This window comes from Littorina saxatilis, linkage group LG11, assembly GCF_037325665.1.
Source record: "Littorina saxatilis isolate snail1 linkage group LG11, US_GU_Lsax_2.0, whole genome shotgun sequence".
Classification (NCBI taxonomy): Eukaryota; Metazoa; Mollusca; class Gastropoda; order Littorinimorpha; family Littorinidae; genus Littorina; species Littorina saxatilis.
The window spans coordinates 25,719,413-25,791,501 of record NC_090255.1 but is presented as its reverse complement, the minus strand read 5'-3'; the positions used below and the strand labels follow the sequence as shown (position 1 = coordinate 25,791,501).

Here is a 72,089-nt window from a genome sequence, read left to right as displayed (position 1 = left end):
GGGGGGGGGCGGGGGGGGGGGGGGGCTCTCCCGTGACCGGCCACCTGCAATGTACGGACAGATCTGCACTGGCGGCCCACGGGTGTCCGTTCATGAGAGGGACTGCTGTAACGGCAAAACTAGTGTGAAACATAAGTATAGTAATCAATTTATCCACTTGACTATATTCACAACAGGGACCTATCAGTATCACTCTTCTTTGCATGTTTTCAGTATGCCTACGGATTTTCAAATAAAAGGCTCTGCAACACATGTAACCCAAATTCAACATGTGCCCGTACAATACCGCTGCTTTTAAGAAAACATTGCTTCGGCCATGTTGATTTTAATCAACCAATTTTCTTGTACAAACTTGAAACACACCGACAGAGTTTCCGTGCACCGAGTCAATGGTACGGAAAATCAGTCACCGTCCCGTGTCAGTATTCGCCGCGCAGCCGCATTCAGTTTGCCAACTGCCCTGTGACTTCACAGCCCATTTCCAGTTTTGGATACGAGTTTTTGAGAAAAAGGCAATCAATTGTGATTTCTATATAATTATGTGTTTTGAAGATGGTACTCGAGTCGGATTTATGCACTGTACAGTACATGTTGTAGCACGCTGTGTCACTGCCCAACCCGCCCGTTGCAGTGCGGCTTTTATTGTCTGCTGATGATCTTTAGTTTTTTCTGTCAAGGTAGGGAAGGGTCCGACTAGACGATATTTCTGAACACGATCGTCAAAACCGGATGTATAATGGGTTACAAGTAATTGAGCTTGAAGGGTGTGTAAAAGCTGAATCGACAAACTAGCAAAAAAAAAGATGAATGACGTCAATTCTCAAGTCACGTGAGTACACGCGGGATCGAGGCACATGCGTAGTCAGCCGCCATTGTTCTCAAACCCGGAGGAGGAAAAGACCGTGTATTTGACAACGTTTTTTTCTTTTTCACACTTTTTCGACTGTCTGTAACATTGTGACAAACTTTTGATTGATCTTTAGTCATCCAGGATTGTGTAAAGACTGTGATTGGACACTTGAAATCCTTTCAAAGCGTATTTATTGAATTGTGATGTCGGCAAGTTTGGATCAGGTACGCAGCCATGCGCCTTCACTTGGAATGTGGGGACGGATATTTGCACGATAGTTTTTGTGCAAAGAAGATAGAGTGAATGTGCCTCTTCCAGTGGTGTTAAGTTTATGTCGTCATGGGTGTTGGGTTGTGATAGTAACTTGTTTTTACAGGTTCCGATATTATTGCTTACGGTGGCTTATGCCGCTGTCAGTTGGTCAAGATCGAAGTACACGGCATAATGGCGTGCGAATAGCACACGCCTCCCGACCCGTCGGTTACGTGTTGGCCTCTAGTTCAGACTTCCTCACAAGCAAAGTGCCCTGTCTGTTTGTAATTCATGTTCATGTTTTCCCTTCTGTTGCATGTTGATCCGCGCTGAACAGAGGACAAAAGGACAGCCAAATCAAGGTAAGCTTTCAGTTTGTAGGTCAGCATAAGCATTATTCTTCATGATCTGTGTTGATAACGCACACGACGTTCATTTCAGGGAAAACCTAAACCTACGTTATTTACGGGCAACGTCGTTTGCAGACATATTCAGTTTTAGTTATACTCTTTAAAGCAGTGCCATATCACAATCAGATTGAAATTTTACAATGTTTCTATTGCTATTCTTAGCCACCACCTCAATTCTATTGGTGTGTACATGTTTTGCCTTTCTTGACCTAGTTAGAGTAAACTCCATTGTGTTCCAGGAATGAACTTTCTGTTTGTCCCCTAGCGGGCATGTTTTAGTTAAGTAAACACTTTTGTTCCTGGGGCTGGGCTTACAATGTCATTATAAGTTATATCACAAGTTATGAGTTTAAAAGCTGACTTGGTGAAGTTGGTCATAGTTGTCGAAGAAGAAACGTCTGACTTTGAAGGATTTGCTTTGATTTCAGTGTCTGGCGCTCCAGGCAAAGACGGTATGAGTGAGGAGGATAAATACATGGCTCAACCTCACCAGGTAAGGCGCATCAGGAATAAAGTGTTAAGTGCGAACAGCTGTAAGATGATCTTGTCTGTGGGTGAACTTCTCCTGGAGTGCAACCTGTTGTTACCATGTCTTTATTTCTGGTTCAACACCTGCATTTTTTGTTTTAAATAACATTTAATCTTACTTAATAATGATATCGCTGTCAGCTACATGCTTCTCTGTATCTTTGTCTTTCAGATTTTGTGTGTGTGTGTAGTGACTCACTATTTAAAAAAAAGTTTACCTTCTTTTAAAAGACAACAGACGTTCCTGTAATTTAAGGCCCCCCCTTCCCTGAAAAAAGTTATATTTCCGATGACAAGGCCGAATGATTATGCATGCTTGAGAATTCTACTCGGATCCGCGAATTTCAGCGAAGATTTGATTGCTTTCCTGAAGGTTCAAATTGAATCAAATTAATCCGATCATAAAACTAACAAAAAATAAATACAATACATTTTTCTCTGAATCTGACCCATCCATGTCCATTCACTTTATATAGACATTTTACAAGTTCAAAAAGGATAAATTCATGATTCACACACACACACCCTCCCCCCATGCGCCCCCCACCTGGGCCTTTGCGGCCCCTGGACCCTGGCCTACTTAAGGGTTTTTTAAGACAGTAGTTCCACAGTCTGATGCATAGATTGGTTACTTTTTCAGAGTTATTTTATTGTAGTTTGTTTTTTATTTACACCGGTGCTTTTGGCTTTTGATTTGCCCAAACATGCAAGCAAACTGTCCCCTTGATGTTACAGAAGAGTAACTTCCCTTGTAAAATCTGCCAAATAGATTTTGGTCAATTTTAAAATAATTTTTGCAGGGATTAGATTAAGCAACCAAATACATTTTATGATCTTCACCTACCCTAAATTTTGTGATCTTGTCGACGCAAACAAACAATTGAATTTGGCCAAGTTAATGAAAAATCTTGTACACAGTACATTTTTAGGTACACATACAACTTTAGATTTTAAAGCTCTAGCTGAAGGGTTTCATGTTTTTGTTTGTCAGAATCAGCACTAAAACGTAGGTGTTTACCACAAATCAGCTCACTGTTGGTAATTTCGGTTAAAAGGAAGTTTTTGTTATTATAATCCAGCATGTCTCACAGAAGCTCTCACATCAAGTCGTTCCTGTTTTGAGAGAGTTTTTGTTCAAAGCAGAATATAGTTGAGTTTGAAGCAATTCTGCTGGATCGCATATTGTCCAGTATTCTAAATGGTCAGAAGCAGCAGTTTGACATCATAATGTTAGCTGAATGATGAATGTATTCACTCATGCAAGTAATTTCTTGAGGTGTAGGAGGAGAGCAGTGGTCATGCAGGCTTGAATTACAATCTCCATGATGGGCTGTCTTGAATGCAGGGGTTTGGCTTTAAGTATCCAATGATCCATTCTGTTTAGGCCACACACAAAAATATGTTGGTTTAGGGTAACCCGACTCTATTTTTTCCCGCCGACCCTAAAAAAAATTTCATTTCTCAAAAAAGCAAACTTTTGGCACATTTTGCAAACCATACCGAGACTATGGGAAGTAACCTCCTTTAAAATCGACAAAATTATTAAAAAAATTTTTATTTTTTTAAAGCTGACCTATCTTTTTTGGTCTAGTTACCCTAAACCAACATATTTTTTTTGTTGGCCTTAGCATTGTCATTTACACCTTGTACAAGCCGCTGTGAAAGCGCAGTATTTGGCGTCCACACATTTTGGTACAATGTGTGGATGAGATATTCTAACTCTTCCTTTTTATATTTAGTCAAGTAAACCAACATATTTTTTTTGTTGGCCTTAGCATTGTCATTTACACCTTGTACAAGCCGCTGTGAAAGCGCAGTATTTGGCGTCCACACATTTTGGTACAATGTGTGGATGAGATATTCTAACTCTTCCTTTTTATATTTAGTCAAGTTTTGACTAAATATTTTAACATCGAGGGGGAATCGAAACGAGGGTCGTGGTGTATGTGCGTGTGTGTCTGTGTGTGTGTGTGTGTAGAGCGATTCAGACTAAACTACTGGACCGATCTTTATGAAATTTGACATGAGAGTTCCTGGGTATGAAATCCCCGAACGTTTTTTTCATTTTTTGGATAAATGTCTTTGATGACGTCATATCCGGCTTTTCGTGAAAGTTGAGGCGGCACTGTCACGCCCTCATTTTTCAACCAAATTGGTTGAAATTTTGGTCAAGTAATCTTCGACGAAGCCCGGACTTCGGTATTGCATTTCAGCTTGGTGGCTTAAAAATTAATTAATGACTTTGGTCATTAAAAATCGGAAAATTGTAAAAAAAAAAAAAAATTTATAAAACGATCCAAATTTACGTTTATCTTATTCTCCATCATTTGCTGATTCCAAAAACATATAAATATGTTATATTCGGATTAAAAACAAGCTCTGAAAATTAAATATATAAAAATTATTATCAAAATTAAATTGTCCAAATCAATTTAAAAACACTTTCATCTTATTCCTTGTCGGTTCCGGATTCCAAAAACATATAGATATGATATGTTTGAATTAAAAACACGCTCAGAAAGTTAAAACAAAGAGAGGTACAGAAAAGCGTGCTATCCTTCTTAGCGCAACTACTACCCCGCTCTTCTTGTCAATTTCACTGCCTTTGCCATGAGCGGTGGACTGACGATGCTACGAGTATACGGTCTTGCTGAAAAATGGCATTGCGTTCAGTTTCATTCTGTGAGTTCGACAGCTACTTGACTAAATATTGTATTTTCGCCTTACGCGACTTGTTCTTTTTGCCAACGTTTTAAAATTCAGAATCAAAACACAAGAATGGTGTGTTATTGGAATGTTTGATTTATGATAAAACATAACGTTGCATTTACTGCTGTTCGACCCAGCGGTGTTTAGTGGACAGCTGATAGAGAAAATGATACAGATAATAAACTTATCTGAGAAATTGTAGAAAAAACTCACTCAAAAGACTCGAGCTAGGCAATCCCTTTTTTTTTTTACGATAACATACCATGCTTGTTTAAAAAAAAACCTTTTGACTAATGATAAGGCCTGAAAAAAAAAATAGGTGTGGTTACGGTAACCCGACCTACCCTATTTTTAGGGGCCGACCCTATAACTTTTTATTACATTTGTCAACAAAAAAACGAGTGCAGAAAACGCAATGAAAGCGAAAGCGCTCGAGTCGCACACTTATTTCCCTGGGCGGGGATATAGCTCAGTTGGTAGCGCGCTGGATTTGTATTCAGTTGGCCGCTGTCAGCGTGAGTTCGATCCCAGGTTCGGCGGAAATTTATTTCACAGAGTCAACTTTGTGTGCAGACTCTCTTCGGTGTCCGATCCTCCCCCCATGTACACTACATTGGGTGTGCACGTTAAAGATCCCACGATTGACAAAAGGGTCTTTCCTGGCAAAATTGCTTAGGCACAGTTAATAATTGTCTACCTATACCCGTGTGACTTGGAATAATAGGCCGTGAAAGGTAAATATGCGCCGAAATGGCTGCAATCTACTGGCCGTATAAAATTTCATCTCACACGGCATCACTGCAGAGCGCCTAGAACTGTACCCACGGAATATGCGCGATATAAGACTCATTGATTGATTGATTGATTGAAGTAGGTTTAATTTGTACACATTAGAAAAAAAAGATTTTAAAAAAAAGTGATTGCCTACCTTAGTACTCTATTTTTTTGAGTCACTTGAGAAAAAGTGACTCTATGTAATCGGTCAGTGTTAGTCTGTCCGGCCGGCCATCCGGCCGTCCGTCCGTAGACACCACCTTAACGTTGGACTTTTCTCGGAAACTATCAAAGCGATCGGGCTCATATTTTGTTTAGTCGTGACCTCCAATGACCTCTACACTTTAACGATGGTTTCGTTGACCTTTGACCTTTTTCAAGGTCACAGGTCAGCGTCAAAGGAAAAATTAGACATTTTATCTTTCTCGGAAACTATCAAAGCGATCGGGCTCATATTTTGTTTAGTCGTGACCTCCAATGACCTCTACACTTTAACGATGGTTTCGTTGACCTTTGACCTTTTTCAAGGTCACAGGTCAGCGTCAAAGGAAAAATTAGACATTTTATATCTTTGACAAAGTTCATCGGATGTGATTGAAACTTTGTAGGATTATTCTTTACATCAAAGTATTTACATCTGTAGCCTTTTACGAACGTTATCAGAAAAACAAGGGAGATAACTAGCCTTTTCTGTTCGGCAACACACAACTTAACGTTGGGCTTTTCTCGGAAACTATAAAAGTGACCGGGCTCAAATTTTATGTGAACGTGACTCATTGTGTTGTGAATAGCAATTTCTTCCTGTCCATCTGATGCCTCATATAATATTCAGAACTGCGAAAGTGACTCGATCGAGCGTTTGCTCTTCTTGTTTGGCTATGTTACCGTGGCCTAAGCAATATGAGATGAAAATAACTTGTGTCTGTCTTGTTTCAGGGGGGGTATACCAATCCTGGCCAGATGCCGAGCCCGGGTGGTTCCGAGTCGTTCTTCCAGAGCTACTACACTCCCACCCCCAACAACATGTACCCCTTCATGAACCAGGGGCTCAACACGACCGATGGAACATGGTCCAACGGGGGAGACACCCCAATGTTTCCCATGAGCTACGATTACAGCAGCATGTACAGCGGCTTTGGTTTTCCCTTTGGCAGCTGGGAGTATCCTAGTGACTACTGGGGCAACGCTCCCACCCAGTCCACTCGTAAAGACCCCAGGCCCTACCAGGAGACGGACTATTACACGGACCCTTCCATGATGGCACCGGATACGTACAGCATGATGAACGGTGCAGCCCCCGATCGCGGGGACCCCATGGGGGGTGTGGAACAGGGCCTGCGTGGCATGACGCTGCAGGGTGGCATGGATAAGAAGATGGACGGTGGTATGAGCCAGGAGATGATGGGGGTGCCCCCTCAGGAGATGTTGGCGGCACCGCCCCAGTCTGTGTCTCAGTCCATGCACGGTGTGAGCTCTCAGGGGATGGGTGTCAGTGTAGGGGGAAGTGTGGGTATGGGCAACCAGGCGCCGAAGAAGACTTCGTGGGCGGCTATTGCCTCAGCGCCTGCGCGTCCCCAGACGCAGGTGCGCCCCCGCATGATTCCCCGTGCGCCCAACAACCCCAACAAGCCGCATAACATGGACATTGGAACGTGGGAGAGCCGCGGTGGGATGAACGCAGGAGGACCACCGGGAAAACCTGCTCCGGGGCAACGCCAAACCTGGAGCGCCCCCCGTCAACGTCAGGTGGGTGGCGGTGCCACCTCTGGTGGACAATCGAGCGCCAATAGCAACAGCAACAACAGTGGTGGTGGTGGTGGTGGTAGTCACCACCAGAACAGCCATGGGGGCGGCGGCTCCAGTTCGAACGCCTACGGTGGTTCTGCAGGCGGCCCGACTGCCCTGCTGCCTCATCACCCAGTGTTGGACAAGCTAAAGCAGGAGAACACCTACAACCCGAAGGAGTTCAACCTCAACACCAAGGGGGCCCGTTTCTTCATCATCAAGAGCTACGCGGAGGATGACATCCACCGCTCCATCAAGTACAACATCTGGTGCAGCACGGAGCACGGTAACAAGCGGCTGGACGGGGCCTTCCGCGAGCGGGAGGGTAAGGGCCCCATCTACCTCCTCTATTCCGTCAACGGCAGCGGCCACTTCTGCGGGCTGGCCATGATGCTGTCGCCCATCGACTACAACAAGAACGCCTCTGTGTGGGCTCAGGACAAGTGGAAGGGCCAGTTCGAGGTGAAGTGGATTTACGTCAAGGATGTGCCCAACTCCCAGCTGCGGCACATCCGCCTAGAGAACAACGAGAACAAGCCCGTGACAAACTCGCGCGACACCCAGGAGGTGCCACCGGAGAAGGGCAAGCAGGTGATGAAGATCCTGCACAGCTACAAGCACACCACGTCCATCTTCGACGACTTCGTACACTACGAGAAACGCCAGGAGGAAGACGCAGGACCCCCGACTGGTCCACCCTCGCACGGAGGTCACCCCGGCGGACACCCTGGAGGTCACCCTGGCGGTCAGGGGGGACCCGGGGTGGTTGGGGGGCCTGGAGGGGATCGAGGCGACCGGGGCAACCAGCGAGGCAGAGGGGTAATGATGAGATGTTGATTGTTGTGTTGCTGTCATTTCGAAGAGAGCGTTATATTTATGATTAGGTCCCTGATAAGGGATAACAAGTCGCGTAAGGCGAAATTACTACATTTACTCAAGCTGTCGAACACACGGAATAAAACTGAACGCATGGTATTTTTTCACCAAGACAGTACAGCTTCGTCATCCTGCGTGAAGGAAATCGCTCACCTCCCACTGAGCTTGTTTTGAATACAACCTATCATATCTATATGTTTTTGGAATCAATAAATGATAAAGAATAAGATAAAATCATTTTTGGATCGATTTCTTAAATTTTAATCGTAAGACTAATTAATCTATTTTCGTTAATTGTGATCACATTTAAAGAGTAAACATGACATATGTACATATTTTTAGATTCAGAATGTGATGAAGAATACGATGAAATACCCCCCCCCCCCCCCCCCCCCGCGGGTTAGGGGGAAGAATTTACCCGATGCTCCCCAGCATGTCGTAAGAGGCGACTAACGGATTCTGTTTCTCCTTTTACCCTTGTAAAGTGTTTCTTGTATAGAATATAGTCAATTTTTGAAAAGATTTTAGTCAAGCAGTATTTAAGAAATGTTAAGTCCTTTGTACTGGAAACTTGCATTCTCCCAGTAAGGTCATATATTGTACTACGTTGCAAGCCCCTGGAGCAAGTTTTTGATTAGTGCTTTTGTGAACAAGAAACAATTGACAAGTGGCTCTATCCCATCTTTCCCCGTCGCGATATAACCTTCGTGGTTGAAAACGACGTTTAACACCAAATAAATAAAGATACGATGCAATCAATTTTAAATCTGTTTGCGAAAAATCGATTTTAATGACAACTTTAATGAGCAAACTCATTAATTAAATTTTAAGCCTCCAAGCTGAAATGCAATACCAAAGTCTGGGCTTCGTCGAAGATTACTTGACCAAAATTTCAACCAATTTGGTTGAAAAATGAGAGCGTGACAGTGCCGCCTCAACTTGCACGAAAAGCCGGATATGACGTAATCAAAGACATTTATCAAAAAAAAAGAAAAAAACGTCTGCAGATACCATACTCAGGATCTCATGTCAAGTTTCATGAAGATCGGTCCAGTAGTTTTCTCTGAATCGCTCTACACACACACACAGACACACACACATGCACCACGACCCTCGTCTCGATTCCCCCCTCTACGTTAAAACATTTAGTCAAAACTTTTTTTTTATTTTTTTTACAGCATATAAAGTTCAGTTTGCATGCAAGTGCTTAAAATACCAAAAAAAAATTGAGGCATTTTTGTTGGCCTCTTCTCAAACCACCTTCTCCTTCCTCCAGACATGCACAATTACAACATGTAAACTCGCAGTCTCGCAATCTTTTCCACAAACGAGAGATTAAGGAACCTGGCACGACAGTATTAAAATCAGATCTGAGGGTAACATAACTTTTTTCATGCCATCACAATAAGGCCAACAACAAAAATGTTCATCATTTTCACGAGTTTTCATTCACAAACACCTTGGAAATGAATCATGTTCCCCATGCAATAACTCGAGGTGGTGAATGGGTTTGAGCTTTCAGGTGAAACGTGGATTGTCAAAGTAAAAGCCAATCAGGCTGATTGTTTGATGTGTGGAACCATCGCGGCTTTTGATTTGTGTTTCCGAGGACAACGATTGTAAGCATTCACTCTCAAAGACCCAATCAATGTTGATAATTACCGCGGCGACTCATGGTCAATTTGCAACATCTCTGTAATCGCAAAGTCCACAACAAAAAGTCATAAAGACTTAAAAGAAAAGAAATATGCTCAACACTTACTGAACTCACAGGTATGATCGCAGCTCTGTACATTTTCAGACTGGAAGAAGAGCGTCAACAAGCTACGTCAACATACAAGGTTGACGTGTTATCTCGTGCTACTGTGACGATGCTTTGGGGCCCGGAGTTGGATTCTAAAAATTCGTCTCCCTGTGGGTTATTGTGCATTTTGTTGCACAACCAAAATGATGACAAAAACAATGTTTGGTGGCTTGTTGTCAGACCAGCATTTTGTTGTTGGTCCTCGGGGAGCATATCGCCTTTTGTCTCATATTTATCAACCGCTGCCTTCGGCCTTGGTAGGTAAAGATGAAACAAAAGACGATATGGTCCCCTTGGACCAACAAAAAAGCCGGTCTGTCAACAAGCCACCAAACATCTTATAATAGTCTGTTTACGGTATCCCGACCGACCCTATTTTTTCGCGCAACCCTACACTTTTTTTGCATTTGTTTTTTGGCAAAATAACTTAAAAATATGTTTTTATGAGAGAAAAAATCCCGACCTACCGACCATATTTTTGTGTGCCTATGTTACCGTAAACAGACTATTTTTTGTTGTTGGCCTAAGCAGAATACTGAAAGTGAAACAAAAACTGTTTTAAAAGCATGGGAGAAACAGCAGATAAATACCCCCAATTTGATAATATGTAATGTAGGTTGGTTTTAAAACGGAACATTTTGTATTAAGGCCAACAAAAAAAATAGGTGTGGTTAAGGTAACATAGCCCCCAAAAATAGGGTAGGAAGGTAGGCAATCACTTTTTTTTTTTTAAACTTTTTTTTCTATATAAGCAAAGCAACCAAGCGTGTAGCACTCGCAACAGAAGAAGATGCGGCCATTTTTGTCATGGCAAGCGTTTGTTGGGCCTTTTTAGTAGGAGTTATTTCCCTTGCATCGTCTGTCGTCTGCATGACGACTCGAGCGCTTTCGCTTTCATTGCGTTTTCTGCACTCGTTTTCTTGTTTTCTTTTTTTGACAAATGTAATAAAAAGTTATAGGGTCGGCCCCTAAAAATAGGGTAGGTCAGGTTACCGTAACCACACTTTTTTTTTTTTTAGGCCTAAAGGGGAAGATCTAGTTGGATAACTTCAGTTTTCAGTGAGAGCCCTTTCAGTTTTCTTGTCTTCTTCTTGTTTCATATTTATGTGAGTACCGGTATATTTAGTTGAGATTCAACTTGTTTGTTAACATCCCACCTGCTCAGCAAGGCAGAATTTCAGAAATTGACTCTCCAAATTTGTAAATTTGTTCACCCTTCTTTCTTTTTGGTCTTTTCATTGTGCATTCCACTGCTAATTTCTTAACAACCAGCTGTGTGTTTCCTGGAAATTTGCTAGAGTCGTGTTAGGACTAGGAGTCCTGGCTGGTCCCCACTCAGACCCCCTTCCGTCCAAAAGTATAGGGAACAAAGTTTTCTTCAGGAATGGTTTCTGGATAAGTTTCCACTCCAGATACTGAAACTTTTAACGATGAGTTTTTGCGTTCTTTTGCATGTTGCAGTTCGGAACTGTGTAAAATATTACTGCTCAGACTGTGTTGGGGTCTCACTTTCCCTTGACCCTGTCGGGGTCCTGACCCTGAGCTTTTTTTAAAGTTCCTGATTTACGATTTACCAAACTTGCATCCCTGGAATTTGGAAATGTCCAATTTCAAGGCAACTCGTGTACCAGATTTTGCTAATGTTACAACTGGCAGGAAGTTATGCGACTGACATTTGTCTGAAGTTCTGTGATTTATCTTTGACCTACTGTTCTAAAAATGATAAGATAATGCTTGTGAGACCGACCACACTTGTCCGAGTCAGACCCTTATACATATAACTGATATAGCCTTTTAAAAAAAAAAGTGAAGTTCTTGACAAAGCATGCTAGCCTCAGCAACACAATCAACATCTGTGTTACAATGTGTTCGTATCTGAGTAAATTTAAAAATAAGTCGGAATAGTTTATCTGTATTATTTGATATTAAAATCTTATTCTGCTTGTCTTGTAATCTCACCGGAGAAGGGGGCGATGTACAAGCAAAGATTAAGAATCATTTTCAAAAGGGATAAAGTTATGAAAATGTATACAGACCTTTTCCTCAGAAATTACTGTCATGTATGTTCTTGATGTTTTTCGTTATGTGTGTTGCCTCACGGAGGTTAATCACGTGGCAGCTGTTCAGTTGGCAGCCAAGCAATTGTGGCAGTGATTGTGAGTCCTGATGTGCATATGTCCTGAAAACAAGTGTGTCATAACGAACGAACACTACAAAAAATGCACATCAGAGCTCATTTATTTGCCCTGTCGCTTATGATCACTTGAAACAAATCATTTCATTATTGATTTTAGGGAGTGCAAACAGTTATTATTTTTGAGCATGGTCTATCGTCTTCTCTGCATCTAGTACAGTACTTCCCTTCGCGAGAGACCACATTAATTCTTGAAAGTTTGCAAAAAACAGAATTTAAACATTAATGAATTTGCATTGATTTGTGTACAAGAAATGTATGCAGAATAAGAATATTTTTTTGTAGTACATGAATCTAAAGCATTAAAGGGAAGGGAGGAAACTACTCAATAATGAAGACTTTGCGGTGCATTTGTACTCGCTTGAGTAATGATTGCCGTTGGGCCTTAGTGACAGTGTCTGTCTGTGAAAAAAAAATGTTTTGGCAGTGAGAGCTTTGAAACTTTGCACACTTCTAGGGTTTGATGACCTCCCAGCATGACACTGGTGTACTCTCCTTTAAAAAAAAAAAGTCAAATTTTAAGGTCACAGTAGGGTCATTAGAATTTTTTAAGGTTTTCTTGGATGCTTTGCAAGCTAGAGCTGTGAATATGCACACTTCAACTTCCAGGGTTCGATTATTTCCCCAACATAACCCACGTCTGGTTGACCCTCATCAAATTTTAGGGGTCACAGCTGGGTCCGGTTCTGGTCATAAAATGGACAAAATTATCAATATCTTAAAATGAATGTTTTTGAAACTAGAGCTTTGAAACTTTGCACACTTTTAGAGTTTGATGACCCAATTCTCGTTGACCCTCAAATTTTTAGCGGAATTAAGTAAGGACATAAAATTGAAAAGTATTAAACTTATTTCTTGAATGGTTTTTTGAGTCACTTGAGAAAAAGTGACTCTATGTAATCGGTCAGTGTTAGTCTGTCCGGCCGGCTGGCCGTCCGGCCGGCCGTAGACACCACCTTAACGTTGGACTTTTCTCGGAAACTATCAAAGCGATCGGGCTCATATTTTGTTTAGTCGTGACCTCCAATGACCTCTACACTTTAACGATGGTTTCGTTGACCTTTGACCTTTTTCAAGGTCACAGGTCAGCGTCAAAGGAAAAATTAGACATTTTATATCTTTGACAAAGTTCATCGGATGTGATTGAAACTTTGTAGGATTATTCTTTACATCAAAGTATTTACATCTGTAGCCTTTTACGAACGTTATCAGAAAAACAAGGGAGATAACTAGCCTTTTCTGTTCGGCAACACACAACTTAACGTTGGGCTTTTCTCGGAAACTATAAAAGTGACCGGGCTCAAATTTTATGTGAACGTGACTCATTGTGTTGTGAATAGCAATTTCTTCCTGTCCATCTGATGCCTCATATAATATTCAGAACTGCGAAAGTGACTCGATCGAGCGTTTGCTCTTCTTGTTTAAATGAAAGCCTTGAAACTACACACTTCTGGAGTTGGATGACCTCCTGAGTCTTGTTGACCTTCGCCAAAGACTTATTTCAAGGTCACAGTTGGGTCATAAAAATTAACTTTGAGGTTTACTTTAGTGTTTTTTAAAGGTAGAGAAACTTTGCACACCCTTGGGGTTGATCACGCTTGTCAAGTTTCACTTGAAGCGGTCACAGCGGGGTCGTGTTCGGGTCAGGGAATTGAAAACTATATATTCCTTGTACGATTTTGAGACGAGAGCTTTGAAACTTTACACACTTCCAAGAATGGATGACTTCCAAGCATGACCCAAGTCTGGTTGAGTCACAGACGGGTCATTTTCAGATACAAAAATTATCAATTTCTTGAAGCCATCGAAGGTGTTAAAAGCTTGACTTTTGAAATCTCGCATACTTCTAGGATTTTGACATTTAAACGAGTCATGTTGACCCCAGTCAAATTTCAGTCACACTCACAGTGGGATTAAGACTCCGAATCGGGAAAGGATGATACACAGAATTTTTCAAAACGGAAACAAAAACATTTACACAAATTTATTTTTATATACTTGACTTGTTTTTACACAAGTCCTAATTTCAATTTCAAGACATCTGCCTGATTTTGTTTCTTCGTTTTTTTTGGTTTTTTTGTTTTTGTCTGTGAATGCGACTTTTAATTTTCATACTTCGTATTATCCCAAGTCCGTCGCGATATAACCTTGAACGGTTGAAAACGACGTTAAACACCAAATAAAGAAAGAATTATCCCAAGTGACCTGTTTTGGGTGTTAAGGGAACTGGAAGTGGGTGTCATTTGATTGAGCGGGAAAGCTTTGCAACTAATAGTTAGTGAACCAGTGATGAAAGATGTTTTGCAGCATTATAAAGTGGTACTACTACTACTAACTCATTATGCTACCAACAAAACTGAAAATACATTGTTATAAAATATTATTCTGAAACTTCAACAACAGAAAATTGTCATCCGTTACTAGCAAGCGGTTTTGCTTTATTTTTAAGCACCTGAACCCTTTGGTTTTTTTTAATTAACTAATTTTTTATTCCAGAAAAGTCATAAGAGTCAGTTTATCTTTGAGTTGGGTCTTGTTGGCAGCCACTGACTGTGTTTCTCTGCTTGCAGGACGGTCGTCGTGGGGGTCAAGGCGGAGGGGGTCAGGGTGGAGGTCAAGGCGGAGGTCAAGGTCAAGGCGGAGGTCGACACAACTAGGCGGTGCTGCAGGGCAGCATTGCGTGCATGCTGGGAAGGACTAAAAACTCCGCCAGCTGTCCCTCAGGAGTTTGTGCTCCATCATCACCACAGCACAAACCTGTGTTCGACTTTCTTCGTCTTTCTCTTGCATCTGTGGATCTTTCTTTTTCTTGGGTTTCGGAGGATTTTTTAATTTTTTTTTCTAAATTGTAAATTTACACTCTTCTTGAAGGAATGTAGGATTCAACTGTAGCAGGCTATCTGGTGTAGAATTTGACGACGATTGATGACTTTTGATGACTTTTTCCCTCGTCTTCTCGAGTCTTCAAGTAATGGCTTGGTAATGGTATCCATTTCCGCAGTGTGGACTCTGTTCTTGTGATCAAGCGGATATCCAGCGGCAAGAGAAAAACGGGCATTGAGGAGCCCCTGCCCATACCATCCCATTTTGTGTGTGGATTGTGTACTTTGTACTACACGTGTAGTGTAACTTTTTTTTCCGAACACTTTTCCCTTCCTTGTGGTGTCTTGAATATCTGTGGAGCCTTGGTGAGAGCTTAGCCTTCATTTTGCAGTGACCGTGGGCAATATTGCTGAGTGAAAAAAACAAAACAAACAAAAACTACAAGTTAAAACTGTCAAGACTACAATCACACAAACAAACAACTAAACTGAAACAAATAACTCCTGTGCCGCGCATTGCATGTGTGCGTCTCCTGTGTTTAAAACAAGATTCAGTGTTTAGTGTGCACGTTGTGTACCAACTGACTACAAACAATTCAGAGACCTGTGCAAGGCTGTTCCATTGATTTGCCAACTTGTTGAATTTTTTAACCGAGTTTAAACAAACAGAAATCAGGACGCTTACAAGACACTGGCGACTGGTGTGTGTGGACGAGTGATTTTTTTTGTGTAAAGTGTTGAACTAGGAAAACATGACTGCAATGGAGTTATTTTTCAAATAGACTATAAAAAAAAACCAGTGAAAGACTTGTAAGCTCTTTGTGATCTTATTTGGCCTCTGCTTTGTGTTAAATAGGCCTCATTTGCTGAAAAAGACTGTTGCAGAGACTATTGAAAAAAGACATTTTAACAAACAGTTCATCCAGGCATGCAAACTGTTGACCTTTTCTTTTTCTTTTTTTTTTTTACAAACAAACATACAGAGTGATGCTGATTGTGATTTAGTGGATGAATTGTCTGCAAAGCTTACTAGGTGAAGGAACAGTGACTTCTTACTTGGTGGAACGTTTTTAGGGTGCAACTGGAAACCTCAACACAAAACTCAACAGAATGCTGGCTAGCTCGTGCCCAAGGGGGGATGCTAGAACTCTGTTCTGTTACTCCCAATAAAATCATATAAGCATACCTGTTGGTGTTGTTCATGTTTGTGTTGTGCGTTAGATGTTCTAGCTTGTAGTGTTTGCCTTGTTAATTTTGCAGCTGGATCTGCGATTCTTTTTTCTTCACTAATTCTAAATCAAATGCGGGTTAACTTCTGCTGCTGTATGCTGGGGTGCAAGAGATAGTGTATGTGTGTTTAGAGAGAGAGGTGAGAATATGTTGTGTGAGAGAGGCGTATACAGCAAGAAAAGAGGTGAGTATGCTCGTGTAGGTTGTGAGTATGCGTAAGTAGCTTGTGAGTATGTGCGTGTGTAGGTTGTGAGTGTGCGTTGGTAGCAAATATGTGTGTGTGTGTTTGCCAGAAAATGAAGACATCTGTTCGTTTATGCTGGAGATATGTCCTGATTTCTAGTTTCATCTTGAACGATACTGGAGCAGTCTGGGTGACTTTATGTGGGTCATTTTCATTTCATACTCTTGCATTTGTGCCTTTAGGGGTGTTTTGTAGGGTGGTATTTGTGTTGATGTCATTGGCATTGCGTTTATGCTGTCCTGATTTCTAGTTTTATCTTGGACCATAGGGAGCAGTGGGTCACTGACTTTATGTGGGTCGTTTTCATTTCATACATTGGCGTCATTTGTGTCTTTTGGGGTGTTTTGGAGGGTGGTATTTGTGTTGGTGACATTGCAATTTGTGTCTGTGTTGTATGGTATGGGGGTACATGTACTTGTGTTGGTGAAGGTTTGAAAAACTACAAGATCATATATGTGAAATGCAAGCCTTGGCTTAAAAGCAGCTTTCAATATTGACAGGAATTGCACAACATTTAGAGCTGTTTGGAATCTTTATTTGCCTATCCACAGTGATGTACATTTTAGTCGGTCTCCGGTCTCTGACCGATCCAATTTCCCCAGGACCTATAGCTTTAACCCCAGCAGGACACAGGTCCGATTAACCTACAGAAGAAGTGGTCAAGGGTCCGATCGTTTTTGACAATGAAGCGGACAATACGGACTTTTCAATATTGACAGGAATTGCACAACATTTAGAGCTGGTTGGAATCTTTATTTGCCTATCCACTTACCTTACCCCCAAGACCATTACTGGGAGTTGGAACGGCTGAATACCTTTGTTATTTAGTGCATGTGGCCATGTCTGATGGCAGGATTCTGGCAAATTGATGTATTCATGTATGCCTGGGGGGGGGGGGGGGGGGTGTGATTACCAGGTTTGAACAACAATCATAACATCCCAATTCCTATTGGTCGGCTGATCACATCTAAATTACACCAAACATGCACACACTTGGGTCAATGTTGCTGTAAGCTTTCCAATTGGACGAAGCATTCAGAATTTCCAGCAACCAGATAATGAAGTATAAAATGAATGAATTTTCACTTTGAAAAACAAATGTCGGGATCAGTTGAGGTTTCGTTGACAGCATGTGTTTATTAGAAAGCAGGAGATTCAGGATGTGGCCTTAATTGAAAAAAGGTTTCTTGCACATCTTGTTACAAAGGGCCAAATAAGTATAGTAGTTAAAAAAGGATTTTGACTATACTCAATTACTTGTAATTTTAAAAACGCAGGAACTTAAGTTAGAAAAAAACACCTTCAAACCTTGCTCAAATCTGTAATCTTTCCCTGGCTATATTTGTTTTGGAAGTTAACTTTGGATTAGTTCCTACGGATCTTGTTGAACGGTTTCTTCAACCAACACGTCAGTAGAATACGAATATGAGGCTGTGAACATAGTTGGAAAGGTTTGGTACGCAGTCTAAATGATGTGGGCGATTTATTTCCAACGCATTAAAAAAAAAAAAGGTAAGTACAGGTCTTTATTTAACCTGCAATATCTGAAAAACAGTTAAATCCGTTCGCTAATTTCACATGGGTTGCACACCGCCATATCATCCTGGACTGTGTAGTTCAAATGACATCGTGATTTCAGTTTGTTCTCTCAATTTACCAAGGTAAGCTTTTTATAATGAGAGGTGCTAAGGCCTAAAAAAAAAATAGGTGTGGTTACGGTAACCCGACCTACCCTATTGTTAGGGGCCGACCCTATAACTTTTTATTACATTTGTCAACAACAACAACTTCTTCTTCTTCTTCTGCGTTCGATGGAGGATAATTGTACGGCCATATTTTCGTGGGAGCGTAGACAGCCGATTTTCTCCCCACGCCAAATTGGCTGCTGTCTTCCGTCTTCGGTGGTTGAGGTTCTTACTCAGGGTTGCCTCCTCCCCAAGAGTAGCTGCCTTGCTGGGCTGTCGAGTCCACTCTACCCGGGTTTGACGTCGAAGTTTTCCTTCTCGTAGCCTTTGCCTTTCCCAAGGCGCACACAAGGCAGTGCGGGTTTTGAAATCGGAGTTGTCCTTCTCCTAGATGAGCGACCATCCAAGGTTAACGAGCCCCATCTGCCCGAAAACAACAACAACAACAACAGCAAAACAAAAACAAAACCGAGTGCAGAAAACGCAATGAAAGCGAAGCGCTTGAGTCGCACACTTATTTCCTTGTCAAGTAGGTTTAATTTGTACACATTAGAAAAAAAAGTTCAAAAAAAAAAGTGATTGCCTACCTTTCTACCCTAGTTTTTTTGGCTATGTTACCTTAACCACACCTATTTTTTTTTTTTTTTTTTTTGTGCCTAAGTAGGGAAAGTTCGAAGATGTCTGAGGAATACACCGATTACATTTGTTTTATTGAGTTCAATTACTTCAGGCTCTGGGGAATCATATTGCTTCAGCCGAATAGAGAATTTTCAACATTTCTATCTGCTGTTGACCTAGAAATTCTTCCAAAGAGCATTTCCTTGCAAATTTCCAGCATATGTAATTAATTGATGGGAATAACTTTGATGTGTGCTCTGAGGTAATGAGTGGTTGGTTTTTGCGACATCTGTGGGTTATACAATGGGAAAACTACTTTGTAAGGGTTTTGAACAGCCAATGGCATGGATTTTGACCTTTGAATAGAAATACATTGGAACCCCTTTTTGACTCACATGCGAAGCAAAAGTGAGTCTATGTACTCACCCGAGTCGTCCGTCCGTCCGGAAAACTTTAACGTTGGATATTTCTTGGACACTATTCAGTCTATCAGTACCAAATTTGGCAAGATGGTGTATGATGACAAGGCCCCAAAAAACATACATAGCATCTTGACCTTGCTTCAAGGTCAAGGTCGCAGGGGCCATAAATGTTGCCTAAAAAACAGCTATTTTTCACATTTTTCCCATTTTCTCTGAAGTTTTTGAGATTCAATACCTCACATATATATGATATATAGGGCAAAGTAAGCCCCATCTTTTGATACCAGTTTGGTTTACCTTGCTTCAAGGTCAAGGTCACAGGAGCTCTTCAAAGTTGGATTGTATACATATTTTGAAGTGACCTTGACCCTGAACTATGGAAGATAACTGTTTCAAACTTAAAAATTATGTGGGGCACATGTTATGCTTTCATCATGAGACACATTTGGTCACATATGATCAAGGTCAAGGTCACTTTGACCCTTATGAAATGTGACCAAAATAAGGTAGTGAACCACTAAAAGTGACCATATCTCATGGTAGAAAGAGCCAATGAGCACCATTGTACTTCCTATGTCTTGAATTAACAGCTTTGTGTTGCATGACCTTGGATGACCTTGACTTTGGGTCAAGGTCACATGTATTTTGGTAGGAAAATGTGTAAAGCAGTTCTTAGTGTATGATGTCATTGCTGTAAAGGTCAAGGTCAAGCATGTGAGTCGTATGGGCTTTGCCCTTCTTGTTAGCCCTTTTGGCCTAAACCAAACAAAATTTAAACTCTTTTTAAAATTTGGTGGATGTTAAGCAGGCTATATCATAGCTAGTGATGGTGGTAGGAAGAAGGTTGGGGGTGGTGCAAGTTTGTTTATTTGTGAAATATTCTTAGGGTTGAATAATTAAATGAATTGATTCAGGTCACATTAGTATCAAGCTTGTGTCAGTCAGAAGTGAACATTATTTTGTGCATTATTTTGTGAAGCTTGAACATTTGTTAATTTATTTATTTATTTTTTGGGGGGTGGGGGGGGGGGGGGGGGATATACAATTGAATCCCCCCTTTAAGACCTAAAAAAAATCTGAGAAAATCATGTCTTAAAAAAGGAGTCTTAAAATGGGTGTTTCTTCTTCTGCGTTCGATGTTGATGGCCTTAAAATGGGGGTAAACTTTCAGAGTTTATGATTAGAAAATCCTAGAAAACTGGGTCTTGATAGGGCGGAAGGTAAGGGAGGGAGTCTTTTATTGGGTAGGATGGTTGGGGGAGAGGGGGTAAGAAGAGAAGTCTTCTATTGGGTAGGATGGTTGGGGGAGAAGGGGTGAGAAGAGAAGTCTTCTATTGGGTAGGATGGTTGGGGGAGAGGGGGTAAGAAGAGAAGGAGTCTTCTATTGGGTGGGTAGGGGGGAGGGTCTTAAACGGGAGGGAGTAGGTCTTAGTTTAGGGGAGAGGGGGAGGGATGTGAAAAGGACTGGGTGGCTGAGTGGTAACGCACTTGCGCTCGGAAGCGAGAGGTTGCGAGTTCGACCCTGGGTCAGGACGTTAGCAATTTTCTCCCCTCTTTCCTAACCTAGGTGGTGGGTTCAAGTGCTAGTCTTTCGGATGAGACGAAAAACCGAGGTCCCTTCGTGCACACTACATTGGGGTGTGCACATTAAAGATCCCACAATTGATCTTTCCTGGCAAAATTGTATAGGCATAGATAAAAAAATGTCCACCAAAATACCAGTGTAACTTGGAATAATAGGCCGTGAAAAGTAGGATATTCGCTGAAATGGCTGCGATCTGATGGTCGATGTGAATGCGTGATGTATTGTGTAAAAAATTCCATCTCACACGGCATAAATAGATCCCTGCGCCTTGAGTCCGAGTCTGGAGATATGCGCGCGATATAAGACTTCATATAACATTATTATACCGGCACGGTTGGCCTAGTGGTAAGGCGTCCGCCCCGTGATCGGGAGGTCGTGGGTTCGAACCCCGGCCGGGTCATACCTAAGACTTTAAAATTGGCAATCTAGTGGCTGCTCCGCCTGGCGTCTGGCATTATGGGGTTAGTGCTAGGACTGGTTGGTCCGGTGTCGGAATAATGTGACTGGGTGAGACATGAAGCCTGTGCTGCGACTTCTGTCTTGTGTGTGGGGCACGTTATATGTCCAAGCAGCACCGCCCTGATATGGCCCTTCGTGGTCGGCTGGGCGTTAAGCACAACAAACAAACAAATATAACATTAGGCCACAAAACAAAAAATGTCTGTTTCTGGTCACCTGACCAACCCTAAATTTCGGCGCCGACCCTAAACTTTTTTTTTTCAAACTCAAAATTTTTTAATTTTTTTTGGTGGTAAAGGACAGGGTGAGAAAATGAACAACAAAAACGTGTGAAAACGAAAGTCCGCTGACGATTTGTAAATGTGTTGAGTGTCTTGTCTCTATGTATAGTGAATCCAGTCTCTTTGCGCGATTTTTAAAGTTAGTTTTATTGGTCTACATTTGGGGTAAAAAAAAAAAAAAATCCCGACCTACCGACCTTATTTTTTTTAGCCATGTTACCAGAAACAGATATTTTTTTTTTTTTGGCCTTATAACAAAAGGGGGGTTCCCCTGTAATGGGAAATGAAGGAGAGTTGTGTAAGCATTTGCTTTTTTTTTTTTTTAATACAATTTGCTGTGCACAACTCCCTTAAGCTTATCTGTATTTTAAGACTGGGTCCCCTTTAAGACGTGATTTTCTCAGATTTTAGGGGGTACTCTGTTGAGTGATCACTGATTTGTGTCAAGCAACAGGGTTTATGACAGGTATAAGCAGTTGTCTGACCTACGCCATCAGTCCATGGAGAGGGGAAGGGGGGAGTAATCAGGCTTGGGAAATCTCAGATGTGCTATTTGTCAGGGTTGTGATGTTGGTGTTGTTGTTTTTACATTTAGTCAAGTTTTGACTAAATGTTTTAACATAGAGGGGGAATCGAGACGAGGGTCGTGGTGTGTGTGTGTGTGTAGAGTGATTCAGACTAAACTACTGGACCAATCTTTATGAAATTTGACAGAGTTCCTGGGTATGATATCCCCGGACGTTTTTTTCATTTTTTCGATAAATGTCTTTGATGACGTCATATCCGGCTTTTTGTAAAAGTTGAGACGGCACTGTCACACCCTCATTTTTCAATCAAATTGATTGAAATTTTGGCCAGGCAATCTTCGACGAAGGCCGGACTTTGGTATTGCATTTCAGCTTGGAGGCTTAAAGGCATACTAACGCACTCCCGTGTTTACAAAGTGTAGTTTGCCCACAATCGATGTCAAACGCACCATAAGACCATATAATGACGATACGTCACCATGCGCGGACCATAATACATGCATTACAGCTTGTTCTAGCCTCTGAAAAAGTGAGGATGTCAACAAAGCCGCGGTGTTCTCTCCCTTGCATCAACGTTACATGTGTTGCCAAATCTATAAATAGGACGATCCAGATCAAAATGAAAATTCAAATATCTCAACATTTAAGGGGTCCTAGACCACAATATTTTGCAGGGAACTTAATTTAGTCTGTCTCCAGCTGTTGGTAAAGCAATTAGCGTGTATAGTCATCGAGTACATATGGCTTTAAAAATTTATAAAACGATCCAAATTTACGTTCATCTTATTCTTCATAATTTTCTGATTCCAAAAACATATAAATATGTTATATTTGGATAAAAAAAACAAGCTCTAAAAATTGTAAAAAAAATTAAAATTATGATCAAAATTAAATTTTTTAAATCAATTTAAAAACACTTTCATCTTATTCCTTGTCGGTTCCCGATTCCAAAAGCATGTAGATATGATATGTTTGGATTAAAAACACGCTCAGAAAGTTAAAACGAAGAGAGGTACAGTAAAGCGTGCTATGAAGCACAGCGCAACCGCTACCGCGCCAAACAGGCTCGTCACTTTCACTGCCGTTTGCACTAGCGGCGGACTACGTTCAATTTCATTCTGTGAGTTCCACAGCTTGACTAAATGTAGTAATTTCGCCTTACGCGACTTGTTTGTTTTTTGTTTTTCTGAGCAGAACATGTGAATATTGCATGGTTTTCTTGAATCGCAAGCTGATTACCCACGGATCACTTGAGCTATGAAATTCTGAGGAAGCAAATTCTACTTGACAAGCTCTTCAGACTGGACAAAATACTACTGAGGGTGGTGGTGGGGTTTTTTTTTTAGTTTTTTTTTTAGGGGGGGGGGGGGGGGGGGTGTACACTCCCGCATTCTTCTTCTTCCGTAGAGTACTGGGTTCTTGCGAACGTCGCAGAGTCCTGTTACCGAGAGTGGCTAGCTCCGGCGAACAGGGAGATTAAGAAGGTGGGGAGGTTAAAACAGGAGACTGCTGCCAAGACGGGAGTGAAACGACTCCAGGGAGGGGGCCGATGATATTAATGTTGGTGATGGTGCGGGGGAAAATGTGTTTGAAGGGCCGGGTGAAGGGCGTACTCCTGGTGCAAATTAGTACAAATTAATATTTTTCGCGTATGTGGGTTTGTTTGTTAACAAATTAATATTTTTCGCGTATGTGGGTTTGTTTGTTTTTTCATATTAATTTGATGGACAAATTTAATGGCTGCCTTCGTTATTAATTCTTCATACATGGGTGGGATTCTTCGGGAAATCCGGATTCGTAATGTCTGTGGTGACGTTTTTTTGGTTTTTAATTATACAAATCCGTCAGCGTCTGGGGGACACAAAATTCTTCAGGATTCATGACATTTTTCAATTCCAATTGCGCCCACCGCCAAGAGTCGTTTTTGTGGATTATTTCGCATTTTGGTCCCAGGTAACATAATGAAGTTTTAATACGATCAATCGGACCTATTATCAAGTTAGTGTATCAACTTTTGAACGAACTGCGCCCAGTAGCTTCCCAGCAATAAGCTGTTAAGTCCAGACAGACAGACACACACACAATTAAAGTCTGCTGAGCCCAAGTACTAGCGTACTCGGGGATAAATGAATTCTAAGTGGGTGTTGCGCACCGAGTGTCAAGGGAGGCCAATCTCTTGTAATGACAAGGGGAGTGGTTTGGCAGCGGTTGTCTCCCATGGAGCCGTTCTTATGTGCATTGTTTGAGGGGATTTCCCGTCCATACGGTTTAGTCATGGATCGAGTTGTGTTTTGTGTTGTAACAGTAAGTTGATTAGCCCATTTTCTTCTTCTGCGTTCGGGGGCTGAAACTTCCACGTACACTCGTGTATTTTGCACGAGTGGAATTTTACTAGTATGACCGTTTTTTACCCCGCCATTTAGGCAGCCATACGCCGTTTTTGGAGGAAGCATGCTATTTTCGTGTTTCTATAACCCACCGAACTCTGACATGGATTACAGGATCTTTTTCGTGCGTACTTGGTCTTGTGCTTGCGTGTACACACGGGGGTGTTTGGAGTCTGCACACAAAGTTGACTCGGAGAAATAAATCAGTCTCTCGCCGAACGTGGGGACGAACTCACGCTGACAGTGGCCAACTCATATAATTATAGGTCCCTGGGCCAACTGAATACAAATCCAGCGCACTACCGACTGAGCTACATCCCCGCCCGATTAGCCCATTTGAATACAACCTTGAATGTAACCGTTGCTGCGGATCCGGCAATAGTAGACAGTCGCTCATAATATAAGTGTTAGAGAAATTCAAGCGGATACGAGTATCTGCCGCTCCATGAAAGAAAGAGAGAATTGATAAACAAAAACAAAAACATCTGTAAAGTTCGACTGTTGGGCCAAACAAAAATATATGTTGGTTTAGGGTAACTTGACATTACCCAAAAAATATAGGGTCGGTAGGTCGGCTTTTTTTTCTCTCATTATTTCTAGTCTTGGTATGGCTCGCAAAATGTGCCAGAGGTTGTTTTTGTGTGTGTGTTTTTTGAGAAATCCCAAAAAAGTTTTAGGGTTGGCAATTGGGGGAAAAAATACGGTCGGTCGGTCTACCCTAAACCAAGATATAGTTCTGTTTGGCCTGGTGCCGGAGAGCATCAGGCAAGGCTTGCTATTTACAGTTATGCTTGCACAAGCATATCTGACTCCGTGTGCTGGCCAGTGTGACGCCGTCATGTTGGCCCTGCCGCCATATTACCCCCTCGATATGTACTCGAGACTGAAATGTTGTTTCCTGTTAAAATTAAAGAAGTGAACCTATTTAAGGACGAAAACCATGTCAGTTTCTTGCATGTGAAGAAAATTGGTGGTGAAATTTAATAGAATTCACCCAAAAAATCGACTTCTTCGAAAACGTATACCGAGTGGTTACGTCCCTTAAATGAGAAGGAAACCATTAAAGTATGAATCAAATTTCTAAGTTTGAATTAAAAAATTGGTTTGACAAATTTTACCCATGAATGCAAGGTCAGTACTATTGAAGGGTGATTTTTTTGTTCAGTGTGGAGTTTATACAAGATAACGAGGCCGAGGGCGAAAAGTGACAAGAGGGGCCAATCTCACATGCTACACCGGACGGGTATGGAGGCTGAAACTGAGCGGCTTCTCTCGTCAGGTATTACGTCAGTGATTAAATATCCACTGAAAAGATCTGCCCGCTGTGTGTGAAACGAGAAGTTGAGGAATAGTGATGGTTTTTATAGTCAACCCGTCCGATTGCCAATCACTCCATTCCAACGCCTATCGCTTTTCTGTTTCTCAGCCACCACCATACTGCGGGGCAGTGTGGCTAAGACTGTGAATGACTTATCATTATGGTAAACTTAGTGATTGCAGTAACGTCATAACCACCTGTTAACAACCCCCCCCCCCCTCAACACACACACACACACACACACATACACTATTACAGAAACAAAGCGGGCGCCCTTTAAAGTATTTTATGACAACACTTTCAAACTCCAAGAGCATCGATGCAACAGTGACATTTGTTTTTAAATATTATTTTATTAATCAGTTTAAAGACTGACACAAAGCAAAGGTATCACGTCAAAAGAAGCAATTTATTCACGAAAAAAGATAACATTGAACTGACAAGGAGGCATCCGTTTATGAACAGACGAAGCCAAACTCCAGGGTAAAGTTACAAAATCGGCAATTTCTCAGTGACCCCACAAAAAAGATTTCCCGATCGACTTTCCGATTTTCCAAACATCAACGATGCCAAAATCATGTAGAAACACTTGGAGCACTTTAAAGAAACTCCGAAGTCAGTCACTTAGGTTCCCCAAACTGCGTCCCTGCGCCCTATATGACGCACTAGAAAGCCACCCCCAAACAAAAATAGAAATAATAATAATCAAATAAAAAAAAAATGTTTTAACAAATCGGGGTTGAATGTTTTTGAACACTTAAAGGTACAGTAAGCCTCCCGTAAACCATCACAGAGCTCCCCGAGCGTCTACATACAGTACAAGCATACTTCCATTTGAACGCTCACCGAACGGGAACATCCTGGCTGCTTTCTGTCGAGCGTGAGAAATTTTCAAAACATTTATTTTCGTGGACTTGCTCCTCTACAACAATGGCGCCTCGTTTTGGTGCTGGACGGCTGTTATGAATATTCCGCAATACCGGAAATCACGCCCGCACAGTACGCCTCCCGTAAACCATCACAGATACTGTCAGGCTCAGGCATGAAAACTTTCTCTTTTCAGCGGAAATTCCGCCGTTTTTTTGTCACACTTTCGCTTTTTTTTTAAAATTTCCGCCGGAAAAAAAAGAAGACCCCCCAAAGAAAGAGGCAAAACGAAAGACGTGGCAAGCGTTACTCCCGCCACTGCTCAATTGGATAAACCGTAAATTGCAGAGTCCGCAAACAGACCGATTCGAGCCTTTCTTCACTGCCTGCCGCGCTCGAACACATTTTTCTCTTGGAAATTCGGAGGTTTCCAAAGTTTGCGATGACCCTCTAACAGATGAAATGTGGCGATTTCAACAGCGTGGGGCCGCGAATCGGATCATAAACTACTCACAAAAAGTTAGGGAACACCCTTCATTTTCATGTGTTTTTGCAAATCGATGCTATTGTCAAAACTTTGAAAGCTACAACGCTGATCTTACACACACGCACAGAGTGGACTCCTGGCTTTGTTGTACAGGCTTGGTGTGCTGCACGTGCTACTCGGGCGTCAGAGGCTGAGCGTTGAAAATTGGTAAAAAGTTGGAAAATGTTACCGTTTTATGCTGACTCACCATTTTTTCTATAGCGTGTTTCTGACAAAATGATGCACTGCACTTGGAAGCTTGATGCTTTGACTGTGAACACTGGTCACTGGTTACTCAATAAAATCCAGGGCTTGGGCGGACCAGGGCACAACATCACGATGGTCGGACGACAGAAGTTAAGCCTGCTGGACAGAGGAAGAGCCATAGGGTGGTTCCAAGAGGGTTTTGGCGTACGGGAGATTGCCAGAAGGCTTCTGGTGTCCCCCTCCGTCATCACAAGACTCCAAAACCCTCTTGGAACCACCCTATGGCTCTTCCTCTGTCTGGTTATTCAGTAATGTCAATTTCAGATTTTGAAATGCCTACAGCCCCTTCAGTTATAAAGCTTGTGTATATGCCCATTTTAAGGCTCAGAAATGCTGAAACCCCTTCAGCTGAGCCCCCTGGCCCCCACAAGGGGCGTTGCCCCTCGACCCCACTGGGGGCCTACTGCGGCCCCCAGGCCCCCACTTTATTTTCCTCTTTTTTCACCTCCGGCTGTTTTCATGCCTGCAGGCTTTTACACACAGTACAAACACGCTTCCATTTGAACACTTACCGAACGAGAACATCCTAAGTGCCCTACGTAAAGAGCGAGCAAATTTCAAAGAAATTTTTTTCGGATTGTCTCCATCTCAATCGGACCCATCCTGAACTCAGGTCAAAAATGAGTTACTTCCCTTCAACTGGAGATAGCCGTGGAGCGATGATTATCAGAATGATTCGGACCGTGGTGCGTTTTGGCGCTAGACCTAACTTTTAAAATCTAAATAATAAATTCTCAGCTTGTTACACAAACATTCTTAAATCATAAAAGAATTCTTTTTTCATCAAGACAAGATCAGTACAATTCGAAGTTTTGAAAGTTTGAAAAGCCCGAAAGCAGGGTCACGCAAGGTCGTGATTTTCGAAGCAGACGGTTTATAGGCAGTCAAAAGCCATCGCTAGAGTTCTTATGAATCACATTAGTTTCAAGTTGTTCGTGAAAAGTCAGAGGTACATAACGTGCTATTGCAGATAAGCTCACAGCGAGCCCCATTCAAATTACAAACTGACGACTGCATTGTGAAAAAGGGAAACTGGATCACACGGGTTCACAATGGCTCAGGGGTAAGATAAACCACGCAAAAATAAATTCTTTGAAAATTGCTCGCTCTTAACGTAGGGCACCTAGGATGTTCCCGTTTGGTGAGCGTTCAAATGGAAGGGTGTTTATACTGTGTGTAAAAGCCTGACAGTATCTGTGATGGTTTACGGGAGGCTTACTGTGCCTTTAACATCACCTTATGTCGTGCTGAGTACGGGATCGTGTCCCGGTGTCGGAGAAAGTAAGATTAAAGAGGTAGACTCTATATCTCTTTCACTCGTAAATCGATCTCGTGTCGAGGGTGTCAAGAAAACACAAGTCAGTTTGAAGTCTGCATGCGTGGCTCTGCATGTCCTCGGTTTTTGTGATGGCGTGCCATATAGTGTAGTCATCTTATCCCACCTTCTCTTCATAAGCATGATGACACAATGTAATTAATAAAAAAAATAACACACACAATCTATACACCACCGTATATAGGGGGGGGGGGATGGGGGTAGTAGCTAACACACTGAAAATACCGATACTGTACGTACAAGTTATTAATGCATGTCTACCTGTACACACCGATCACCAAACATAGCTGATATGTTCAGTCCCAACGCCGGATTTCATGTACCGATTTCGTTGTAATCCGGCTAATTAGTTTAGTTAGTACCAGTACCCGTTCATTAATACCAACAGATCACGTAGCATAGCTAAAACCCCTGTAATTGTTGAGAGTGTCCAGAGAGCTGGGGATTTTAACCTCGTCAGACCTAATTCACGTGGGATAGCCAGGGACATTGTTGAGAGGGTCTAAAGAACTCAGGATGTGAGCCATATCAGACGTGTGTTAGTACATGGGCTGTCCACTGGGGTACCCGCCATCCCCACCCACCACTCAGGGGACTCCCAACGGGTCATATCCGGGGTAGCCTCCACCCGACGCTTTGGCGCCAATGAAGGGTAGGGATCCATCATCTTGCTCCATCTCTCCTGGGAAAATTCCACCTCCAGGAAACTCGGAACTCGGGTAGTAGACATTCATCCTAAGGTCCACCACCCCGGGTACCTCGCAGCAAGGGAAGTTGGCGCTCGGGTACCCATACGAATGCTCCAACTGCGAAATTGGGTAGCCCCCTCTCGGGAAGGGCCCAGGGAGCGGGTTGGTGGTGGGGTATCCCGAACTCGGATAGTAGCCGGGTCGAACGTTAGAAGAAGTGTCAGACACAGTCGTAGACAGAGAAGTCGAATTTGTGTTGACTGTTGTGTTGGAAAGGTTCGACTGTCGAGTGCTGGTGCGCGACTTTATTGATTGGTCGACACTTCTTGGGGTGCTGTGCGTTGATTGGCTGCGGTGCTCTTGCGGAATTTGTAAGGAGGTTCCTGATAGGCTGGTGGAGTGCTGGTGCGCCGGATTGGCCGTCCGGGAGGTACTCATGGTGACTGCCTCTAGTGACATACAGTAAAGATAACCGCGTAAGAGTTTAGACAAGATAATTGGTTGATTAAAATCAACATGGCCGAAGCAATGTTTTCATTAAGGAAGCGGTATTGTACGGGCACATGTTGAATTTGGGTTACATGTGTTGCAGAGTATTTGAAAATACGTAGGCATAATAACATGCAAAGAAGAGTGATAAGTCCCTGTTGTGAATATAGTCAAGTGGATAAATTGATTACTTATGTATCACACTAGTTTTACTGCTACAGCAGTCCCTTTCATGAACGGACACCCTAGGGCCAGTGCAAACCTGTCCGTACATTGCAGGTGGCCGGTCACGGGAGAGGTCCCCCCCCCCCCCCCCTGGCCTATCACACACACCCAAGACACACTGACGGACTGAGTCTTTGCTACTGGTGAATGAGCTCTACTTATACTAAAACAATAAGGTCAAACTACTACAACTTATAACTGAAAGGAAAAAAACCCTATCCTGTAAAAATGACGTTAAATCAACGGTGTCAGAAAAAGAGAGATAAAAGAAATCCTCAAATTCCTGAGGATACAGGCACCCCATGAAAGCAGCCACGAACATACTCACAGAGGCACACATGCTTGTGCAGATACTTTGCAAAAGTATGAATTGAAAACCTGCATGTCGTAATTTCTTTTTTTCTGGCTTTATTGAATGCTTCAGGCAGTGACTTTTCCCTGTCCAGTTTCCTCTTTCGTCTCTCTTACCCACTCCCCCCCCTTCCCCTCCCCTCCCCGGCCACTTCCTTTACCCAGCCCCGACAGCACAAACTTCTAATCTGCAAGGCAGAGTACGCATTTTCTAAAAGGAAGACTACTCCTCGTCAATTATATCCAGAGATCTTCCAGCTGTCTCCACCATAAGCCAAGTGGTCGAGTCTTGTACCCCCATTCCACACAACAGTTCTAGGTCCCGTTCCCGTACCGACCAAGGAACGGTGCGGGCACGGGAGGGATCGGGACAGAACCGCAATGAACGTAACTGATCGTTAACGGAACTGCTTTGAACGGTAGGGACGGCTGAGTTTGGGCTGCATGTTCACATTTGTAGCCGTTCCCCTCCCGATCAGAATGAACGGTAATGGAACCTCAACCCATCGCCGGTAACGGAACGCTTGGATCGTTAAAGGAACTTAAAACAACGGTAACGCAACGGTAGCGCTCTTACACACTGAGTTGTCATACCCGCATTCCACACATCCGTTCTAGGTCCCGTTCCCGCCGTACCGACCAAGGACAGCTGCAACTATGGTCAGACGCTGCTCAAAGATGCCAAAAACGGCCGTTTGCGCAGCGTTCTATTGTTGTGGCAGCCGTCCTTGGTTGGTACGGGAACGGGACCTAGAACGGTTATGTGGAATGGGGGTATAACTTTTGACACCGACAAACTGAAGAATGAACAGATCTATGAGGTAACCGTCTCGATGGTCCAGGCTTAGGAAACAAAGAGTATATATGGCTTTGCTAATCTTCTCAATGAATGAGGTTATACACGGCAGCTGTCATTAGCCACCGCACTAGTTTTGGATTCAACCATCAGCTGGTATGTATTACATGACACACCGTGAAGCTGTGTCCTGATCATGTCAACTCTGTGACTCGGCCTGGGGCGATTGTAGCTTCCCTTCTTCGTGTCCGATAGACAAGGACAATAACTTGAATAGTAGAGCATAGTGCAATTTTGTGTTGGCATCTTCTCCACTGAAAGCAAGAACCCAAAGACTGAAGACTAAAGTGCTTACCCCACTTCTGACCCGAATCACCCCCCTCCTGCTGGGTACACGTGCACTCAAGTTAACAAGACTGACACCTCTGCTTTGACCTGTGTGCCAGGAGTCGGATGAGAGAGAGAGAGAGTGAGGAGAGACACACACACACACATAGAAAGACAGAGGCGGAGAGACTTTCTTTCTTTCTTTCTTTATTTGGTGTTTAACGTCGTTTTCAACCATTCAATGTTATATCGCGACGGGGGAAGGGGGGAGATGGGATAGGGGAAAGGGGGGAGATGGGATAGAGCCACTTGTTAAGTGTTTCTTGTTCACAAAAGCACTAATCAAAAAATTGCTCCAGGGCCGGCTTGCAACGTAGTACAATATATGACCTTACTGGGAGAATGCAAGTTTCCAGTACGGCAAAGGACGTAACATTTCTTACATACTGCCCGACTAAAATCTTTACAAACATTGACTATATTCTATACAAGAAACACTTAACAAGGGTAAAAGGAGAAACAGAACCTGTTAGTCGCCTCTTACGACATGCTGGTTAGCATCGGGTAAATTCTTTCTCGTCCTAACCAATATGGGACTCCCCCCAACCCGCGGGGGGTGGCGGAGAGACTCAGAGGGAGACAAAGACATACATACAGAGAGAGACAGAGAAAGAGAGATAGACAGACAGACAGATAGACTCGAGACGGAGAAACAGATAAATGAACACCAGGTGAGAGAAAATGACTCGAGAGAGAGAGCGCATGAGATCGAGAGAGAGACAAAGACTGAAAGAGATTGAGATCGAGAGAGAGACAAAGAGAGATTGAGATTAAGAGAGAGACAGATACACACACAGACACTAAGGCAGAGCGAGGGAGAGACGGAGAGAGTACACCAGGTGAGAGAAAATGACTCGAGAGAGAGAGCGCATGAGATCGAGAGAGAGACAAAGACTGAAAGAGATTGAGATCGAGAGAGAGACAAAGAGAGATTGAGATTAAGAGAGACTGAGACAGATACACACACAGACACTAAGGCAGAGCGAGGGAGAGACGGAGAGAGTTGCATGGAGTGTACGTGACAGACAGTGTGTAAAACATTGCTATAAACAGACAGACGAGGTGCAGCTCATTTCCGAAACAGCGCAAATGGGACAACAGTGACATGATAGCTGTTTGAATTCCAAAAAAGCGCAGCTCATTTCCGGAACAGCACAGATGACAAAATTGGTTTCAACAAAATGGAAGCCGCCAGTTGGTTTCAACAAAATGGAAGCCGCCAGTGGCGATAGGTCACGTGCTCCTCAATGTCACCTTCCTATGGCTGGGACAGGCTGATCTTTCTTAACCCAGTGTGGGATTTTCAGTGGGGCGACCACCCCCAACCCAGCGCGTCCCCGGGTGGCGGATAGGGGAACGGTCTTTAGATATGGAGATCAGCCGCTTGCGGCCGCGGACCAAACTGGCTCCGGGTGGGATCCCGGAAAATCCTCCCCCCTGTGCTCTCAGGGTAGGACGTACGGGCCATGAGCTAAGGGTGAGGTAACCCCGACAGAAAACCCCGAATGCTGAAGACGGAGGACCCGGGCCGCACGGCGCATTCTAACAAACCATGGGTACACGCACTTACGCAAATGATGACACAATCAACCAGCACAGATGGAAATGGCGCTCGCCCATTGAGGACCCCCCAGGGTGGAGCAGCGTCGGGTCCCATGCCTCAAAGGGACCCAGCCCCAACTACTGGAGGTCCCTCCCGTCCGTCTTGTCACGCCAGGGGACGCGGGAGGAAAGTGACTGGCACCACCACAACCAGGAAGAAACCCAGTCAGCAGCGACCTTTTCAGGTCATGCACTGGAACGCAGAAAGTATCCTGAACAAGAAGACAGAGTTGGAGCATATCCTGCATGAGAAGAACATCAACATCTGCTGTATTCAGGAGACGCACCTGACACCCCAAAAGTCCTTCAAAGTGAGAGGCTACCAATGCCTTAGGTCCGACAGAACAGACCGAAGCAAAGGAGGAATCCTGACCCTCATCAGGAACAACATCAATGCCTGTTTGATAGAAACGCACATGGAGGACTCCGAATATCAGGTGATTCGAATCCAGACGAAGACATCAGAATTCCATCTTGTCAACTTCTACTGCCCCAATGATAGACACCTCGCCCTTGACACGATCCCCGCAAAGGCCTCCAACTTCATCGTGGTGGGTGACTTCAACAGTCATTCACAGAGTTGGGGATATGACCACCTGGATCGGAGAGGAGAAGAGGTGGAGAACTGGCAGGACGACAAAGGTCTCATCCTTTTGAACAGTCCCTTTGACTGCCCTACATTCTACTCCAGAAGATGGCACACTACATCAACTCCTGACCTAGCCTTCTGCACGGAAGACATGCACCAGCTAACCAGCAGAGAGGTCGGAGAACAGCTAGGTGGAAGTGACCATCGGCCAGTCTTTTTGACCCTGGGCATGGAGTCCTGCACTGAAGCTTCCTTCCCACGGTGGAACTACAAAAGAGCGAACTGGTTCCTCTTTAGACACCGCACCAGCGAACTCACCAAAGACATCAGAGTCGAGGGTCGAGACATCAACATGGTGGCGAAGGACTTCAACATGAGCATCCTCAGAGCAGCGCGTGAGTCCATTCCCAGGGGTGCCAGGAGAGACTATAAGCCCTACTGGAGCAATGAATTGCAGGAACTGGATGATGATCTGGCAGACGCCAGAAGGGAAGCAGAAGTCAACCCGTCACAAAACAACAACATCCGCCTCCAGGAAGCCAAAGCCAAATTTCTCAAAAAGAAGCTACAGGCAAGACGGAGAAGCTGGCAAGAGAAAACAAGCTCTCTGAACCTTGAGAAGGATGGCAGAAAGCTCTGGAGGCTCACCAAGCAGTTGAATGATGAAAACACCAGCAGAGGAAAGATCACATTAGAAGAGAACGGGAAGGTGCTAACTGGAAAGCATGCTGCCAACCAATTTGCTGAAAGCTATGCAGCTGAGAGCAACCTCCATGTTAGCCCCGAGAAACAGAGAGAAGCAAGAAGAGAGAAAAGAGAGAGACCTGCCAGACAGCCGACAGTGGACGCCATGAGTCAACCACTCACACTCCACGAGCTGCACTCAGCTCTGAAAAAGTCAAAGGCGAAGAAGTCCCCTGGCCCAGACGGCATCACCAACGAGATGCTAACCCACCTTGGTAGTGCAGCAGAAAACAAGCTACTCGAGGTCTTCAACAGCAGCTGGGAGGAAGGATCGCTACCACAACTCTGGCGAGAAGCGATCATGATCCCCATCTTAAAAAAAGGGAAGGATCCAAAGAAGGCCACCAGCTATCGCCCAATCAGCCTCACCAGCTGTGTTGTGAAGACCCTGGAGAGAATTGTGAACGAGCGCCTCAGGTGGTACCTGGAATCCAGGAACCTCCTCGCCCCTGAACAAGCTGGATTCCGACAGTTCCGCAGCACTGAAGATCAGGTCACTTACCTGGCGCAAGAAGTTGAAGATGCCTTTCAGGAACAGAAGCTGGTCTTCGTCACCTGGATAGATCTTCAGAAGGCCTTTGACAAGGTCTGGAAAGATGGACTCCTTGTAAAACTGCTGAGGAAAGGCGTGTCCAGCAACATGTACCAGTGGATTCGCTCTTACCTCTATAACCGCAGGGCAAGAGTTAACGTCGACCAGACCAAAAGCAAGAAGTTCCTCCTTCGTCATGGCGTCCCTCAGGGCGGAGTCCTCTCCCCCACACTCTTCCTTCTCTTCATCGACGATCTGGTGTCTGAGATGCCCAAGGGGATCAAAGCTGCTCTCTACGCAGACGACCTTGTGATCTGGTGCAAGGAGGAGCACGCAAGTACTGCCACCTACAGAATGCAGCAAGCGGCAGATAGGCTGAACGCATGGGCAGAAGATTGGTGCGTCTCCATCAACAAGGAGAAATCCTCCACCACCCTATTCACACTGTCGCCAAAGCAGAAAGCCGGAACCATTAGGCTTGGTGGAACTCCTCTGAGAGAGGATGAAGAAGCAACGTACCTTGGTGTCACCTTTGATAGACGGCAGACCTGGAAACCACACATTGCACAGGCAGAGACGAAGGCCCGGCGCAAGCTAGCCATACTCAGGAAGCTGGCAGGTACCACCTGGGGAGCGAACGAGAAGATACTGAAGACAGTATACCAGGGAACAATCAGACCCCACCTCGAGTACGGCTCCACAGCGTGGTCAACCTCAGCCAAGACAAACCTGCAGAGCCTTGACCGTGTGCAAAACCAGGCCCTCCGACTCATCACCGGTGCAATGAAATCCACGCCCATCAAGGAAATGGAGAAGCTTACCACCATCCAACCCCTCTGTCAGAGAAGAGAAGCCAAGACTATGGTACAGGCCGAGAAGCTCAAGTGCCTACCCGACCACCCCATGAAGCACAGACTGAGCAACCTCACCAAGAACCGGCTTAAACGGAGCAGTTTTGTACACGAGAGCAAGAGACTTTCTCGACAGTACAGGGAAGTCCTTCCACAGAACACTCTACCTCTGACTCAAGAAGAAGAGGAAACCCCCAAGGCAACAGAGAAACCAGGCATCCAGATCTGCACCAGTGTTCCACATGTTACCTCAGGAGAAGATCAGAATGACACAGCTCGACAGGCACTCACCTTAGCCCTGATCGACGAACAGTACCCAAAAGAGGCGTGGATCCATGTATACACCGATGGATCAGCAACTAACGCCGTGCTCAATGGAGGTGCAGGCATTCTCATCCAGTTCCCTGGGGGACATACAGCTACATCCAGCGTTGCCACTGGCAAACACTGCACAAACTATAAAGCAGAAGCAGAAGCTCTCATGCAGGCCGCCTCCTTCGTTCAGGACTCCGCAGACCCTTGCTACCAAGTTGTCTTCCTCTCGGACGCCCTTTCAGTCCTTCAGGCCCTAGAGAACGACAAACTCCCACAGCTGGCCAAAGCATTACAGATGGTCAGACAAACCAGAAGAGTTGTCCTCCAGTGGATACCAGCACACTGTGGGATACCAGGAAATGAAAGGGCAGATGAGCTGGCAAAAGAAGGAGCCGTGGAAGACCAACCTGAAAACAATGTCAGCTTTAGTGAGCAGAAGACAATCATCAAGGCATTGATGAGGCCAAGGACAAACAGAGATGACTACCACACAATGTCCAGAGAGCAGCAAGTCAACCTCATCAGGCTGCGTACTGGCCACAACAGGCTCAATGCTCACATGAACCGAAAGTTCAAGCTGGCGCCATCACCAACCTGTGCCTGCGGTCAAGAGGACCAAACAGCGGAACACATCTTACAGCGATGTCCCTTACTAGATGAGGAACGAAAAGAAGTGTGGCCGTCACCAACTCCCTTGCAGACCAAACTATACGGCAGTCGACAGGAGTTGGAGAAAACGACAACATTTATCACCAGTGCTGGACTGATTGTGTAACCTCTGCGAACGCCAAGAAGAAGAGAAGAAGACCTTCCTATGGAAGCGGCCACTGATCAAAAAGTAACTGATCTCGTGAGAACGGTAACAAACGAGTCAAGTCACCTCTCCCTCTGGGCGGCCATCAAAAAGGTACATACTGAAATGCAACGAGGCCTACAGGCAATGGCTAATTATTTCGATAAAAGGTCAAATAGTAACAAAGGAATATTGAATGAGAAAGTGAGATGCCGGACAGGCCTCTTATCCCAGTGTCATAACAAGCATCAACTTAGTTATACAGCTATAGAGAACGGAAGTCTTTCGTTCATTTAAATGCTTCTTATTCCCGCCGGTGGGTGGGAACGAAGCCGCAAGGTCTGATTTGTTCAAATCACAACAAATCTGAATTCTGATTGGTTCAAATCACAACAAATCTGAATTCTGATTGGTTCAAATCACAACAAATCTGAATTCTGGTTGGTTCAAATCACAACAAATCTGAATTCTGATTGTTTTCGATGATAACTAACTGAATTGCAACCAATCTGACCCCGCGGCTGTGTACCACGCACTTTGGATGGAACCCAGTTTCGCCACTTCGTGCTTAGCCCTGGTTCTACATATAAACTGCCACTTACTGTTGTTGTCAATATATATATTGTAGATATATCTAGAGTGCTTACTGCCTTTTTTTGTAGACCCAGGTTCGTAACAATTTCATTAGACACAACACACGGTCTAGACTCGAAATGTTCCCGCAATGTGAAAACACTTATTGTAACTGTGACTACATTGTGACATACAGTAGCACATAGTTCTACTAGCACAAATAGCAACTGATAAACACAAAGTGTTCCAATATGAAGATCGCGTTCCATTAATTGTGATCACAGTACTGTATTAAGGATTACTAGTGTGTCCATGAAAGTTAGAGTGCACTCGAAGTTTCTTCATGGAAAAGACGGTGCCTGGATTGGGGCTGTTCAAGCTACTTCTGAATTTGTCACAGTTGTGGTCTGTTATTGTTGTGTAAAGTCTGTAAATAATTAAGTCAAGATGCCTTTCAGATAATCTGGCACACACGTGGATATCCCATACCTGAATAAATCCAAAAATAAAGAGACTGCCAACGTTCCAAAATTCAGAATCGCCAACATTTCATCAAGATAAGTTTTGTGTGACTGTTTGTCTGTTCACTTAAAAGACCGTTGGGTCGATATATTTGTGACAGTGTAACGGTTTTTTTGGTCAATAACAACGTTCCAACAACATACCTTTCAGAAAGTTTCTTATCAAATGCCTGATTTGGAACAGTGAACACTGACAGGCCGGCACTGCTTGGTTATTCACATGTATTTCAAGTTAATTATGTGAATCAGTCAGTGTATGTATGTATGCGTCCAGTTTGAATCCAAGCCATTGGCTAACGTCCCTGTTGGCTTTTGGACAGAATCCAACTGGCACAATCGCGATACAAGCAAAACAGCATGCATTGGCTAAACAGATTGCCAGACAGACAGTCATGTGAGGGAGTTCCAGGCATGTATATATTCAACTTAAGGGGACATTTACCACTGCAGAGTTTCAGACGGTCAAATAAATTCCCGTTCAAGTAGAGGCTGGTCGTCACGATTCACAAATATCCAGTCACATAAATTCGACTCAGAGGCTGATTGTCTCAGGTTTTCTGTCAAAAACTCGGCATAGCGACTGACTGTTTCACAGTTTTTCAATCACAAAAATCCACATAAATTCGGCTTTGATGCTGATTGTATCACAATTTTTCGGTCACACAAATTGGCCGCGATTCTCTTACCACGTCTATCCTTAGCGGATTATGACTTTATTCAGTTATTCTGCAGAAAAACAGAAATGCTGGAGAAAAACTGTTTGTTTCTGCAGCATTTCTGCATAATGTCATCTTTCGCGAGAGCAACGTTTTTTGTGTGCAGTAAAACAGTTTTTCTGCAGTAAAATTGAAATCAAGAATGCTGCAGTAAAACGGTGATGTTGTTTTACTGGAGAAAAACTGTTTACACTTTTTCTTCAGCATTTTGGCATTATTCAGTTATTCTGCAGAAAAACAGAAATGCTGGAGAAAAACTGTCTTTTCTGCAGCATTTCTGCATAATGTCATCTTTCGCCGAAGCAACGGGTTTTTCTGGAGCGAAACATTTTACTGCAGTATAGTTGAAATCAAGAATGCTGCAGTAAAACGGTGCTGTTGTTTTACTGCAGAAAACCTGTTTACACTTTTTCTGCAGCATTTTGTACTGGCTCATTATAATGTTGGAGAACGCGAGCCCCCTCTGTCGAGAGATGGACTCATCCAGAATTACCAATAGTTGTGCGTGATACGAATGTATTCTGTCTGTCTGACTTCCTTTCCGCCGGAAGTTCAAAGTTTCAAATTAAACAATGGCAGAACAAACTATCAGTATACTATCCCAGGGGGCGACGAATACAAACGCTACTTTACAAGGTCGTTCGTTTTTCTCCAGAAAAACTGTCACAGACTATTCTGAAGAAAAAGTTAATCGCAATAATGCTGCAGAAAACCAAGTAAACATTATGCTTCAGAAAAACAGTTTTACTGCAGTAAAAAAAACGTTGCTTCGGCGAAAGATGACATTATGCAGAAATGCTGCAAAAAAGACAGTTTTTCTCCAGCATTTCGGTTTTTCTCCAGAATAACTGAATAATGTCATAACTTCCGCCAAGAGCCAGTACAAAATGCTGCAGAAAAAATGTAAACAGGTTTTCTGCAGTAAAACAACAGCACCGTTCAGTTTACTGCAGCATTCTTGATTTCAATTTTACTGCAGTAAAATATTCCCATCTCCACCCCTTTCCCCGTCGCGATATAACCTTCGTGGTTGAAAACGACGTTAAACACCAAATAAAGAAAGAAAGCAGTAAAATGTTTTGCTGCAGAAAAAAACGCTGCTTCGGCGAAAGATGACATTATGCAGAAATGCTGCAGAAAAGAACGGTTTTTCTCCAGCATTTGTCTTTTCTGCAGAATAACTGAATAAAGTCATAATCCGCTGAGGATACACGTCGCTCTCAATCTGATTTGAGTGAACGAAACAATAACGACTGACGAAAGCCCTGCGCTAGTAAAGTAACTCCGTTGGCTCAATTCATGTGTTCAACCCTGTCGATATTGTGAGCGACATTAATTCGCGTCCATAGATCGGTCAACACTTATGGCAGTCGCTGCCACAAAAAGTGACCACTACCATAGGTCACTTTAGCTTTAGAGTTCTTTGTTTGCATCAAGTTGTTGTTGTTGGACTAGAATTCTGGCAGATCCGTTCGACCGCTTTCCGCGCCGGACAAGCCGGTACACAGGCTTGGTGCCACGTTGGTTCTTTCACTGACTGCCATTTTAGCCTGACAGTAATGGATTGCAGAGACACTCCGTGCGTTTAGTGTGTGTGTGTGTGTGTGTGTGTGAATACGCGCACGCGTTTGTGTGTCCGTGTAGCCTAGTGTGTGTGTGTGTGTGAGAGAGAGAGAGAGAGAGAGAGAGAGAGAGAGAGAGAGAGACTGAGAGAGAGAGAGAGAGAGAGAGAGAGAGAGAGAGATAGAGAGAGAGAGAGAGAGATTTACCTTCAGCCGGTAAAGTGAGAAGAATGGCAGCATTGGCGTACAATGACGGGATTTTCTGCGTTCACAGAGACTGAGACTATGAGAGAGAGTGTCATAGGGCGATTTGGAGGAGGCCGGTGTAACACGAGAAAATTACTCCCACGAGATTTTTACTCCGGAGTAAACATTTCGTACGAAAAAGTTACTCCCTTTACGAAAAAAGCACTCCCCCATTACACGAGAAAATTACTCCCCAAGACAGGTGAGTTCCGAGTAAGCATTTCGTACAAAAATGTTACTCCCCTGACGAATAAATAACGAATAAATTACTTCACCTCAACACGAGCAACTCAAGTTGTTTAACTTCCCATGCCAGGTGTACGATATTTTTACTCCCTTGTCCCCTGTTAGTTCTTGGTGGTGGAAGGGGTGGAAGGAGGGTAGCGCGACATTCGTGTCAGTGCGCGAGATCACTTATTGGCATTATCCCTTCGCCTGCACGAGTCCCCTTTTTGCGTACGAGATTTTTACTGGAAGTAAAAATAATGGGGAGTAAAAATTTCGTGGAGGGAGTAATTTTTTCGTGCCTTGGGGAGTTCTTTTCTCGTACGGAAAGTGTACTCGGGGTAAGAATTTCGTACGAAATATTTACTCCGGAGTAAATTTTTCGTGGAGTAAAAATTTCGTGTTACACCGGGTTAGAGCACCATTTCAGCCTGCGTAGAACTACAGCCGTAACACCTTATGAAATCACTGATGATAATTACGTGTGTGTGTGTGCACGCGGTGTACCTATGCATGCATTTGTGCGTGAATTTTTGTATGAGCGCTTAATTCAGCATGGGTGCAACTGCTGGAAAATGAAAAAACTGAAAAGGTCGTGGAGCAGGGGCCGTGAAGGCCCCGCCGGGGTGCAGGGGCAGCGCCCTTGCTGGGGGGTCCAGGGGGGCAGCGCCCCCCACCCAAAAACAATTTTTTGCATTTCAGGGAGAATTTGAATAGCCTCTTTTGACTAAATCTATTTCAGAACAAACAGGCTATGCGGATATGCATAATATGAACAATCTTGTAAACCTGAAGGTATTTATTGTAACCACCTAGCCGAAAATGAATTTTAGCATTTTAAGAGGGGCTATTTGAGCCTCTCCTGGTTTTAAAACTGAAAACAGCAACAACAACAAAATTGGGGGGGGGATGCACAACATGAAAAACCTCTATACTTGAAGGTGTTTGGTTGCATCACTCTTGCTAGAGGGTCTACAAAAAACAAGGTCAACACATTTGAAGAAGTGTTTTAGAAGCCTCTCCTTGCTAACAAACTTAAAATTGGAGATGCCCAAATTAAAAATCTTGTAAACTTGAAGGTGATTGATTTTATGACCTAGTTTTGTCTTTGATTTAAAAAATGTTTACTGAATTAAAGGAAAATTACCATGCTAACAAAACGTTTTCACAAACACAGGAAATTACAGTCACCTCCCTTGTATTACAACTTCTTTACTTGAAGCTTATGAATTTATTATTGCAGGAGGTAAATTCTCAAATAATTGTTGAACCATAGCTTCAACCAAATGAGAAACAAGTTTCAAGTCACTGAGTTTGTTTCAATTGAATACTTTCAAAAGGGCCAACTGCTCAGGTTAAAAAGAAGAAGGTTTAGACAAAAACAGAAACCTCCAGAGTTATATCCCTTGCCATGCACATGCAATCTTCTGATGCTGCTTTTTCATTTTAGGAGTTCAATTCGCAAATAATTGTTGAATCATAGCTTGAATTAAAAGAGAAATAAGTTTCAAGCAAGCTTGTTTTAGTTGCCAACTTTCTAAAGGACTCAATGTATCTGAAGCAAAATACCACTGGTTCATAGATCAGGAATGCAAATATTCTCTACCACTGAAAGTCTCTGAATCCCTGAAAGTGGGGTATATAAGGAAGGCTAAATACACAGCACTTAAGATGCCACATTCACCAGTATGACATGACATCCTCCCCCTCTTGGCACCTTTACACAACCGTCCCTATCAGGCATGGTCAAAGGTGGCTGACCTCTCAAGCAACCCCCCACCCAAACACAATGGCCTTGCTCCAGTATTTCCAAAAAATCGGATTTTCCGTCTGCAGCCTCCTGAGAAAAACGGAAATTCCGTCTAGGACGGAAGAGTTGCACCCATGATTCAGTGTTCATGTAGAATCAAAACTGTCAACTCAGTTCTGGCCTCTAATCAGTACATAATCCTACCTGTTGTGCTGGTCAAACAGTAACACATACAGGCCTTTCACATTATTTTTGGCACCGACCCAATAAGTCAAACACACCTTACTAAAATAATGTTCGTGGCTGTTAGCCCGGGATTGTTTTCACATTTATCGTCTCGGGTGGTGGCACAAAACCAATATTTTCGTCACAACCCAAACAAGGGCTAGCTGTGCCTGCAGAGAGTAAAAGGCACAGTCGTTCCTGCGTAAACGATTCATCAGTGTCACCAATTCAGATCTTTTCTGGCTTTTCAAATTGGGACAAATCCACCCCTTCACGTACCTTTACATACCAACATTCAGCATTGGCCTAGCTGTTTCCTTTGCAGGCTTGATTGTTTCATGAGTTAATTCCGTAACTCCGTAGGGACTGGGTGGCCGAGTGGTAACGCACTTGCGCTCGGAATCGAGAGGTTGCGTGTTCGACCCTGGGTCAGGCCGCTATTTTCTCCCCCCTTTCCTAACCTAGGTGGTGGGTTCAAGTGCTAGTCTTTCGGATGAGACGAAAAACCGAGGTCCCTTCGTGTACTCTACATTGGGGTGTGCACGTTAAAGATCCCACGATTGACAAAAGGGTCTTTCCTGGCAAAATTGTATAGGCGTAGATAAAAATGTCCACCAAAATACCCGTGTGACCTGGAATAATAGGCCGTGAAAGGTGGATGCAGCGCCTAAAGGCAGTCGATCTACTGGCCGATGTGAATGCGTGATATATTGTGTAAAAAATTCCATCTCACACGGCATTAATAGGTAACATGCGCCTCGAGTCGCCTTGTGTGGTGAGATACGTGCGCGATATAAATCCTCGTAAATAAAATAAAAAATAAATAAATAAAATAAACTGACAATAGTGTCAATTAGCCAAATTAATTCACAACACAATTCTCGCTCTTTACTGGAAGCAGCAAGGCTGTTGGCTTGTTTATGTATGTTTAAGTGACAGGCGGTCTTATCCGAATTAAACGCCTGGACAAATGTGATCATGACCCGAACTACCTTGGAAGGACTGTGTCTTTAAAATCATTGTGGTCTACTTCTGTTTCACAGTCAGTCTTTGGCAGGGTGTATAGTTTTCAATCGCTGTATTGGGGCATTGGTATCGATATATATTTCTGTGTGGGTCGTTGGCATGATTGATTTAAGCGCGTGTGTGTGTGTGTGTGCTTGTGTATGCTACAGTCCCGCGTGAGTTGGTATGGAGATGGAGAGAGAGAGAGAGAGAGAGAGAGAGAGAGAGAGAGAGAGAGAGAGAGAGAGAGAGAGAGAGAGAGAGATTAAATTTACGGTCTCTCTCTAGCATACACACACATAAAATAATACACACAAACGTTCACTTCTCTAAACACTGAATATCTGTCTGTGTACCTGTGCATAACTAGCAATCTTTTATAAAAAATATAAAAAAAGCAGGTTCAGGATGCAGGACAACTGAATGCATGCTTGTACAAATGAAACGGACAGGGCATGCGTGTCTCGAACACCCATGTCTAACATAATATTGAAAATGCAAATACTTGTCTGTGAGGGTTCAAACACCCCACCCCCCCACACACACAAATTAATGCAGACAAGAAACACACTCACAACCATTTACCCATCCACACATGTACCCAATATGCCCCCACAACCTGCACTATCAGGGCTAATTAAAGGTCAGAACGTTTGGCAAATTTGATGAATCTGTAAAATCAACTGTACCTTAGTCCAGATGTACACGGCACGATTTGCATAAAAAAACCACCTCGCATCAAGAATGGTAATTAATTAAAGTGAGCGAATGCGCTTCAGATTGCTGCTTCTCTTTGGTGTTGAATACAAAAAGTAGACGAAAAGCACTTACTGACGTCAAGACTAGCACCCGCTATGACGCTGCCACCTAGTACCAAGCACCATGTACACAGACAAGGGGAGTTACTCAGTGGGAGTAATAAAGAGAGCTCTTTCTTTGCCTATTCTACATTTCATTTAGCTTTTAAAACACTTCCCTTTGCAAAGAGAATATAAAGGCAGTCCTCCTGCGCAGTGGCACTCTTTGTATAGAGTCTTATGGTACGACTTTTGAAGACATCCGAGGGTCTTCTTCCTTTGGTATCAATTATCCCTTTAAGAATAAACTCACATACACATGGAATGATCTAAAAGGTTTTTATTTTATACAGCAAACCAGACACTTGGAAAAAGTACTCACATCATGATTTATGTACTTTCAAAATGTCACAGCTTGTATGACAGAAACAAACATACACACTCAATACTTGATGCAGACACATGACTTCATGTGACTTTTTTTTTACAAAATATATATATTCATTCATTTCCCCTTAGCATCTCCCGTCTCTCTCACAAAAATACCATCCAGAACAAAAACCACACACACAAGCAGACACACTTTCTCACTGTCTGTGCATACATGCACACTCACACTCCCAATAATCCAAACACACTCACACTCCCAATAATCCAAACACACTCACGATCACACTCCCAATGATCCAAACACACTCACACTCCCAATGATCCAAACACACTCACACTCCCAATAATCCAAACACACTCACACTCCCAATAATCCGAACACACTCACTCTCCCAATGATCCAAACACACTCACACTCCCAATAATCCAAACACACTCACACTCCCAATGATCCAAACACACTCACACTCCCAATGATCCAAACACACTCACACTCCCAATAATCCAAACACACTCACACTCCCAATAATCCAAACACACTCACACTCCCAATAATCCAAACACACTCACACTCCCAATAATCCAAACACACTCACACTCCCAATGATCCAAACACACTCACACTCCCAATAATCCAAACACACTCACACTCCCAATGATCCAAACACACTCACACTCCCAATGATCCAAACACACTCACACTCCCAATAATTCAAACTCATTCACACTCCCAATAATTCAAACACACTCACACTCCCAATAATCCAAACACACTCACACTCCCAATGATCCAAACACACTCACACTCCCAATGATCTAAACACACTCACACTCCCAATAATCCAAACACACTCACACTCCCAATAATCCAAACACACTCACACTCCCAATGATCCAAACACACTCACACTCCCAATGATCCAAACACACTCACACTCCCAATAATCCAAACACACTCACACACCTTAATGGACCATCATGCATAAAGCCTGACCAACATTCATGAAAAGAAACACACGGATAATGCATACACACACACAAACGCACACATACAACCATCCATCCAAACTCACACACACACACACACACACACACTATACGGACACCGACACAAACAGCAACTATCTTTTTCTAGCTTTGGAAGCCTTTGTCTTCAGGGCTGGCGCTTCATCCTTCTTGGGATCTTTGGTATCGATGAACTCCCACAGGTGGTCGAGAACTTCAAGCGTACTGAGGTTTCCTGTCTTCATCAGCAGGCGGTGCCCATCAACTGAAGACATACAAGGTAGAACAACATTAAGTTTTAGCATGTGATAGGTTGTTAAAAGACGTGAAGAACAGACCTGAACGTGGCGAGTATTTTACTCGCCATGGCGAGTAGAAACATGTAACTGGCGAGTAGAAATGTTCATCTACTCGCCAAATGCGAGTACAGTTGCTGAAACAAATTGTTGGTTTGGCTAGTAAAGTTTGCTCTCTGGCTATCATATTTTTAGAATCACTAGCCTAAGGCGAGTACACCAATTGTTTGACTTTCAGGGCTGAAGAAACTAGAGCTGACTCGCAAATGTATATATATATGCATTACACTCACCTTTAGAGAATTGCAGTCGACATTTTGAGTGTTATAATGAAGTGATAGTTTATAAAATTATAAATGTCATTGTTCTTGGTGTAAGCCAACTCATGTGGCGACATTTCAGTTGCCATGCTGCGTGCAGCAAGTGATCGTGAGCTATGACGTGTATATTTTCCTGAAGTGGACACTGCACAAAATGTGTATTGGAACTAAGGTTTCACGGTGGTCCTTATACACTTTGCCAGCCACAATTTATCAAAGAGTACATTTACCTTAATGTTGAACAGGGGTACAACTCTAGTTCTAAAGCCTAAAAAACAACTCAGGAATTCTTCCTGGAAATGTTTTTTTAAAGGGTTCGCAAAGATTCCATTTGATAGTGGTTATAACTACGTTAGGTAAACTGAACCACTAACAGTAACAAGGTACACACCAAATGATACATCCATGCAGGGTTCTGTGCGATCAGACTTGATGTCCACTTTCAGCAGGGCACCAGGGTTGGTGCTGACGATCTTTGGAAAGTGCATCTGATACAGCACCTCTCTGCAACAGATAATGGGGAAATACATGTCTATGGATTGTGTTGTTCCAAGAAGAAATTATGTTGGTTCGTTTAGTTTGTTGCCAAGAAAAGGAAGGGATGTGTGTTTCACAGTGTGTGTGTATGTGAGCCTACGCGCATTTCCGTGGTGTTGTATAAGTCGCATATGTGTATAATATGAGAGAGAGGATGCGAGAGAGTATGAGTAAAAAACTAAAAGAGAGAGAGGATGAGATAGAGTAGGAGAGATAGGATGCGAGAGAGATTAGTTCGGATGAGGGAGAGAGAGAGAGATGGAGAAAAGTTGTGATAAACGTTTATGTTCAATGTTAATGGAGAAAGAGAGAGCAACAAATAGAATGAGCAGGAGCGGAGTAAAAATAACAAACACACACACACAGTGACACACACACACACTGATTGTTGATCGGTTAAATGTCTTCTTGGGTCAGGATAGCTGGCACTGTACCATCATGGCATCAATGAAAAAAAAATGCTGTAGAAATTCTTCATTTGTATTTATTCATGAGAGTAGGCATACTATTGTTTGTGTACTGTAAGTTGTAACATTCTATAAACCACCACTCATACTTAGCGACGATGAGAACAGCTAGGCTAAACCACAGGCGGAAGGTATCGTTCACTGGACCACTCAGACCTACTTTCATATCTTCCGCCTGTGCATGCTATGCGATGTCCTTGACACAACAACCACACTAAAACCTTCATTGCGAATCTGCACAGACACACACATACCTCTTAATACATAAAACGAACTAACCTGATAGATCTCACGTTTGAGCCATAGGGATCAAAAGTGAACTTCATGCTTTTCACAGCTCTCAAATGGTAAGATTTCAGCAACTTTGCGATGCCTCGCTGAGCCATCTTGGAAGGAAAGTTAACTCTGATTTGAGAATAAAATATTTGGCAGGGTTGCTTCCCATGTACCGTGCAACCGACCAATTTTGTGAGAAATAAAATGCACAGGCGCTTTGAAACTAGTTAGTTCGTCCATGAAAAACAATGGAATCTATTAAAGCCATTGGCTCTCTGAACTATGTATTAAAAATAAGTGTGAAATGTAACCAATACTACGGCAAGGGAGATCACAGCTGTGCAGTAGTCCAGGCATCTTAGCCACTTTAGTGAAGGGAACGTTGAAGTGACAATGACTAGGTTTAAAATGTCCCTTATCAGAAAGTTCAACCTCAGTCCTTTGATGTTTATTAAACACATTTTCATATAAAGTTGGCGCTTCATATGGAAAAGTGGCTTTGAAATTGACCCTAATCCTTCTTTGGGCTCTGTAAATGTCGTTTGGGGCTATGGTTGTAAAACGGTATCTACTGGTCACCCCAATGTATAAACTGAAAACTCTTTCTGCACCAGAACACGCAGAAAGGATTGTATCTGCCTGATGTCTGATGCTTTTCAAAATCCCCAACCACTAACACCTTCAAAACGGACATTAACTGACACTGTTGTTTTTCCCTATATAATCCTTACTATTTTTCCGAGACGTCGTCGTGTTGTGTATTTAGCTTGCCACAACCTCATACATGGTCCTAAAAGTTAAAGTTGAAGAAAATACTAAAGATAAATGAACAAGCTGACGCAGTGTCATTCGCACCGTGAATCCCCCCATGGGAACATACTAAAGTCTGGTTCCAAATAGGCTCAATTTCCTTCTATTTCTTTGTATTTCTGCCTCGTAGGGGTAGGGGTGTTCAAACCAAAGGCACCTTTAAACCAAAATTCAAATCACACATCTTACAATACTAAGACACTCAGCAGTGAAAGGGTGTCTGCTGGTAAAAAATTCCAAACAATCCTAAAAGTACTTCACTACTAAACGTGCTTTTGAAAAGAGCCGTTATTTTTCCCTCTATAATCAGTATTGTGTTTTCTGCGAACATGTAGTCTATTTAGATGGTTGTCATGTGCACATGAGTTGCTAAAGCGTTTTCAGTTGGGCATATGTCGAAAAGCAAAGAATTAGCCCTTTGAAAACCATCAGAACTGTCACACAAAAATAACATTTACCTATCTCACCAACTGACCAAACATAGGGCTTTTCCTTATGTATTATGTATTGTCGTGTTTTTTGTAGCATACTTGTGAAAACAGCCACCACTGTTGTAAATGATACTTTAAAGAGCATTATTTCATTTTTACAGTTGAAGGACAACCTGGACTGCCGTATATTACAGCTGTTTTACAATCAGCCAAAATTTTCTTAACAAACGTATGTTAAGAACAACTCCCATAGTGAAATTGAAGGAAAACAAAGTGAAAACCCCCCTGCCATAGAGGAGCTAAAGAATCAACAATAAACGACTGCATGGATAGCTTGATGCACGAATGCATTGCGGACATGTTTGTCTCCAACCAAGAGAAAGTTCCAAAAAATCCCTTTTGTGCTTCTTATTATACAGTGACGTCAAAGACAGCTTTTTCTGCTGTTCATACATTCAGGGGTTATGGTTACACTAAACGACGTAGTTGTAGCCATACTGCCATCCAGATTTATTTTTTCCTTGCGAGCAGTCACAGGGTGTTTGTGCTGTCTGCCAACCGTTAGATGACCCCGCCCAAGTCTGTTAAGGGACCGTTTGACCGTTATAGAACGCGTCTTTTTGATTTTTTGGCACAGTTGGAAACGGTTGATTTTTATCCCTACCATTGTTTCCAAACATTATATAGGAATGTTTTGTGAACAACGGATAATAGCCGCTACTCGCATGTGTAGCAAAAGTGAGCGTACATACTCACCCTGGTCGTCCAGCCGTTGTCCGTTGCCCGTCTTTAACTGTCTGTACTGAACATTACCTTTGGATATTTCTCCAACGCTATGAAGTGAAGAAACACCAAATGTTGCAAAATGTTGTATGACCCCAAGAGCTCAAAAAAGATACTTGAGAACCTTGACCTTACCATAAGGTCAAGGTCACAGGGAGAATTAATGTGGTCTAAAAACTGCAAAATGTCACATTGTGCCAGTTTTCTGGAAAACAAATTAAAAACAGCGGGCTTAGTTTTGTATGGTATACAAGAAAAAGAAAGCCTTATCTTCTGATACCATTTTGGTTGACCTCGCTTCAATGTCAAGGTCAGAGGAGCCCTTCAAAGTTGAATTGTAGACATATTTTGATGTGAGCTTGCCCCTTTAACTTTACTATGGACGATATCTCTTACAAACTTAAACACTGAGTGGGGCGTTTGTTAGAATTTCATAGTGAGCCACATCTGGTCACATATCGTTAGGGTCAAGGTCACATTGACCCCTATGAAAAATGTGACCAAGCCGGGTAAAGAAATCCATGTGTCTTGGTAAAAAAATCTTAACAAAGCAAAGCCCATGCGACTCTCATGCTTGACCTTTGTCTTAAAGTGACCTTGACCTTCAGGTGACCTTGAAGGTGAAGGTCTAACAACTGAAGCTGGCAAGGACATTGTACACTATTAGAACTGGTTTACAGATTTTTCCTACCAAATTACACATGACCTTTGGCCAAGGTCAAGATCATCAAAGGTCACACATCACAAGGCTATCAATTCAAGACATAGGAAGCATAAACATACTTATTGGCACTTTCTACAAAGAGACATTGTCACTTTTAGTGATTCAATTGCCCGTTTCAGTCACATTTCATAAGGGGCAAAGTGACCTTGACCTTGATGATATGTGACTAAATGTGGCTCAATATCAGTATATAACATGTGCCCCACACAATTATGAAGTTTGAAAGATTTTTTTCATAGTTCAGGGTCAAGGTCATTTCAAAACATGTATACAATTCAACTTTGAAGGGCTCCTCTGACCTTGACATTGAAGCGAGGTCAACCAAAATGGTATCAGAAGATAAGGCTTTCTTTTTCTTGTATACCATTGTTTGACCATACAAAACTAAGCCCGCTGTTTTTAATTTGTTTTCCAGAAAACTGGCACAATGTGACATTTTGCAGTTTTTAGACCACATTCATTCTCCCTGTGACCTTGACCTTAAGGTAAGGTCAAGGTTCTCAAGTATCTTTTTTGAGCTCTTGGGGTCATACAACATTTTGCAACATTTGGTGTTTCTTCACTTCATAGCGTTCGAGAAAAATCCAAAGGTAATGATTTGTACAGACAGATGAAGACGGGCAACGGACAACGGCTGTACGACCAGGGTGAGTATGTACGCTCACTTTTGCTACACATGCGAGTAGCGGCTATTATCCGTTGTTCACAAAACATTCCTATATAATGTTTCGAAAGAATGGTAGGGATAAAAATCAACCGTTTCCAAATGTGCTAAAAAATCAAAAAGACGCGTTCTATAACGGTCAAACGGTCCCTTAACAGACTTGGGCGGGGTCGTCTGACGGTTGGCAGACAGCACAAACACCCTGTGACTGCTCGCAAGGAAAAAATAAATCTGGATGGCAGTATGGCTACAACTACGTCGTTTAGTGTAACCATAACACCTGAATGTATGAACAGCAGAAAAAGCTGTCTTTGACGTCACTGTATAATAAGAAGCACAAAAGGGATTTTTTGGAACTTTCTCTTGGTTGGAGACAAACATGTCCGCAATGCATTCGTGCATCAAGCTATCCATGCAGTCGTTTATTGTTGATTCTTTAGCTCCTCTATGGCAGGGGGGTTTTCACTTTGTTTTCCTTCAATTTCACTATGGGAGTTGTTCTTAACATACGTTTGTTAAGAAAATTTTGGCTGATTGTAAAACAGCTGTAATATACGGCAGTCCAGGTTGTCCTTCAACTGTAAAAATGAAATAATGCTCTTTAAAGTATCATTTACAACAGTGGTGGCTGTTTTCACAAGTATGCTACAAAAAACACGACAATACATAATACATAAGGAAAAGCCCTATGTTTGGTCAGTTGGTGAGATAGGTAAATGTTATTTTTGTGTGACAGTTCTGATGGTTTTCAAAGGGCTAATTCTTTGCTTTTCGACATATGCCCAACTGAAAACGCTTTAGCAACTCATGTGCACATGACAACCATCTAAATAGACTACATGTTCGCAGAAAACACAATACTGATTATAGAGGGAAAAATAACGGCTCTTTTTAAAAGCACGTTTAGTAGTGAAGTACTTTTAGGATTGTTTGGAATTTTTTACCAGCAGACACCCTTTCACTGCTGAGTGTCTTAGTATTGTAAGATGTGTGATTTGAATTTTGGTTTAAAGGTGCCTTTGGTTTGAACACCCCTACCCCTACGAGGCAGAAATACAAAGAAATAGAAGGAAATTGAGCCTATTTGGAACCAGACTTTAGTATGTTCCCATGGGGGGATTCACGGTGCGAATGACACTGCGTCAGCTTGTTCATTTATCTTTAGTATTTTCTTCAACTTTAACTTTTAGGACCATGTATGAGGTTGTGGCAAGCTAAATACACAACACGACGACGTCTCGGAAAAATAGTAAGGATTATATAGGGAAAAACAACAGTGTCAGTTAATGTCCGTTTTGAAGGTGTTAGTGGTTGGGGATTTTGAAAAGCATCAGACATCAGGCAGATACAATCCTTTCTGCGTGTTCTGGTGCAGAAAGAGTTTTCAGTTTATACATTGGGGTGACCAGTAGATACCGTTTTACAACCATAGCCCCAAACGACATTTACAGAGCCCAAAGAAGGATTAGGGTAAATTTCAAAGCCACTTTTCCATATGAAGCGCCAACTTTATATGAAAATGTGTTTAATAAACATCAAAGGACTGAGGTTGAACTTTCTGATAAGGGACATTTTAAACCTAGTCATTGTCACTTCAACGTTGTTCTCTTATTTGCTTGGACTACAGAGCTGCCTTTGCCTTGTAGCATGTTGATTGCCTCCCCTGAACATCTTTTTACATTTAGTCAAGTTTTGACTAAATGTTTTAACATAGAGGGGGAATCGAAACGAGGGTCGTGGTGTATGTGTGTGTGTGTGTGTGTGTGTGTGTGTGTGTGTGTATGTGTGTGTGTGTGTGTGTGCGTGCGTGCGTGCGTGCGTGCGTGCGTGCGTGTAGAGCGATTCAGACCAAACTACTGGACCGATCTTTATGAAATTTTACATGAGAGTTCCTGGGATTGATATCCCCGAATGTTTTTTTTCGTTTTTTCGATAAATGTCTTTGATGACGTCATATCCGGCTTTTCGTGAAAGTTGAGGCGGCACTGTCACGCTCTCATTTTTCAACCAAATTGGTTCAAATTTTGGTCAAGTAGTCTTCGACGAAGCCCGGACTTCGGTATTGCATTTCAGCGTGGTGGCTTAAAAATTAATTAATGACTTTGGTCATTAAAAATCTGAAAATTGTAAAAAAAAATAAAAATTTATAAAACGATCCAAATTTACGTTTATCTTATTCTCCATCATTTGCTGATTCAAAAAACATATAAATATGTTATATTCGGATTAAAAACAAGCTCTGAAAATTAAATATATAAAAATTATTATCAAAATTAAATTGTCCAAATCAATTTAAAAACACTTTCATCTTATTCCTTGTCGGTTCCTGATTCCAAAAACATATAGATATGATATGTTTGGATTAAAAACACGCTCAGAAAGTTAAAACGATGAGAGGTACAGAAAAGCGTGCTATCCTTCTCAGCGCAACTACTACCCCGCTCTTCTTGTCAATTTCACTACCTTTGCCGTGAGCGGTGGACTGACGATGCTACGGGTATACGGTCTTGCTGCGTTGCATTGCGTTCAGTTTCATTCTGTGAGTTTGACAGCTTGACTAAATGTTGTATTTTCGCCTTACGCGACTTTTTTTTTAATTTTTTACCTCAGTTGCATGCAAGGCTGCTTCAACCCATCTTTTTTGCCTCTTTTGTCTTTTTTGTGGGTCTTTTTTTTTTTTTTTCTTTTTGGGCGGTGAGCATATCCTTCTTCATTGGTCTTTTTTTTTTTTTTTTTTTTTTTTCTTCAATGAACTTTGAATTTTGTTTTCTTTTGCATTACAGGTTACATTTCCATTAAATTACTTTTTAATTCAACAGCAATCTAGCTAAGGACAATGGGGATACACCTTTCGTAGCGCAAGTTCTTGTTGAAATACAATTTCCAATGGAATATGCGATTTAGTTTTCTTAACTTTGCTAATGCACATTTTTGCTATCAATAAAACATGGTTAATTAACGCTGATTCCTGACATTTTTCGATTCCGAATAATACATCTGTAATAGACAATAAGAAAGCCCGACCTGTCAGACTGTTCAACATTTTTTCAATATAAGTCCAAAACCTTCTAATTCGGGGACACTCATAGAAAAAGTGTTCCATGACATCCAAAATATGTGGGCACTCGTTACAGTTTTTTGTTTGACTTACTTTCATTTTATGTAATAAAATATTGGTGGGATATAAATTGTGACAAATTTTCCATTGCAACACACGCAGGCGCACTTCTTTTGTCACCTGTCGTGGCAACAACCACGTCTGTTCGACAAAAACAAAATCTAGTTTTCTTTTCCAAAAATCGATTGCATGAGATTTTTCAATGCTATAATTCCGTTTTTTCTTTAAATATAACTTAATTAACTTGGGTTTGCTTTTAAACACATTCAATTCATCATCAGTTATATCTACATTAACTATATGTGCTGGGTTGTCTACAATCCAATCTTTCCATTGTTTTGGAATTGCATTCATCACAGCGTTGTATTCAAAAAAGGTTATTGCAGGGTTTTGCTGCACAGTGATCTGAACATCTTCACATAACAGAAACTGATTTCTTTCAACATTCAACAAATCATTTATAACATTAAAACCTTTCTGGCGCCATTTTACAAAATCCAACACTTTACCTTTAAACTGAACCAGTCTATTATTAAATAACAGTTGATTACCAACATCATTTCTGTCAACTTCCTCTAAACCTACTTTATTTTTATTATCAAGATATGTCAAAAATACCTCTTTCCAAAAATCATTTTGAACTTTTTCGATTCCTTGTAATTCCTTTTGTGTGCAATTAATTTTTGCCAAATGATTAAAATCTGTCAATTGTTGAATGTGCCATTTTGGGATTGCACTCCAATTTTCTCGACCTGCTTCATGCAACCGTCCAATCCAATTTAAATAAAACACTTTCTGTATATCAAACATATTGATCATTTTCAATCCACCATGCTCATATTCAGACTCCATAATTTTCCTTTTTATCTTTTCAAAAGCTTTTTTATTACTATATTGTTTTTGCCATACAAATTTGTATAGTTTCGTGTTTAGCTGTGTGAGAACTTGCTTTGGAAGACCAACAGACTGCATAATATACACAAATGGGGAAGTCATAAACGTTTTAATAACTGTTATTTTTCCCTGTATACTGAGATCTCTTTTACTCCACTGTTTAATCATGGCATCAAGACTCTCCATTTTGAATTTCCAGTTTTCCTCGATGTCTTTTGCCATTTTACAACTACTAAATTTAATCCCTAAAATTTTAATCTCCTTAACAACGTGGAAAGGCAGATTAGGTTCCGTTGGTTCTCTCCCCATTCTTAAAGCTTTCGTTTTATCTAAGTTTAATTGTAGCCCTGAGACTTTGCTAAATTGGTTCAATATGTTCATTGCCATGTTAGCATCATCTCGGTTTTTTAAAAACAGGGTTGTATCATCTGCCATTTGTTTTATCTTTATGACCGTACCATCCTGATTAATCATGTTCGGGGTAATTATTCCAACTATAGGGCTGTTTCTTATCTTAATCGCCAACAGTTCTACCGCCAAGACGAAAGCCAACGGCGAAAACGGGCAACCTTGTCGAATTCCACTAAATACGTTAAAACTCTCCGATAACCAACCTCCATGATTTATACAGCTTGTAGTACCTTTTATCAAAATCTCCACCCACTTTTTAAAACTAGATCCAAATCCAAATCTGTCAAAAACATTAAGAAGTAGTGACTTTGATATACTGTCGAAAGCTTTTTTAAAATCCAGGGCAAGCAGATAACCCGCCTTTCCACTAACATTAAAGTAATTAACCGCATCGTCAATCGTTCTAATCACTGTTGATATATTTCTGTCTTTTAGGTAACCAACCTGATCTACACTGATTAGTTCATTAATTACTAAACCCATTCTTCTTGCCAAAACTTTAGCTAGAATCTTATAATCAGTATTAGTTAAAGTAATTGGTCTCCAATTACTTAATCGTTCTCTATCCAAATCTTTTCCTTTATGCAACAATATTATCACCCCTTGATTTTGCGTATATGATAACTCTTCCCTTTCAAATGATTCATTAAATGAATCAACAAGCAATCTGCTTATCTTGCTCCAAAATACTTTCATGAAATCAATAGAAATTCCATCAACCCCGGGGGCCGAGCCATTTTTCATGCTACACAGAGCGTCGGCTGCTTCTGCGGGATTTACTAACCCCTCACATAAACGTGACTGTTCTTCACTAAGGCGTGGAACAAATTCTTGCGACAAAAATTCCATACTATCTTTTACCGTATTTTCAGAATCAGTTTTCAGACTATACAAAAGTGTATAATATTCTTTTTGTTCTTGTAAAATCAATTTCTGGTCGGTTATTGTATCACCCGCTAAAGTGCTGAGGCGTGACATAATGTTTTTCTTCTTTTGTCTTTTTTCTAAGTTACAAAAAAATTTTGTGTTTTTTTCCCCCTCTTCTATCCACTTCACCCTAGCTCTAACCTGTGCACCCCTTGCTTTTTCTAGTTCTAATAATTCTAACTTTTGTTTCAATTTTAGTAATTCTGTTTGCAACCCATTATTTTCAATCTTATCAATCAATAATCTTTCCAGTTCTCTTAGGCGGGTTTGTAACCTGATTTCTTCATTTTTCCTATTACACGACTGTTTTTTACCAAATTCAATGCAGAAATTTCTTATCTGTACTTTTGCCAATTCCCATCTGTTTATTGCTGAGGCATCATTCTCGGCTTCTTCAACCAAAACATCCAGAAGTGAATTCATTTGTTCCAGAAAATGTTGATTTTTCAAATAACTGTTGTTGAATCGCCAGTAACCTGGACCTCTAATAAAATCCTTGTCATTCATTTCGACAACAACAGCTTTGTGATCTGAACTTGGAACACAAATATGATCTGCTGATACACACGATAACAACACTCCTCTAGATACAAAACAATAATCAAGACGCCTGGCAACAAAGGGGTTAAATCTGTTCCAGGTATAATCTTTTTCATCATCATGAAAGTATCTCCATATGTCAGTTAAGGTATTGGTTAAATCTGTGAAAACTTCAATTTCTCTGTTACTATGAGGCCGGCCAGAAATAATGTCAAGTTCATTGTTGACCACACAGTTAAAATCACCACATAAGATAAACTGGTCGGTTTCAAGTTCATCCACAATATTTCTAATAGAATGGAAAAATGCCATTTTCTCATTTGATTCATTTGGAGCATACACATTTATAATATTAATGCACTGTTTTCTGTATTCTACAGAGATAACAACAACCCGTTCTTGTTTTTTTACTAATTCAATTTTTCCATCAAAATGTTTTGACGTCAAAATGACCTCACCCTTACTGTAACATGTTCCAGCTTGTGCAAATACTTCCCCTCCCCATTGTTTTTCCCACAATATTACATCTTTACAACTTATGTGTGTTTCTTGCAAGCAAATAATATCAAACTTTTTTTCTCTCAAAAATTTAAACAACGTTGTTCTTTTCCATTTGTTTCTCAGTCCTCTACAATTCAACGAACATACACGCAGTTTACTCGCCATTAGGGCATGATACGTTGGTAGTGAACGTGGTCATATCAAGTCTACACAGACTAAATACCAAAATCGTGATCAAAGGGCTTGTCCGTAATCCAGTCCAAAATCGAAATCCAAGTCCTGACACTGACAACCCGTCATCCCCACCTCTCTCTTTCATCAGGTACCTCTCCTTCACCTTCTACCCATCCCTCTCCCTCCCCCTGTTCTTCTCCGTTGTCACTGTCTGTTTTATCACGCCTTGGAAACTTGTCCACGGGTGAGCGGTCCTTCTCTCCAGAAAGGCGACGCTTAGGTGTTGTTGATCGCTGTCTCCCGTGCTCCACGCGTTGCATACTCATGGATAGGGTGAGCTGTCTTCTGTCGACTGGTGTTTTCTGCTCTTTTCTCCCTCTTGACAACACCTGTTTACCTCCACCTCCCTTCCCCTTTGTTTTGTCTGTACCATGTTCGTCTTTGTCAGTTTTGCTAACGCTTGGCACGTGCAGCGCGCTGTCATGTGTGGCTGCACTAGTGTCAATGGAAGACTGAGCCTCCACTACCGTCAGTGCGTTCGTCTGTGCGTTCGTCTGTTTGTCTGTGTCTTGTCCTGTCATGTTCTGCACTGTGTTGTTTCCGGAGAAAGCACAGACACTGTCCCCACGCTTATGCCCCGCCAACTTGCAAGCAAGGCACACCACATCATTTTCACACACAGAGACATGGTGGTTGGTTTGCAGGCATTTTGAACATACAATATCTTCACGCGACTTGTTTTTTTTCCCCCTCAGATTATGGTCGGTTCGCTCAGCTTCATGATTAATTTTGTTCGGCAGCCAAAGAGTTTTTTTTTTAAAAATAGAAGAATAAAGACAGGTACAGAAAAGAGACTTGGCAGAAAATATTCGATTTCCTTCTCGTGTCAAAGGCCTAGCTTCAATAAAATCAGAGATTAAAAAAAGTTGATTATTTTCATTTTTACTCAATCAGTCTTGCCTCCATGGTTAGCCAAATTTCGGTGAGGTATGAAGACAATCACACCACGGGAGGAATCTCAAAGCTCTAACGTCAAAAGCGTTCAAGAAAATAATATTTTCCCATGATCTTATGATCCCTCGAATGTGACCTTGAAACTGACTTGACTAGGGTTACCCAGACTATGGCCTTGTAGGTCTGGATGTCATCAAACCCATGAAGTGTGTTAACATTTCAAAGCTCTAGCTTTAAAAAATAAAATCAAGATTATCAGGGGCGGATCAGTTCATTTTATGGGGGGGGGGGGGGGGTTTCCAAAAGTCTAAGGATTGTGTTGTTCCAAGAAGATATGGGTGTAAAGGCGCGAAGCGCCGAGCCGACCTTCCTAGGTTTATAGGGGGCATGCCCCCCCCCGGAAAATTTTGAAAAAAAGGATGCAAAATGGTGCAATCTGGTGCATTCTGAGGATGATCATTACCAGTTTCAGGCAGCAGATTTTGTCACTGATTAATACCCCAAAAATTGAAACTCAACCCAAAAAAACAAAAAACAAGTCGCGTAAGGCGAAAATACAATATTTAGTCAAGTAGCTGTCGAACTGACAGAATGAAACTGAACGCAATGCCATTTTTCAGCAAGACCGTATACTCGTACCATCGTCAGTCCACCGCTCATGGCAAAGGCAGTGAAATTGACAAGAAGAGCGGGGTAGTAGTTCACACCCCTGACTCTCTTCCCACACTGTGTTAAGAAAATTTTCTTCCCGACGCTTCCGTCATCTGCTTCAGGGGAAATTCAAAGAGGTTGGTGAAGCTATTTATCTCTATAAATGAAGTATTACGAAGTGTTGCACATCGAGATAGGTCAGGTTAGTTCTGTTAGTGTCTATACTTAATGCCAATGGGTTTTTCGGGTTTGTATTTCGCGTATTTTACCCGTGAATCGGCCGAATGACGGACCCGTCGCTGCACAGCTGCAAAGTTTGTCGCTTCGAGCGCAAAATCGTGAGGAAAACGCGTCTTGTAAGTAATGCTAATACATTCTACCAAAACCTAAACATGTCTGCACCAATCCTGCCAAGTGTCGTAGTTGTAGTCCCCCGCAAACAGCTGTAATCGTAAGAAGAATGTGATCATTCCTGCAGATTTGTGTGTCGTGCACCCGATTTGACCGAATTTTAGCGTGTCGTACACCCGCTGTGACGTTTTTCACGTCGTGACGTCCACCCGATGCTCACGTTCTGTGTCGTCTCTCCGATCGTGCACTTACCTTTTGCACATGACCTTTCTCACTTGTTACATTGTGTCATCCCCCATATATAAACACGAATTACATGTATAGCTTTGTTCTTTTGTATTCTGACTGGCATGGAGTCATTTTCAGACACAGTCATGGAGATGACAATAGCCGGATCTTACCACCAATGTGGATAAAGACACCTTGGTAAGTACTCTTAGTCTCGCTTACTTTTCAACCATTGCAAAGGGGTGTTGGGGCAGGAATAAAGTTATCTTCCATCACAGTACAGAACATAGAAGAACAACTGGCTTGAATTTGTTTTTTTAATGCTCTAACAATGTACAAACAAATTAAAAAAAACTGGAAACATGAAACTGTATATAGTGAACAAAATAACCATTTATTTATGTAATCTCTGTATCCGCAAGCTGCTTTTGCAGTATAATCATAAACTCACGATGACCACGTCGGAAAATCAGCAACAAAAGGGAATCTGGGGTTTAAAATTCGCAACTTTGTATTGGCATAAAAACTGTATGTACTCTCTATCTGCAAGCTGCTTTTGCAGTACAATCATAAACTGTTGATGAACACTGACGTCGGAAAATCAGCAACAGATTTTTTTGGAGGGGGCGGGGGGGGGGGGGGGGGGAGGAGGTAACATTTGCAACTTTGCATAGGCATATGTCACACTTGGGGCAGTATGTGTGTGCATACTCAAGTAGATGCAGACATTGGACAGCCTTTCGCCACATGGCGGCGTAGCTGTTCACGGTGCTTGAAGTGTGCAAAACACACCTTACAAGAACACCCTGCCCGTGTGTGATGGTAACGGACATGGTCACTCAGAAACGTTTTTAGTGCAAAGGTCTTGCCACACTGGGTGCAGGCCACCTCTTTTGGTTTCCCTTTGCACACATGCTTTGAGGGGTACAAGCTTTTAGGACTTGCATAAGATCTGCCGCATGAATCACATGAATAAGGCTTAATCTTGTCATGCTTCACGTTGCGGTGTGACGTCAGATCAATTTTTTTGGTGAACTTTTTGTCACATATGGTGCATTCATGATTTGTTTTTCCTTCACCATGATCAAAGCGCTGATGAGCCCACAAGGTGCGGTAATGCTTGTAAGTTTTACCACACTCGTGGCACTGGTGCACTGACTTGTCAGCCGAGGCCTCCATCTTCTTCTACAATACAATACAATACAATACAATACAATACAATAACTTTATTAATCTCTAAAAGAGAAATTGCATTGCTGAGCTTCTTCATGGGTGTCTTCTTCTTCTTGGGCGACTTTGGCTTCTCTGTCGAAGGCCCCGCACCATCGTCAGCAGCTGTCCACATACAAGATACAAAAAGCTTGTGTTAGTCTAACCAGATCGAATGTATATATAAACATTATTCAGGTACAATAGTCCGTTTTTGCATTGTAAAACTATAACTATAACATGATCAGTACGCTTTCATATTATCATAATCAAGCGTTGCCAATACCTTCACACGGACAACAGCTACAGTCAACTGGTGGTAATGGATGGCTCACACGTTAATCCTTATTGTCAAAAAACGATAACAATGTTGTAGCTATAACCTATTGACATGAGGTGCAGCCAATCGCTGCTTTCAGCTGTCAGTTCAATAGGTTTACAGCTACATCATTGTTGTCGCTAAACCTGAATTTTGACAAGAATCGACGTGTGCAAGAATCCACGTGTGAGCGGCCCATAAACATGATCCTGCACAGGCTTACATAATAATAGAATATAACTTACATGTCGATTTCTCTTTGGGTGTCGATGTTTCTTTGGGTGTCACCTTTGCCTCCTTTTCTGGAGTTTGGACTGTGTCCAGGTAACTATCCATAAATTCAGCGGATAACTCCGCTTCTTCTTCTTCCACAACTTCCATGACCTGATCCATGTTGTCCCTGAAAAATCACTCCAAGACGATCAGAATACAAACAAACAAGGTCATGTGCAAAAGGTAAGTGCACGATCGGAGAGACGACACAGAACGTGAGCATCGGGTGGACGTCACGACGTGCAAAACGCCACAGCGGGTGTACGACACGCTAAAATTCGGTCAAATCGGGTGCACGACACACAAATCTGCAGGAATGCTCACATTCTTCTTACGATTACAGCTGTTTGCGGGGGATTACAACTACGACACTTGGCAGGATTGGTGCAGACATGTTTAGGTTTTGGTAGAATGTATTAGCATTACTTACAAGACGCGTTTTCCTCACGATTTTGCGCTCGAAGCGACAAACTTTGCAGCTGTGCAGCGACGGGTCCGTCATTCGGCCGATTCACGGGTAAAATACGCGAAATACAAACCCGAAAAACCCATTGGCATTAAGTATAGACACTAACAGAACTAACCTGACCTATCTCGATGTGCAACACTTCGTAATACTTCATTTATAGAGATAAATAGCTTCACCAACCTCTTTGAATTTCCCCTGAAGCAGATGACGGAAGCGTCGGGAAGAAAATTTTCTTAACACAGTGTGGGAAGAGAGTCAGGGGTGTGTAGTTGCGCTAAGAAGGATAGCACGCTTTTCTGTACCTCTCTTTGTTTTAACTTTCTGAGCGTGTTTTTAATCCAAACATATCATATCTATATGTTTTTGGAATCAGGAACCGACAAGGAATAAGATGAAAGTGTTTTTAAATTGATTTCGACAATTTAATTTTGATAATAATTTTTATATATTTAATTTTCAGAGCTTGTTTTTAATCCGAATATAACATATTTATATGTTTTTGGAATCAGCAAATGATGGAAAATAAGATAAACGTAAATTTGGATCGTTTTATAAATTTTTATTTTTTTTTACATTTTTCCGATTTTTAATGACCAAAGTCATTAATCAATTTTTAAGCCACCAAGCTGAAATGCAATACCGAAGTCCGGGCTTCGTCGAAGATTACTTGACCAAAATGTGAACCAATTTGGTTGAAAAATGAGGGCGTGACAGTGCCGCCTCAACTTTCACAAAAAGCCGGATATGACGTCATCAAAGACATTTATCAAAAAAATGAAAAAAACGTTCGGGGATTTCATACCCAGGAACTCTCATGTCAAATTTTATAAAGATCGGTCCAGTAGTTTAGTCTGAATCGCTCTACACACACACACACACAGACAGACAGACAGACACACACACACACACACACACACACACACGCACATACACCACGACCCTCGTTTCGATTCCCCCTCGATGTTAAAATATTTAGTCAAAACTTGACTAAATATAAAAACAAACAAAAAATAAAAATATTTTTATTTTTTGGCTGGGGGGGGGGGGGGGGTTCCGGAAACCCCAGAACCCCCCCCCCCCCCCCCCCTCGTCCGCCCCTGATTATGATTATTTGCCATACTTAACCAGAACTGGACTTGTCATGACTTGGCATATAGTTGACGAGGGTCAATCAGACTTTGACCATCCAACCTAAACACGCACAGTTGCCGACATATTAATTTCTTTCTCTTTGGCCGTAGTTTGAGTCATTTGCCATTTACTAATTTGCTTCCTGACATCTTACTAGAAGCAACAATCATAGAGAAGGGTAGTCATCTATAATTATTTTAAGTCTGTTGCGTCTCTTTCTCGTCATATACATTCTTTTTTCGTTTTGTTTTGTTTTGTTATTCTTGTTTTTAAAACGTTTACAGTCTTTTTGTTTTGGATTTTTCACTTTTTTGCTGGACATACTTTTATATTATCTCCTGGGGAATCACTGAGAGATGACGCACAAAGGAATCAAACTACGCCCTCGCGCACGCACGCACATACTGATGACATGAAAGAAACACACTTTGGGTAGCCTGAAATAGACCCATTTAATGACATGAAAGCAGCCAACAACAACAAATAAACAAACCAAAAATCACAACAACAACAACAAAAGCTTGCCTGGACTACTAGTTTGCATCAAGGAAGTCGAGTCATATTACAGTGCGCAACCGCACAATTGTTGCCCGAAGTTGCTGCCGGTGTAACGGGTTCACCTTAATTTCTCCAGGCATTCAGGTTCCTGATTTGATATATATTCGAGACTGAAATGTTGTTTCCTGGTCAAATTAAGAAGTACATTTATTTCAGGAAGAAAAGCATGTCAGTTTCTTGCAAGGGAAGGAAATTGGTGGTGAAATAGAATAGATTTCACCCCAAAATTCGATTTCTTCGAAAACGTGCACCGATTGGTTACGTCCTTTAAATTTGCAAATACAAACAATTTGGTTGAACGAATTTGACCCCAGTGAATTTAAAGTACCTTAGCATTTAGCTCGATCATCAGTACTATGGAAGGGAGGGGGTCTTTTCTGTGATCAACGAGGCCGAATGAGAAAACTGAATGCCGGAGAAAGCTAAACGCGTTACACCGGTAAGCGTTCGAACTGGAGAGTACGTGTTCGTTTGTTGTACGCAAAAGTCAGCCCAAAATACTGGTAACCAAAACCATCATGCAATAATACTCGTATCTGCCAATCGTACCGGTTGTTGATTTTGAACGTCAGTCTGATTGTTGTACAGCGGTGTCATAGGAAATCTGCTGACTTCTTGCCCTGTTGACTGGTTTATGCCGAAGACACTTATTAAATACAGTGAAACCTCTTTTATTGAGCCGTACTACCGAGTCAGTTTTGACAGACGGATTCTTTTCCATTCTTTGTACTACACTGTCTGGTGTCGGCTTTATGTACAGCCCCGTGGGAAGAGGACTTTTAAGTAAGTAAGTAACTGCATGCAATGCGGGAACACCAAACCCTTATTAGCTCGATCACTGCGTCTCAGCCCACGGTCTTCTGTGCTTACGTCACTTTTTGAGCAGCTGCCATACTGACGTCATTGTCGACCAGTGCGATCACCGTGCGTCTCTTCTATGTTTACGTCACTGCAGCCAGACGGTGTCATCACCTAGCAAAGACTGCTGGTGGTCGTACGACTGGGTGGTGTTGTCCCTCAAGTCGACCTCGTACCGAAACAGTGTGTAACCCAGTTGCCTCATAACACCGAAGCACTTCTCCTGTGCTGTCTTGACGAACCGCCAATCGACATCTCGTTTCCAGGCACGTGACGCTTTCACGGACTCCTCTCGCCACACGGAGTAGGGCATGGTTTTGTTGTTCTCTTTAAGCGCTTTGATTTGTGAAACAGACGCAGACGTCTGCCTTCGAACGAGGTTTTCCGCGTAGTTGTTCCATTTCAGGCCGATAAATCTGTACAAGAGTTTGGAAACTTTCACAGGATTTTCTGCTAAGGCTTCGTAGCGGAGCAGTCTTACCCTACCCGGATAGCGATGACGTAATTCTCCTAGAGCGCTGATGTCGTCATCAAGTCTTTTGCACATTCTATACACAATGGTGGAGCGCATGCGGGTGTTGCAATTACAAAAAAGCGAGAGGGAGAGAGTACACAAACAATGAAAAGTTTGAATACATTGAATGATGTTCTCTGTCCTCTTTATTCCATAACACTCACGCACGCAATCACCAAGCATTTAAAATAAAAGTTAAAAATAGGTTCGTCAGACTAATGCTACTTTTCAATAAACATTTTCAACACTTAGTCTGAAAATGGTGGAAACACATACTCAAAAATGTGGTGTCAGAAGTGGGGTGAGGCAAATCTCTACTTCGAAAAAGTTCTGTTGCCACAACACTAATAAGTCACTGGTGTAACGTGTGCTCTAAAACACGCTATTAAACACGGTAGTAAAACACTACCTAGAACTAACACTATGCTAAACATACACGGTAGTAAAACACGCTATGCTATACATACACGGTGGTAAAACACGCTATGCTATACATACACGGTGGTAAAGCACGCTATGGTATACATGCACGGTAGTAAAACACGCTATGCTATACCTACACGGTAGTAAAACATACACGCTATCAGAAACGCTGTAGTAAAACATACACATACACGCTATCCCACCAAGAGTCCGCTCGGCTGGGAAAACAAAATGTAAAAGCAAAGTCAGTAATTACCGAAACGACAATTCATATCAAAGTATCATCTCACACAGTCATCATAACCGGAACCACAGTTACAATTTCAAGTTCCAGTGTTACATCATGCATGTTTGGTTTTCTCAATCTTATCGTTGGCCTTCTCTTCTGTTGTTAGTTACACATCATTTTATTACAGCTGTCAATTTCCAGACAAAACAACAGACCATTTAGCCAAATCCAATATTGGTCCGAGAGGGGACCAACTTTCTGTGCTTGCTGAGATCTAATTCCACACATTCACATGACTAAAGACCAATCAAATTATTGTGCCAATTCCAAAGAAGATGTACCGATAACAAAAGGTCTATTCTCACCTGGTCTACATCATCTCTGGACACGAAACACTCCCTGGTTCACAACAGCATTCGGTTCCAGGACATACAGCCAACACACACTCCATCACTCCAATTGGTACACACCAACACACACTTTTTCACTTCACAAATGCATCACAAATGCATAATTCATCCAAAGGCCGGCAAGGCTTGACATGTTCTTTCTCTGCCAGTCCAAGCCACAAGTGCGCGTTTGTTTCAACTTTGGCCGAGTTCATTACAACTTTTACTCATTTTAGTCGGGAAAAGGGGAAGGGGGAAGAGGGTCCTATATGACGCTGCTTGATTATGCGTCGCCACCCCAAACATTCTTTTATCAATACGATCTAAACTGATTTAACTTATTAAGAACAAAACTAAGCATTCCCCATTCAGGAATATTCAAACAAATGCATAGTCTGTGTGTTTTCATTCAAACCGAACACGCAGACGTAACCGATAGACACAAGCTGACACCCCTGTCTGTGAAATGACGAAACCCTGAAACCTACGTCATACCGACGTCATACCTATGATAACAGCCTACGACGAAATACAGGCGCTAGAAATTATAATTCTATTGACACAGTCACACAATGTCAATACAGATTTCTCTCACTCACCACATTCTCCCCAACTTAGCATGACTTCTCCTGAAGGCATGTCTTGGAAACAAAAACATGATGTTAAAACCTAACCACCAAAGAAGTTTCAACAACCAATCAAAACTCAAATTGGGCTAACCTATATCTTCAGCCGTCGCAAGTCTCAGTCACAAAAGCTAATCCTGAGTAACACATTTCGAACCTACACGTCAACCACTATTTAAAGATGTATTGACTGCACCGAAACTGTCAACACATTTCGAACCTACATGTCAACCACTATTTAAAGATGCATTGACTGTACCGAAACTATTAACACATTTCGAACCTACATGTCAACCACTATTTAAAGATGCATTGACTGTACCGAAACTATTACCTTAACAATGCTAACAAAGACTTCGACATGTTGATGATACAGATCAGGAAGTGGGGGGGGGGGGGGGGATTTTCATTGAATAATAAAAGAAAATGATCCCGAGGACAGAGAACAACGTACTGTCAAGGACGCCAAATTTTTTTCACAACAAAGTAACCTTAGAACATATTTACATGCCTAACCTGCTCTAAACAATAGGCAACACAGAACAGCTGCTCCCCAACTTTACTTGAACCCACTCCCTAAGAATCCAATAATGTTTCCATGATCCGAAGGAACCGAGGGAGTACGTCAACTGCACGCGAATGCACTGTGCGGGGTTCCTTGTACAAGTTAGTATATAAAATTTAATAATATGTAGATATATCCTTCCCTCCCAATATGTTCGATATGTTTGATATTTTTGATATTTGGTATTTCAACAATTAAATGTTGCTCACCATGTTTGCTTAAAACAAATTAACTAGCAACGCATAACCCAAGCCCCAGACTTCGCATGGTTAACGTTTCAGGGCGATCCCGGTGAGAAAACACTGTGGGGTTGCTCATGGAACTACCCCCCACTGCATCTTCCATCTCACCGTCGCTCAGGGCGATCCCGGTGAGAAGACACTGTGGGGTTGCTCATGGGACTACCCCCCACTGCATCTTCCATCTCACCGTCGCTCATGGTGAACAATAAAACAACAATATCACACTAGTGACGCTATTCTGCTCAAATGTATACAAAATGCTTGAACATAAACACAGCACACAAATGAGGCAAATAGGCAGTAATGCTCACTAGACCCACAAGTCCACGAATTCAACAAAATGTCACTACCGGGTCAGTAGCAAGACATGATAAATCACAAGATATACAGAACGCACACGGTATCAGGACGCCTGTTCCGCATCAGCCACTGTTCCTCTGTGGAAGATATTTAAAAATTCCACTCACCGTTGGCCGTCGATACGTTCCACTAAATGTCCTTTCACATTACTGGCACGTGCAGAAACAAACACAGTCACCACAGATCCTCGGAAATTGACGGTGTTAAAGTCGTCCACTCCCTGGGGTTGGTCGATAGTCGAGCTGGAGTCTCTCCTCCAAAGTCCGTCCATCACCGGGTCGTTCCAGGTTGGTGACGGTGGTTCCAGGTTGGTGACGGGTGGTTCCAGGTTGGTGACGGGTGGTTCCAGGTTGGTGACGGGTGGTTCCAGGTTGGTGACGGGTGGTTCCAGGTTGGTGACGGGTGGTGACGGGTGGTTCCAGGTTGGTGACGGGTGGGATAGCGTGTATACCTAAACTACTACTGTACTACCGTACTACTTTCTATTCTCAAAATATGTGTCCACTTATCTGTACTGTCGGGCGACGCCAAAATGTGGTGGAGCGCATGCGGGTGTTGCAATAAAGAGGACAGAGAACATCATTCAATGTATTCAAACTTTTTATTGTTTGTGTACTCTCTCCCTCTCGCTTTTTTGTAATTGCAACACCCGCATGCGCTCCACCACATTTTGGCGTCGCCGACAGGAGTGAGAGAAATCTGTATTGACATTGTGTGACTGTGTCAATAGAATTATAATTTCTAGCGCCTGTATTTCGTCGTAGGCTGTTATCATAGGTATGACGTCGGTATGACGTAGGTTTCAGGGTTTCGTCATTTCACAGACAGGGGTGTCAGCTTGTGTCTATCGGTTACGTCTGCGTGTTCGGTTTGAATGAAAACACACAGACTATGCATTTGTTTGAATATTCCTGAATGGGGAATGCTTAGTTTTGTTCTTAATAAGTTAAATCAGTTTAGATCGTATTGATAAAAGAATGTTTGGGGTGGCGACGCATAATCAAGCAGCGTCATATAGGACCCTCTTCCCCCTTCCCCTTTTCCCGACTAAAATGAGTAAAAGTTGTAATGAACTCGGCCAAAGTTGAAACAAACGCGCACTTGTGGCTTGGACTGGCAGAGAAAGAACATGTCAAGCCTTGCCGGCCTTTGGATGAATTATGCATTTGTGATGCATTTGTGAAGTGAAAAAGTGTGTGTTGGTGTGTACCAATTGGAGTGATGGAGTGTGTGTTGGCTGTATGTCCTGGAACCGAATGCTGTTGTGAACCAGGGAGTGTTTCGTGTCCAGAGATGATGTAGACCAGGTGAGAATAGACCTTTTGTTATCGGTACATCTTCTTTGGAATTGGCACAATAATTTGATTGGTCTTTAGTCATGTGAATGTGTGGAATTAGATCTCAGCAAGCACAGAAAGTTGGTCCCCTCTCGGACCAATATTGGATTTGGCTAAATGGTCTGTTGTTTTGTCTGGAAATTGACAGCTGTAATAAAATGATGTGTAACTAACAACAGAAGAGAAGGCCAACGATAAGATTGAGAAAACCAAACATGCATGATGTAACACTGGAACTTGAAATTGTAACTGTGGTTCCGGTTATGATGACTGTGTGAGATGATACTTTGATATGAATTGTCGTTTCGGTGATTACTGACTTTGCTTTTACATTTTGTTTTCCCAGCCGAGCGGACTCTTGGTGGGATAGCGTGTATGTGTATGTTTTACTACAGCGTTTCTGATAGCGTGTATGTTTTACTACCGTGTAGGTATAGCATAGCGTGTTTTACTACCGTGCATGTATACCATAGCGTGCTTTACCACCGTGTATGTATAGCATAGCGTGTTTTACCACCGTGTATGTATAGCATAGCGTGTTTTACTACCGTGTATGTTTAGCATAGTGTTAGTTCTAGGTAGTGTTTTACTACCGTGTTTAATAGCGTGTTTTAGAGCACACGTTACACCAGTGACTTATTAGTGTTGTGGCAACAGAACTTTTTCGAAGTAGAGATTTGCCTCACCCCACTTCTGACACCACATTTTTGAGTATGTGTTTCCACCATTTTCAGACTAAGTGTTGAAAATGTTTATTGAAAAGTAGCATTAGTCTGACGAACCTATTTTTAACTTTTATTTTAAATGCTTGGTGATTGCGTGCGTGAGTGTTATGGAATAAAGAGGACAGAGAACATCATTCAATGTATTCTACCAACTTTTTATTGTTTGTGTACTCTCTCCCTCTCCGCTTTTTTGTAATTGCAACACCCGCATGCGCTCCACCACATATACACAAAGCTGGATTGGTTGAGTGCTTTTTTTTCCTTGAACACTTGAATCCTCGACCACACTGAGGCGCGCGGATCTCTCGCCAGCAAAACTAGTACAAGATCCGGGTACTCCTTCAATAAGGGTTCAAGGTCACGAAGCCCCAGTCGAATGACCTTGATGAGTTTGACCTTGGCTTTGTGGCACATGGATTCTGTATTCGTCAGACATGCTGCATTTACAGTGGTGCTGTTCTTGCGGACAGCCTCTTCGGCACACCTGAAACATGACAATGGTAAACAATCCTCCAGGATTATACATGCAGTTACAAGAAACAAGGTGTTGTTGGTGTTTATAGTCATACTTAGCTTTTGCCACATGTGTCTTCTGTGCTTTTTCAATTATGGACTGTAGCTATGGTGAGTTTCGAGACTCCAAGCATACAAAATAAAGTCTATATCGTATACCACACAAACACGACAAATCATTTGTGCCACTCTTTGTTAGCAGCGCACACACACACACACACACACACACACACACACACACACACACAAGGCCGCAGGCACCTCTCTCTCTCTCTCTCTCTCTCTCTCTCTCTCTCTCTCTCCATTACTCACTCTCTATCTATCTATCTCTGCCCAAACCCCTTCTCTCTCACGTTGCAAATCTCCGTGATCTCGGGAATTTCCGCAGGTAGATGAGGTCAAGGTCATTGGGGTCAAGGTCACTGAAGTGACAAGAGAGGAAGGAGCGAATCATATCGGTGGCATTACTTCTCCACTCCACCACTGCCTTCATTCCATGCGTCGTATTCTGTCTATGGGATGATAAGGAGAAGAGAAAAAAATATAATGTAGTGACGCGGAAATAAAAACGTCCAAGGTCAAGGTCAAGGTCACTGAATAGACAGGAGAGGAAGGAGCTGCTTGCCCTTACTTCTCACCACTCCACCACGACCTTACTCCCGTTCGTCGTGTTCTGTCTGTGTGACGTCAAGGTCAAGGTCACAGAAGTGACAAGAGAGGAAGGAGTGAAGTATATCTATGGCATTACTTCTTCACTCCACCACTGCCTTCATTCCATGCGTCGTGTTCTGTCTGTGGGATGATAAGGAGAGAGAAAAAGATTAATAATGTAGTGACGCTGAAATGAAAACTTTCAAGGTCAAGGTCAAGGTCACAATGAACTGACAGGAGAGGAAGGAGATCCTTGGCCTCACTTCTCCACTCCACCACCACCTTAATTTCGTTTGTCATGTTCTGTCTGTTTGACGAAAAGGAAGAAAAATCGTAAACGCAATAACATATCTGAGATGACAGCTTTCAATGTCAAGGTCACCGCGGTCAACATCAGTCAAGTTGAGAGGAAGGCACAACAATTCAAGGATGTCCTTAGCTCTGATGTTGACTCTGTTCGGCATGTTCTGTCTGTGGGATGATAAGGAGGGAAAACACACAGGAATG

The 72,089-nt window shown here is 42.3% G+C and overlaps 3 protein-coding genes across 4 annotated transcripts in view; 1 reads left to right on the top strand and 2 right to left on the bottom strand.

Moving 5' to 3' along the window:
* The first annotated feature begins 839 nt into the window (after positions 1-839).
* LOC138980115 (YTH domain-containing family protein 1-like) lies at positions 840-16,189 on the top strand. 2 transcript variants are annotated; one of them, XM_070352928.1, is made up of 5 exons: positions 840-904; positions 1,440-1,464; positions 1,941-2,005; positions 6,460-8,127; positions 14,753-16,189. In XM_070352928.1, exons 3-5 carry the CDS (start codon positions 1,967-1,969, stop codon positions 14,837-14,839), a joined length of 1,794 nt encoding a protein of 597 aa, XP_070209029.1. In that variant the 5' UTR covers positions 840-904; positions 1,440-1,464; positions 1,941-1,966; the 3' UTR covers positions 14,840-16,189. The 2 variants fall into 2 exon arrangements, with proteins under 2 accessions (XP_070209029.1, XP_070209028.1); XM_070352927.1 differs by having other exon boundaries at positions 849-1,074.
* Positions 16,190-45,064: 28,875 nt separating this feature from the next.
* Positions 45,065-48,177, bottom strand: LOC138980114 (large ribosomal subunit protein mL53-like). Its single transcript, XM_070352926.1, has 3 exons — positions 48,034-48,177; positions 47,142-47,254; positions 45,065-46,399 (listed from the first exon to the last, which is right to left on the bottom strand). The coding sequence occupies exons 1-3, from the start codon at positions 48,138-48,140 to the stop codon at positions 46,251-46,253; spliced, it is 369 nt and encodes a 122-aa protein (XP_070209027.1). The 5' UTR covers positions 48,141-48,177; the 3' UTR covers positions 45,065-46,250.
* A 15,781-nt stretch (positions 48,178-63,958) lies between these two features.
* Positions 63,959-72,089, bottom strand: part of LOC138980695 (uncharacterized) — an 11,775-nt gene continuing 3,644 nt past the window's right edge. Inside the window, exons 4-8 of the mRNA XM_070353603.1 lie at positions 71,285-71,443; positions 70,648-70,902; positions 69,452-69,503; positions 68,464-68,807; positions 63,959-65,592 (exon numbers count right to left, since the gene is read on the bottom strand). Coding sequence (XP_070209704.1) covers positions 65,097-65,592; positions 68,464-68,807; positions 69,452-69,503; positions 70,648-70,902; positions 71,285-71,443 — 1,306 coding nt within the window. The 3' untranslated portion in view covers positions 63,959-65,096. The remainder of the gene's footprint in view (positions 65,593-68,463; positions 68,808-69,451; positions 69,504-70,647; positions 70,903-71,284; positions 71,444-72,089) is intronic.

What these genes read in the sequence shown, in the direction of transcription:
- LOC138980114 (XM_070352926.1), bottom strand. Translation starts at nt 48,140, where the DNA reads ATGGCTCAGCGAGGCATCGCAAAGTTGCTGAAATCTTACCATTTGAGA. An exon ending in TCAAACGTGAGATCTATCAG is followed by an intron (nt 47,255 to 48,033) that starts GTTAGTTCGTTT and finishes TATCTGTTGCAG; the next exon opens with AGAGGTGCTGTATCAGATGC. An exon ending in CTGCATGGATGTATCATTTG is followed by an intron (nt 46,400 to 47,141) that starts GTGTGTACCTTG and finishes GTATGTCTTCAG; the next exon opens with TTGATGGGCACCGCCTGCTG.
- LOC138980115 (XM_070352927.1), top strand. Translation starts at nt 1,054, where the DNA reads ATGTCGGCAAGTTTGGATCAG. An exon ending in TGTCGGCAAGTTTGGATCAG is followed by an intron (nt 1,075 to 1,439) that starts GTACGCAGCCAT and finishes CGCGCTGAACAG; the next exon opens with AGGACAAAAGGACAGCCAAA. An exon ending in AAAAGGACAGCCAAATCAAG is followed by an intron (nt 1,465 to 1,940) that starts GTAAGCTTTCAG and finishes CTTTGATTTCAG; the next exon opens with TGTCTGGCGCTCCAGGCAAA.